The following is a 72,089-nucleotide window of genomic DNA, read 5'->3' as shown; positions in this document are numbered from 1 at the left end:
TCTTGTTCGCTTGGTCTTGATAGTCACAATGAACTATCGATCTTGCCTAGGGTTCCTTTTTATATACAGACCAATACCGACGTGTCCATACGGTAAGGTGAAATGATTGGGAAGTCGCACTCGCTTCTGGTACACGATTTGATAGACTTTTTCCAAGGGTCGACTGACGATGTGGTGAGTGGGTAAACGTACAATCTTGTTGGGCTGATAGGTGGTCACTTTAAAGTGTTCATCTTCTCTAGACTGCAAGGCTTCTTTCAATACGCCAAAGTTCACCACTCGACTGGTACGATAATTCAGAGTCAATCCTTTCACTTTACACTTCGTGTGCACTTCTCCTTGTTTGTCCCGGTATTCGTAGCCGTAATTTTTAGGACCGCCACTCGCAAAACTTAGAATCGTGTCGTCGGAGTGTTCGTCTGTCCAGGCTCCTAAACGGTCTCCTTCGATGTCAGGGTGCTGTTGACTCGGGTGATGGATGTAAATGCAACTGTCCGTTTCAAAGTACAGGACACGTTCCCCTAACAGTTCTAAAGCTTCGTACAATTTTAAGCGAGCATGAGCTGTCACGTAAGCCACAATGATGACATTTCCAAAGGGGTCGTCTTGTACAAAGTCCAGATCTTCTTCGTAATTGACCAAGATCAAATCCTCGCGAACGACGTCCACGTGTTTCATGAATTTGGTTTTGTCGTGAATCATCTGAAAGTAGCGGGAAGGTTCTGTCAAATACTCCGTCTTGGGTAAACACGGTCGTTGTGCCATTTTACCCCACAAGCAATTTAACATCACTTTGGCAAACGATCGCCTGCCTTCGTTTTTCTCGATGTGATCTAAAGTAATGCCTTCTTGTGCCCAGTATTTCTCTTTGAATGTCTTTTGGTCTTCGGGAGTGTGACACCAGGACGGATAGCCACTGGCTTCTTGCTTCAGTTTCAAAAGGCATCCACGTAGTCTGCGAAAATGCCTTTCTGCGTGGGGTCACCCTTGTGGTATTGCTGTGTCTTGGGAAAGTGGAAAATTTCGTACACTTCTAACAGTTGTTATCCCATGTCCAAACCTTTGAATAATGCTACGCTGACCCACGTCCCCGTCAAGGCCCGTTCTTCCTCGGTGTGATGACAAGGCTCATCTTGGTTGCACGTACGACACAAAGGAAACATCAGTTTGTCTTGGCAATGGTGAGGTAACACGGGATGGTACAAGTCCGTGGGAGGCAAAACTTTACATTTGATCAAGCCTTCGTATTGTCGAATGTTTTTCGGGTCGATGTGTTCCGTTAGCAATTGTGGGTGCCCTGCAGGAAAGCGACAATATTTGCACACGTAGGGATACAGCGAACACACGTCCAGGTATTTGATTTCTTCTCCTTTCTCTTCGTCAGCTTGGTACAGCAAACAGGTGGCATTGGTCCTTCCTCCGTACAAACTATCCCTCGGGTTCAGCGGGTCCATGAACTGGTAACTTTCCACGATGCGTTTAAACTCGGGATCGGTTTTCAAACGGTGATCGTACTCGTGTTCCCACATTTCCACCACTTGGTATCCTTCCTTTTCTAACTTTAGGCGTCGCTGACAAGTGGCCTGGTACAAGTCTTCCATGGTTCGCTTTAAAAACTGATGTTTAGTGCCACGATCAGGGTAACAGACGGGGCATCCGTGAAATAAGCAACCGTTAAACTCGTACACGATCTTGGGGTTTTCTAAGTCTCGGCCATCGACCGAATGCGTTCTAATGGTCTTTTCGCCCCCTCCGTTGCGGGCATGCTGAATCCATTTGTCTTCCTTGTCGCACAAGTAATGTAACTAGCGTGGGGCTTTGACCGAGTATTGACGTTTGACATAGTTGGTCGATTGAGGACTGATGACAGTCACGGTGTTCTCAGGCATGAATCGTTGCCATGACACAAAGGAACACGCTTTGGCAATGGTGCAAGTTTCTTTCAAAGGATCGACCCCTCTGTGTTCCATGAACAGTTCTCGAAATTTTCCACAGCATCGCCGTAAAATGTCCACGTCGGAACGACAATACTTTAACATTTCTTCCTGAAAGTCGAAAGGGTCGGAGGTATGGACCTGGTACCAAGCGTAGAAGGCTTCTCGTTGTTCGGTACACAAGTAGTCGGGGTCGTAATAGTGAGCCTCAGTCAAATGGGGTAAAACGGCATGTTGATTGGCTTCCGTATTGAAAAAGCGAGGAAAGTACCCTTTAGCCATTTCTGTCATTCCAAACGTTTTAGGCATTCGACTCAAAGGCATGGCCAAGTAACTCATCGAATCTTTAAACTGCACTTGTCCCACTTGAATGAAAATGATTTTGGCTCCGTTCAAAGTCACTTTAGGACGCTCGGTACCATGTTCTGTATAGTATCTCAAAAGAAACTGTCCATCTTATCCCGAGAAATTGTGAGCCATCACCGTGGCATGACGATGACAATCTCCGTAACGTTCGATGTCCTCTTGGCTCCACGTTTTGTCGATGGGGTCTAAGACCCATAGGGCGAAATCGGCTAGCGTGTTCGGTCCCGGAAAGATTTTTTCACGCCCTCCAGGAATCTTACTGCAGTGAGGGCAATGACTGAAAATAGGTTCTTGAATGCACTTCTCGCACGCTCGATGAGCTACGCAGAAATTAGGAATGTGAATGCCGGTCTCTTGCATGCATTCAAAATCGAAAAAGATGAAATTGCCTTTCTTCTTGTGACCGTCCTCTTTCTCTGGTTGGGGTTGGTATTTTTGCACGTAGCATTGATGTTCCAAGTCCACGATGTGGTGACAAATGTGACATTTTGTCTTTCCTCGACATATGTGTGCCTTGGTATTATTGGTACATAGGCCTTGTCCACAATCTCAGCAGTTGACAAGCACATTTCTGTTGTGAACCTTGCGTCTTCAGATGTTGTTGGTAACAGGCAGGGCTGACAAACGTGCGCAGACAAGTAGAGCAATGCACTCGTTCTTGTCCTTCGTTCAGACTGGGTTGAGAGGCCAAACATCCTGAGCATTTCGAGCCACAATACTTGTATTGCTCTCGATTGTTATAGCCATAGTCACATTTCTCACAGTAATAACTGTATCCCAGGAATGCCATGATACTGGTAATGGTATCGAAATGTTCATCGTGATGATAGAGGTGAATGTATTTTCCATCCTTAAAGTCTTTCCCTCGAAACAACAGAGGCCCGCGCACTTCTTGAGGGTGCACTTTCAAGCTGTAGCGTGGAGCTAGGACATCTTGCAATTTTTGCATTTCAGGAATGCCACAGGGTTTGTCGTTTGGGCAAGCCGGCTTGTTGGAACAGAAGTTCTGCTTCGTTTCGTTGTTTGGCTCGGTCCGATTGGCGAATAGTTTTCCAGGCTCTTTTCCATTCTACCGTGTCGTTTTTATTGACATAGGTTTGTCCCACCACGATAACCCTGGCTAAACACATCTGGTCTTAAGAATTGTGAATTTGGACGAGGCTCTTTTGGGTGCTGCGAAGACCGTTCACCAATAACACCTTATTGCGTTGTCCGGTCCCTTGAGGGGGACAGACGTGGGTCATGCCCAGTGTGGCTTTTCCATTGGTGATGTCAAACTGGTCATTAGATTGTTGCACGTGTTGAATCTTGTCCATGACTTTGGAAGCAGTCAATTCTGCAGGGCTGCTAAACTCGATCCAAACAGGGGATTTCAAACCGTCGTGTTGTATGGAAAGTCTCAAGCGATTGTCTTCTTTGGGTTGACATTGTCGCTTGAGTGTGGTGAGCAAAGAATCCCACATCTCAGTGATGAACCCTTCTGCTTTCTCTAACGGTATGTCGGACTTGAAATCTTTAAACTTCACGGTGTATTTGTAAGCCGTGGTTCTAAATTTTCTAGAGGGACGCTTTTCCGTCTCTTGAATGGAATAGTATCTTTCAGGGTTAACTAAGGGTGGTGAACTTTGTTTAGAGGAAAACTCTCTGGGTTTGGATTCTGATTCACTGATGTCCTCTTCAAAATCACTGGCATGAATCTGTGCCAAGACTTCAGCCCTGGTACAAGGCGATAGATCACGTTTCTGCCTCTTACTTTCTTCTTCTTTGTTCTTGGATGAATTGGATCGTTTCATCTTGATAGCAAAAAGTCAAATGACTAAAGTTTAAACACCATGGGTTACTTTATAGTCATGGCAGACCAGCTTATATAAAGGGTATGTGTCTTGTTCTTTCACTATTCATTTCACTCTCAAACCGAGCACAACGATGGAAGAGACTACACAGATCGAACGTTTCATCAGAGCTTTGCGAGGGGTCATCCGAAAATTCTCTTCAGACCAGCCGAGGGACTACTCACCCTCCTATCGAGATAAAGTCAAGATACTTGCTATATCTGTCATAAGAAAGGGCATTGGTCTTCAGAGTGTCCAGGCCGTCAAAAAAGCAAAACAGGGGTAAAAAGAGACAAAAGTCAAGATACCTGTTATCATTGTCAAGAAAAAGGACACTGGTCTCCAGATTGCCCTAAGAAACAAGAGGGGCAAGAAGAAGAAGAGAAAAGTGATAGAGAGGAAGAAGAGGCAGAAAGCAGACAGGTGAAGAAAAAGAAACAGGAGAAGAAAAGTAGAAGGGAAGAAAGTGAGGAGGAAGAGGAGGGAAAGACTGTGAAGAAATTGAAAAAACAGAGAGAGTGAACAATAAGACAGAAGAAGTCTATGAACTTTTTAAAGTGCTATGTTGTGAATTGTGAATTGGATTGTAAATATTTATAAAAGAATAAATGAGATATAAAGGTAAGTGCCTTTGGGTTTTGATTTTAAAATAAGAAGCTATAGTCACGCACTCATACACAGACACGTACTATAGGGGTAAAATGGATTTTTTGAGTTATTGACAATTGAAAGTCGATCTCTTTTCGAGAGACATGGGTGGCCCTGAAAAGGGCCTTTGGGGTAGGGGTGAGTTTAAGCAATCAACTTTAACTGTCTTAAGCCGTTGCCACGGCCAAGGCCTACTTCTGGACTGCGTAATGTTGATGATGATGATGTGGTTGAAATAACAAAGAGTGGTACGGTAGGCTTAGTCACAGGGTTGGAGTGTTTAGCTCGGGTAGGTCGTATTCTCTTCGGTCGTAATAAAGAAGTCTGATACATTTGTTTCAGACTTCTTAACTCTGCTAAAATGTCTAATAGTACCTTGACCGTTTGACTTTCACACCCTTGTTTGCTGCTGCTGCTGCTTCTTCTTCTTGTTTTTTTTCTTACCTCTTCTTCTTGCTGCTGTTGATGTAGGAGAAAATCTTGTTCTGCTTCCTTTTGCTGTTGTATAAATTTCTCCAATTCTTCTTTCTGTCTCTGTCTAAAATTCTCCACGTGCAGTAATGTGATGTGATTTTGATTTTTAACGTAGCGTTAACAATTTTTCAGTCATATCGCTACGATCTCTGCAATGTGGCAGTTTATAGTGATGTCTAGCACTGGGGCATCATGCCGCAGACATGTAGCATGATGTCCCACCCAGTCACATTATCCTGACACCAGGCCGACCAGTCCTAACACTAACCTCTTAATGCTGAACGCCAAGCGAGGCAGCTGTTAGTACCATTTTTTAAGTCTCTGGTATGACTCGGCCGGGGATCGAACCCACGACCTTCCGCATCCGAGGCGGACGCTCTAACCGTGAGGTAATGAAGGAGAAGGTGACGAAGGTTCCGGAACAAATTCTTGCGAGGTAAAAAAATCCACAAAATCCCAATTCACCTCTTCTGAAAGTAAGTCCGGGTTCCCTTGGGTAGTCTCCATGGCTGGTGCACCCCAATTTATCGTTTTCTGAGTTTCCGTCATATTGAAAAACTGTCGCATGGATTGACTGCGTACAGGCGCTAGCGAATCTATATAGGACATGTGACGTCACAGACTGCTCTCTTCGGATTGGACGTGAGCTGACTGAATTTTGTAACGCGTGTTTGGACTGGTCAATGAACTCAATCCGTTTCGATCCTTCCTCTCCCTATAAATAAGCGCAGTTCACTGCATTCCTTCACCTGTTCTCGGCACCCCCAACATGTGGACCGACGTGCAATCATCAACTCTTGTATCTTCCATGATGTTCCGGACGGACATACCGATGTATGTCCGATCCAAGTGGACAGTTCTCCACAGGACAGACACCAGCCTATGGATTAGAAGAATATATGTGGAGAGGCAAGGATGCCTAAAAGGTTCTCATTTACGGTCCTGCAGTCAGGCGCAGCTTGAGGACAAGAAAAAGACCAATGCGGTGCCCTCTGTGTTAATAATAGGGTATGTTAACATAATCCCAAAGGCCCTTTTCAGGGCCACTCATAGATCTCCAAAAGATCTTGACTTTCATTGCCTAGCCCCTTTTTTAAAAGAAATAGAGACCCTCCCTGTTTCAATTTTCCCATGTTCCATTTCCATAGACCCATCAGGTCGGGACCTTATTAAAATAGGGTCCCGACCCTGTTCCATTTCTCCTTGACGCTAAACAGTCCCAAGATTTTTTTTCCATGTTAAATTCCCTTGAGGCTAAACAGGCTCAGGGGTTTTTGCCCATGTTAAATTTACATAGAGGCTAAACAGGCCCAGGGTGGTTAATGTTAAATTTACATAGAGGCTAAACAGGCCCAGGGTGGTTTTTAATGCTAATTCCCCTTGAGGCTAAACCGCCCCACTTCACTACTACTGTGCACCGGATCAAACAACGTGGCATCACATCGCATTTATACTTTTGCTTTGATTTATAGTATTAAAAAGGACAATCTACGTTTACTAAATCAGCTTTATTTGGTGCTATATTATATGCACAACAAATAAAAGGCGCACCGTCTGTCTGAATGAACGGAATTATTCATTCTACTTTCTATCAAAATAATTTCCACTGAAATAAAAAATATGTCATACAAAGAATCTCAAATGGGTAATGATCAAATACTAAATTTATGAAACGATTTGAATAATGTCCAGATTTTCCTCGCCAAGGCTCGCAAAAGCTGGACATTATTCAACTCGTTTCAGAAAATTCAATATTACATCATTACCCATTCGAGATACTCTATATTACAGATGCGAAATATTCGCAGCATGTTGTCTTGCGACTTATGTGACGTTTCTTGCGTCATATGACTAATGCATCGGTAATTGATTCACATGACTTATGTGTCTGTTATCTGGTTATATCTTTGTATTCTATATCTTTTTTAGCGCTAGTGCCCTCTTAACACTGGAAAGCATCTAACTTGGAAAATAAAGGGAGCTTAGTGCCTTCCCTTTTCCCGACCGCAATGCTGCATATAATTAGTTATTCTGTTCTTAATTAGACTGGAAATGTGTCCTAACGACACCGACGCACCCTCCATTTTGATTCAGATGAAATAGGGTAGAATGAAACTGTATGGACAAGTTTCCAGGTCCAACCGTAACTCGGTATTTGTTTTAATTCCGGAAAACGGAGCGAACAGACCATCATTACCTAGGACTTAGATATAAAGTCTCATACTAGGTTTCGTTTTCAATTCATCAGTTTCGTCAAAATATATGAGCTGAACGAAGGATGAAAGAACGGATGTATGCTCGGTAGATAGGAAGGTATGGATTGCGGAGGATGGCTTGAAGATATTAGAAGAGTATTACTTCTCAACATCTAAAATTGACGAAACTATAGCAGTCATATTTTACCTATTATTTTGACTAGAGAAAGACTAGGCATTCCAATTTTAAGTGCTCATTGTACAATAATTGCATTGAGATTGTACCATAAGTTATTTTACAATATTATTAACTCAAATGCAGGAGATACTGTGATATATTATCACTAGTTAGAGTGTATGTCAAGCACTTACAACGATATGAAACTATCATTTTAGTTATGGATTAAGCAACAAAACAACAGCTTTGAAAAATTGCAAACATGTACTTGCTACACATTATGCACCTTAAAGATGGGAATCTATCAACCAATAACTGCAGCTTGAAAAGTAATTATCCGACCTGGCCGTTAAAGGAATTACATCACTGCTATGCGAATGACTTCACTGACTAAAAAGTCTGGGGTACATATCTAACTAGTTACCGGCCGCTGTTTTAATGGCTTGAAACCTTTGGCTGCATCCAGCAAATATTAGCATTTTGAAGGAATTAACCGTTGCGTGTAATTCTTAACTGTAATAAATTATCTGATATTCCTTCAAAGTTTGTTTGAAGCAATATACTTAATATGCAAAGAGTTGGCACAAAAACCAATATTCGCATAATAAGCCACGCGGTATCACAAGATAAATCGACCAAGATTCGTCTTTAACAGAGATGGGGATTTCAACACTACAGTTTCCAACTAAACCACCGATAAATTATAATGCTTTGTTAGTTCTTATATATGTCGATGGTTCGACAATACCTTCTTGCTAAAAGTGTACTAACTAAAAACAATCATGGGCGGAAGCTAGATTTATATCAGAGAAACATTTAAGAGAGGAATATCATCTTTATCAAATATCATCGTACTTCAAGAGTCTATCTACATTTCACATCTACATATATAGCTAAGGCTGTTTCCATTCGTTGTGAACAAGCTTTTTGCCCTTTCGAGATTTCATCAAAATCTGTGATGGATCACTGCATGTTTTTCCTGGTTCTGTTTTCATCTATCACGGTCACTTACACAAACTTGTATACATTGATCAAAACTTAGCACTGAGGACTCACAAGTGTTTCCAAAATTTTTTGTGAACATACAGAGACATAGAAAAAACACAATAACACCTGCAAGCAATTGTCCGCATTACAAACGAAAGTTATTCAATAGGATCAACCTACACAGATCTGATTGTATGGCAAAGGAGAAGAAGTCCAGTCACATAACACTTCTCCTTCCGTGGCCACACTTTCAGTGATATAACACTTACTGCATTGCACATAACTCCAAATCGAGTTCCAAAACAGGAAAGAAAAGGAATCTTACTGGATACGCCGCATTAGAACATCGCAATCCAAGAAGACCGGCAAAAATAAAAACAGCCATGCACAAATAAAAACATATTTTTGAAGCTGGAACATTTTCCTTTAAATAATTCTCTAAATTTTCTTACTAGTCACCCAATAGCCTATAATTATTACTACAACAATGAAATATCCGGAATATAATTTGCTGTTACATACATTTAAATAAAATAACAGATGGTGATATGGCTCATCGAATTTTAGGTCAATATTAATTATTTTTCATCAAGTTGAATTAAAATAGTCGTTCAAAGTTTTGTAGCCTGAACGATTTGCTGTTTGTTTGTTGTGGTGTTGTTTTTTTTTTTTTTGTTCGTCTTGTCTCTGTTTTATATTTGCCTTTGAAAAAGACTCATTTAGAATCGATAGCAGTCAGGCTAGTTAAGAATTATTATAGCACACACAGACTCACAGACACACACAGAGACATATGTTTTCGTGTTCCATACCTTTGTTTCCGTCATCCATGGATGTTTAGATGAAAAATAATGCAGACTTTGGCATATGTTGTATTAACCTTTTCTAGTGTTGTAATATGACCTAATTAGCAATGACTCCATGTTTGCACTTGTCTGTACTGTATATTGAAAGGAGAAGTTTTTACCATCTGTTGGAATCCTTTGATTTTCAATTTGTATTGAACGCACATTTTATTTTATTTTCGATTGTAAATGTTCTCCGCACAATTGAGAAATAAAAATATGTTTAAACTAAGGATTGTAACTAGCATTATTAAATTAATAAATAACGTATAAACTTAAATAAAATAATACAAGTATGAAACTAAAACAAAATGTGAGAGCAGAATAGTTTTGTATGTGTCGGAATTGGATATCTGAAGAATTTTCAAAAAAAGGTATTATGCTATCGTCAGCTATAAAATATTTGGGGTAATATGTTTAAGTCGTTGTAAACGCCAATGCATTGCCCTTCTCAAACTTTAGCAAAGTCTTTGTAGCTGTAATACATTGTAATTGTTTAATGTCAATAGAATATAGTCCGAGATGATGTATCGCTGTATTCCGATAAAATAAACGTGATATACAAAACAAATGCAAGCGTTGATATGTATTGCCTAAAGGCTACTTTTATTACGAAAACAAAACATTTAAGTCAAGACTTGATTCAAGTGACATAAATCAATCGTGAAAGGAGAAAATGTCATAAATGTACAATCGAGAAACATACGGTTCGTTGGATATTCCGAGTAGTACCACTGGTATATAAATAAGTTCGACAGTATGCTGATTACAGACAAAACTTCAGAGAACATTATCTTCAAAATCTAGTCTCGGCATTTTGAAAAGGCATCGATATGACCTTTAACATGTTTTATGGCATGTTTGCACTGATGTTCTTCCTACATTTGCAGTGTGTTATACCTGCCGATAAAATCCGTAAAAGTAAAGGTAAGGATGTATACTCCTTTTGTTAGAGTTAAAATAAGATAAATGTAATGTATATATGTGTACACACACACACACACACACACACACACACACACACACATATATATATATATATATATATATATATATATATATATATATATATATATATATATATATATATATATATATATATATATATATATATATACACAAGCAGGTAGATAGAAAGACTGACAGATTGAGTTAAACTGTTTACATATATAAATATAACCAGTTTTTTAAAGTGTGAAGAAATACGATTGTGAATTGCATATTCAGCTTGTTTTTAGATAATTATTCAATACATGAACAAATAAATGTATAACAGCAAATACATTTAAACAATTTAAATATTTATTTTAAGCCTATTCATTCAAATTAAAAGACATGTCTATGATTTAAATTTCTTTGCCCACAAGCAACCCCAACGACATACACGAAAATGTCTCCATAAAAGGCAGTAATAATTTATTTCAGCGTATAGAGGATATGGTTATGGCAGTGATCCTGTTCCTTTTGGACCGGCTCCTAATATGTTGAGTCTTCTATGCCACTATTGTAACATTTTTCCTGATCATCCATGTCGTTACAGATTCTGTCAAAGAGGTAAATCTTTTCATATTTTCGCTTCTCTTGTAATGTAATAAATGTAATATACCTATGAACTCATATATGAACTTCATAATCTGCTAGCTAATAGAATATATTTACGTCATACCTATGCACTCCAACGTCACAACGTATTGGGTAATATAATATAATAACCCCATGCCTTTGACCTCATTCATGAACTTCATAATGTGTTGGCTAATACTGTGCTTTACAGACAATTACTCCTCAATTTCGGAAAACGGTTCAAGTCGGTTCTATTCCAGTAGTACTTCTTTGGTCCCCCATATTACAAACATGTCCAAAATGTTTTCTTCTCCTTCTTAATCAATTACATTTGTATTCTCATACAATTATATTACATGCATATGCAAAACTCCTCAGCCTGTTACATAAGAGTATGCTGTAAAAATTGGTTTTGTATTTATGTTTTGATTATCGCAACCTACTTTTGAAACAATCCCTTGTATAAACGCGGCAAACCATAAGCATCGTAAACTCCTCTTCCCTACTGCCTCATGACATAAAGTAGCGTCGCTGTGATACAAGGTCGGTATTGACTGTTCACCGAAGCACGAGGATTAATTACAATTGAAATGAAAATTATCGGCCAATGGATAGAGATCTAGGTACGCAAAAGAAGACACAAATCCTCCCTCTCGGTATTTCCAACCCTGAAAGCTTGCCCTATTTTCGTCTTGAAAAGGTAAAGGTTTCGCTTGATGTAATCAAGAATGGATCAGTTTTCAAATGAGCTCAACACTCCCCGTTCAATTCACGAAATATTGGTGAAAATCGGACACCTGATGACCGATTATAAACAAAGAGAAAGTAGAGGAACGGAAGTTCCCGTTAGCATTCGAAAATTCTCGGATTTCACCCAAACGGAGAGGTATGTTCAGAACAACTTCTATTCCCCGGTAAATAGTGTGCATTACAATACATTAGCGAACAGGTTTGAGTGTTCTGAACTTACAATTCAGTCAAGCATGATGGGGATCGAGAAACGAGATGTATAATCTGCTGTGCTTCTATTGCCGAAGGCATCCTGATGTTCCTTATTACAACAGATTTTGTCAGAGGTAAATTCATTAATTTTCTCACCTTTCCTGAAATGTACGAAAACTAATATTTATCGCAATCTACTTTTGAAAAATCTCTTCTAAAAAAAACGACAAACCATACGCAGCATCTACCTTTCTACCCTACTGGTCATAACATAAAAAAGTGGTTGTGATACAAGGTCGGGATTGACTGTTCACCGAAGCACGAGGATTTATTACAAATGACATGCAGAATTTTGGTCAATGGATAGAGGTCTGGGGACACAAAGGAAGACACGACTCCTCCCCTCGATATTTCCAACCCTGTTAACTTTTGCCCTATTTTCGTCTCCAAATGTAAGACTTACGCCAGATGTAATCAAGAATGGATCAATTTTCAAAATAGGACACTCTATGGCCGATTTTGAATAAAGATAAAATAGCGGAACGGAGGTTCCCGATAGCGTTCGAAATGTTTTGGATTTTACCAAAACGGAAAGGTATGTTCTTTTCCGCAGTAAATATTGTGCATTACAATATATTAGAGTACAATTAGTAATGTTTTAAACTTACTATTCCGTCAAGTATGAAATCCAAGAGTATTCAACTTGTTATGGCAACTTAAGAATGAAGAATTTGATAACGTTCAGTCCTTGTGGAACTCTTAGATATATATCAGTGGCAAAACAATTCCCCCTTATCACAAGTGTCTCTTTGGAGCATCTAATATGCATACACCAAACTAGCTTGTTACAGCGTCGAACTACTATTTGCTTATTATATTTTCAGTTCCTGGTTTTACTGGATATGCTAGAAGGATCGGCTTCTATGGATTGGACTGGTATAATCCAGACCCACATGATGTCCTATGTTATTATTGCGGGTTCTTTGGTGATATGTATTGTCTGGTAAATTTTGGGTGTTGGAGATAGCCGTCGTGTCTTTATATCAAGATGGACATTTCACTTTTATACAGAAACTATTCATACTAAAAGTTATTACATGTACTTAGCTTGAACCATCCATTGCACACGGTAAAGTCAACTGAAGATGTCGATTCCATTAAACTATCGATTCAGCATAATCCGGATTTAATAAAAAGTCATTAGCTGCAACTAGTTACGGTTTTCAGCATATTGGCATAATGGATGGGAATATTTTTAGCTCTCTATGTATGATTCTTAAGGACATGATCATAAATACATGTTCTTATAATTTGTTGTTTTGTTTTTCAATTGGAATCTGTTCGTCCACTTGATATATAAATGTCTGCTGAATGTTTAACTATGTTTTCCTTTTTCACTTAATTATGAATATTACTTGATGTTATGAAATATGCCATATGACAAAATTTATACGTGTCTTTCACTTAATCGAGATATTTTGTCCTTATGTCGTAGTGTACTCAAAGATATTACCAGCATAGTTATAAACTTTAAATTTGTTAACTCTTTCTTATCGCAGTTACTACCCATCCACAGAGGATAACAAAAACAAAATATACCACTGAAAGGTTCAATTTCTATCTCTCATTATTACAATTAATACCAATAATTACGCCAGAAACCACATATCAGTTGTAATTCATACGATCTTTTACAACGTAGCCGACATAGCACATCGAAAAGAAAGCAGTTTTAAGTAATATTGGAGCGTAAATTCAGGCACACTGTATTGAAAGATCATTAAAGTAAACTGAACGATTGATCCGCACCAACGTTTCCACGATATTTCCTGTCATGCGCGGTAAGAAGGCGTAAAGTGGTTACGTTGTTTAAGTCTACATTTTAGAATCTTCCAGTTACGTAGCAGCTTTTATAGTATGAAGGGCGTTCTACACAAATGAGGTCAAATTTAAACGATTTGCATCATTATTTTACACGCAAAGTGGTAGCTACAACAGATTTTGAGTATTAATTTGAGATACATATATAACATGAATGCTGGGTCACAACGAAAGTTAATTTGAAATAATTTAGAGCATTATTGCACATTTAGATTGGCAACTACACCCTAGATGGAATTACTTAGAACTATTTTAATATAATAAGCTATGACTGTATATATTAATAATGAAAAGAAAAATTATTGAAGCTCACTTCTTAATCCGCTGAGCAAAATATGATGATAAACTAGTGTAACGTAATTATTATATTTTACATATGAAAAGTTATATACTAAAGTCAGCACCCAACATTGAAGCATGTAAATTCGAAAGAGCTGCAGCAAACGTTTTGGGGAATGGAATAAGGTAGAATGCAGCAAGACTGCACAACATAGAGTCAGCAACGTTTTACAGCATCATGCCCGATAATCTAAAGTTAAAGGTGATTCTGAAAATATTATATTATAACTAAAACAAATTTATGTTAAAATTTATTATGCTATATTAAAATGTATCAATGGGAAATACACGATCTCACGCTAGTAGCGATATCACCTTTGAACTTTTTTCAGTATTGTTAATGTATCTTCTATTATACATATTATCCAAGCTATTTTCATTCTTCTTCTTTTCTTCAGTCTCCCCACTCTCTCGCCCATCCCACCCCCTCTTCGACCCCCCATCTACCTATCCATCAGAATCAACAGATCTTAAAATATGTAAAGACTCTACATTTGTGCAAGCAATCATATGGTACCATAATAAGATGACCGAACCAAAACCAGTTTTGTCCTGGTACACTCAATAATAAACGGTGCAAAGAAAATTCTCTTGATTAAAATAATACTAATATTATTTAATTAGTAATTTAAGTCTCAGCAAACTCATATTCATATTTGAAAATGTTGAAGAAATCGGTGATAGATTATAGTAGTGTTGTAGTAGGCGTTTTATATTTTTACCATATGGATTCCAAAAATATTAAAAAATATACTGAAACCTCGACATGTACAAAACTTATGTATATCTTTTGGACTCTATTACAACTCTGTGGACTTAAAACAAATAACAGAAAAAGTGAAAAAGAAAAAGCTTTATAAAGTTCAACAAATAATTTATACATCTACAACACAAAGTGAAACTGTAAAATGTGAACTTACAATATAGCGAATTAAATCCAGAATAGTCCTAGAATTACAGACACAAGTACTCATGATTAAAGTTTTGAATAATCTTTAGTGGAAATCAAAATTAAATCCAACGCTGGCAGTGTTGATGTGCCTATGGTAGTCCGCGTAATGGTCATGTGCCAGAAGTCTTTTGTTGGAGCACATAAGAAAACCAAAGAATATATCTTTATTTTAAATTTCAGTATCAATTGAAGTCTCTATTTCCACGAATGTTATTTTTCACGAGCACTTTGCATTTCCAGTGGAATAAATAATTTGAATAAATTTAATTCCAGTCCAAATGAAGTTCTGGAGACAGTAATAACAGTTAATTCTTCTCAGAACGTAAAGCAGAAATGAATAATATCTACAACGAATAGATTAGATAGTGCTTCTCTTGACCTCAGGTCACAATTAGCTTTTTCAAAAATTCTATTAACTAATGGAAAAGACCTTTTGGAAAGTTTTCTAATAATTACAAAATAAAATCATAGTTAAAATCAGGATATAAAATATGGTAAACACAATAGTTTTGACTCAGGTCAATATAATAATCCTAATAGTTAACCCATACTCATTGGAAACTATTTGCTATGTATTATTTGTTTATAGAGTTTCAGAAATCAGTAATTCAGGTCAAGTAGAAAATGAACTTGATTTTGGACACGTTTGGACACGTTTCCATAGCATATAATGAAATAAAAATAAATTGATAAAAAAATCTAACTAACAAATATTTCAAATTAAAAATATGTAACAACTCATACTGGACATCTACGAAAGTCTATGATTTCCTTAGTAGATATCAGGGAATATTTCGCCCTTGAATCGGAAACATTGCGTTTTGTCACTCATGACTTTTGCCATTGACGGTAATACAATATTTAGAGGACCTCAAATGGGTAGTACTTTGATGCTGAACTTATCAAACAATAATGTTGAATAATGTACAGCTTTTGCTCGTCAACTTGATATATATAATGCATGAAGAAGGCTCAGTTGTATGGCATTTTGCAACTATCATTATTAGGGTAAAGTTTTGTATTTTGCTTAGTGTGCCTATAGTACACAAAGCGTCTGTGCTTTGCATCACAGGCACAAAATTGTAAAATTGTCACGGATTCCAGAGGTTTATCCTGGACGTTGTTGTTCCTTCCGATAAAGCCTTGTTACTCTGCAACTAAGTTGGAGAATTATTGAATTATTGCCAAAGACAATGTGATCCAGAGGGACGACACTGAAGTTTTTTTATTTGTACCTCAACTAAATCCGATGCTATTATCCCTTCCGGCATGTCTTAGCAAAGGCACGGCGTTCCCGACGAACAACACCAAAGCTGACTACGTAATCAGCTAAACACGTTTAAATAGGATTCTTATTTACTATTGAATTCAATTTATAAATGTTATAGACCAAATGTATACGTGGGTACCGGTTGCATTCGAGTGTTTCACAAATGTTTTGCAGGATTGCGAAACTGATGTACAAATAATTAGGACTGAAATTTACCAAATCTATCTTATTATTAGATGAAGATGAATAAACATTTTAGTTGAACAAATACATGCCATAGATGAAAGAGATAAATATTTAAAACCAATTAACACAAACGTACTATACATGTGAGAGGGAAATATTTAAAGATAATTACCATTCACGTGCCATATCTCTATGAAAGAAATGTTTGCAAACAATTGACATATACATGTCATAGCTTTGAGACCGATATTCAAGGACATTAACACATACATAGCATATCAATGAGAGAGAAATATTTAAAAATAAATTAACACATACATTTCAATATCTGTGAAAAATAAATATTTAAAGACAATTAAGATTTGATTCTTTTAAAGACTATTTACACATATAAGCCACATATATGAGAGAGAAACATGTACAGAAAATAACATACTTATAAAGATGTAAAACAAACATAACGAACAATCCGGTTTGTTACGTTATAAGTTCATGTGGTAGTCATTAGAACAGCAAGTGTTTACTTGCAGTTTTGAAAGAACAATTTACACTACAGAAACACCACCTAGAAAAATAATCAATCCAAATCTAGGTGATTCAAGCACATCCAACGATGATTACCAGTATGTATATGATGTGACGCCACACTTAAGCTTTCAAACATGGATGGCTCATCTACACGATCATTGTTTGATAAAGATACAAAATTGTGTGACATATCCAATCAATTTCATATTGTCCGTATAAAACCATTGACCTATACTATTGTTATCTCAAACACGGATTAAATCATGATACGAGTTTAAATACATCGGATGTACAACTTTAATATTTATCAATAAAACGTCATAATCCTGATGATCTGGTGTGGAATGTGCGGCCAAATTAGTATAATGCCATATATAAGCACTACAAAAAAAGGAAACATAAAGTGAAGGAGAGTTCAGTCATAGAAAACCAAAATTATATATCGGGTACATATGCACCAGTAATTTGTATGAATGAAGCACAAGCCCATCTCGATGGGTAAAAGATGAGCACATTGACTGTTAGAAATATTTGATAATAGTGATAATGCTTGCATATTGGAAGCAAATAGGGGTATTTCATTTGTCCCTAGTGTCGTTAGTGTGAGCTATATTATTTTCAAACCCATTCCCTTGCTCCTGTCATTTTAATTTCAGACTAAAATTATGTGTCTCCATTTTAAAACTAACAGATTTATATAATTGTCATTTATGATCAGTAATTGAAGCTTAATCATACATAGAACCAAATTATAGTTTGAGGCAAAAATCTACCAATGATTTCGCAAGGGATTACATAAACTGATGAATGAAAGTATTTGATAAGAGGATACTACTATTGAGGAAAAATAACTTTGAAAGTGTACACAGATTAATAACTTTTTCAAATGGTAACAATATATCATCTTCATGGAAGACAGTAGAAGATGAAGATTTGCTGATTATCATTGTGATAAACATTTTAAAAAAAACTAATGTATGGCGGTATTACAGTGCCAGGGGTATCAATAGAGCTCAACAATAAATATGGTATTACAGTGTCAGAGTTCATCGTATTACTCAGCAATAAATAAGATGGTATAATAGTGCCAGAGTCATCCATAGAGCTCAGGTTTGAATAGGGTGATGGAATGAGATTGTTAATGACTTGCACAGATATGTTTTAAACGTGAAGAGTAAAAACAAGCACACTGGAAAATGTCCAAAGGACAGCAATATTTATATTGTACAAATGAAAAAGAAGCTGCTGTAGTTTTTAAAAATGAGCTAATATGTGCATCAACCAGAACGTTTTGTTCGTTAAAGTCATGTGCACTAACCAGGGCGTTTTTTCGGTTAATGGCACGTGTACCAATCAGGAATATTTTCTTAGTTAAAGTCTAAGTTCTTTTCAACCATGGATTGATCAAGATGACAAGGAAGCAACAAATGAAGTTTTTAATCATAAAACATTTAAAAATTGGGATGTACTTAAATTGTCTATTTAAACATAAATAAATTGTCAACAAATGCATTTAATAAGACCAAGAAATGAATTTAATAAGATCAAGAAATGAATTTATTGAGAACACGAGATGAATTTATTAAGATCACGAGATGCATTTATTAAGATCACGAAATGTATAGATAAGTAAACCTCATTACCCCATAGACACGTACACACATTGCTTTGAAAATGAAATTCAAGTCTCTTTGTTCTACTTTAAAATATCTGTAAGTTCATATTTCATCTTATCTGGATTAAGATGGTTCTCTTCAAATTCCATATAAGTTTTATTTTTTGATAAAGAAGACAATCAATAAACCTGTATTTTCTTTTCAAAATCTTTGCAGTTGTATTAGTACACGATCAAACATTCAGAAGCATCACGATACGATTGCAGAGCGTTGTTAGTGCTTTGACGCATCAAGATACGATTGCAGTACGTTGTTAGTGCTTTGAAGCATCAAGATACGATTGCAGAGCGCTGTTAGTGCTTTGAAGTATCAATATACGATTGCAGAGTGTTGTTAGTGCTTCACATTTTGAGTACCTAATACAAAATCCAATAAAAGGTCTTGCTTCCCAGTTCGTAAAATATATGATTTTTTTTAACAAGTTAAATCTTCAAATGCCTACTAAGTTTCATGCATACAGAGATCTATTAAATTTAACACACAGTGATGACGAGTTGGAAGCTCTATTTATATATATAAATAAGTAAATAAACTCATTGAAATATATATTATTAAACTTTTCTTTGAAATTGCTATTATGAAAGTGTTTATGGTACAGAGTGAGTGACAATATTGTTATGCCAAGCAATAGATGCAAATATTATTTGTTTAATAAAGTTCTGAAAAACGAAAATATCATATCTATTTGGGGCATTCTAATCCCTTCAACGTTACTTCAATAACAAAACGAGTTTTAAATATGACAAAATAACAAAGAGCACTCTTACATAATTGATGACTCCGGTCGTTCATCACCTTATGACAACATTAATTACAAGGTATGTGGACGTAAGTAAATACCAGATGCAAATGTTTTACTAATAATTAAGATGAATAGATGTGTGGATGAAAGGTAAAAATAAATTATTTTACATTTTCTCTTTTGTCGGATTTCTTTTGTTTCTTTAGGTCTCTTAGTTGCAATCGCTATAAGGTACAAAAGACGTATTTTTAACATGAAAACCATATAATACATCATGATTGATATTACGACACGTTTATAATCACGGCAAAAAACAAACATACACACACATGTAAGTGAACACAAAGTAATTATAACCTTTATATATATATATATATATATATATATATATATATATATATATATATATATATATATATATATATATATATATATATATATACAACGTTGTTGCAATGAAAGTTAAAATACAAAGGAATCAATTCAATTAATGATATTATAAATTTATTTTTGTGTTTTTCGTCAATTTATCAATTAAAAGTTCATATCCTCTTTGTACGATTCAATAGTTTCCACACTGCATTGTCACGAGAGGCGAAACCACTAACATTACTGATCGTTTCCCTTCAGGAATGAAATATTTCTGCATATCTACTCCAAAAACGTATATTTGCATTTATATTCCGTATTTTTAATGGAAATTAATCGATTTGTATGTGTTTTTCCATTATGTGCCTTTGCGATTAAATGCTGCATTACTACATCGATGAAAAGAGCCTCTAATATTTAACAAAAAGTTTGAGACAGAGACCTTTTACAAAGTTAGCTTGTACGTATACTATCATGCTTTAGATTAAGTATTCTGACTAAAAATGATTATTCGTATGAAAAAGAAAAGATATTAATTTATGTTAGCACATTTATCCTCGGATCGATACTGTTGGGATTGGATCGTATAGAAATATTTCATAGTGGTTTCATCTGACAGACTTCAGATGTAACATTTGAAGCAAAAGATTTTGATGATTGTGAGCTTTCTTATAATTATTTTCGTTCCTAATTTTTTCGTTTGTTGGTTTTTTTATATATATCTAATTTTATTTTGCTTTGATATTTTATGTTGTTTTTGTTTTTGTTTGTTTCTACATTGAAACATGAATTTGTATGTGGCCTTGTCAAGATAGCAGTTCAGTTGCAGACGCTGAATTCCATTTTGGATTGTCGTTTCATATCTGTTTGCTATGATTTATCCATCGTTTTCAAACATAATTGTGGTGAAGATTACAAAATATTATTTGATATCCAATCACGGTTTTTTTTTCTTCTTACAAATGTGTACCGTCCGTCGTAGAGTATTACCGGTATAGAAAGTATAGCTGTTCAGTTACTGACAGTTTCCATGATTCATGTAAAAAACTAATTATAAACATGTTAATAACTTAAGTCTACTTTTTGCTGTTTGGAGTTCGTTTTCATGGATTTCTTGATTGCACCTGAATGACTGCATAAATGCACATTAAAGTGTCTACTGTTCGCTAATTTTAAGATCTGTACATCCTGATGTCAAGGAAGAGAGCGGAAGGGAGGGAGGGGGACAGAGACGGAGCAGGATAGGAAGAAAGATGAAATAGATCTAAACATAGAAATAAAGGTCTGATTAAGATATATGAGCGCATTTCTGAAGTGGAAAAAGTTGTTTAAAAAAATGGCGCCAATTTGGCAATAAAAGTAGTATCGCTACTGTGGCGGTATCATTTTCTTCCACTGAAATATTCCAGTATGTCATTATGAAATACATTTTTTAAAGAAATAATTCTGAGAAAATGTCTGAAAAAATAATCATATGTTAACGTGATTGTTACCATTACTTTTAAATTAGAATGAAAAAGCTTTAAAGGTTTATATAGACATTGCCTATTTACTTTTTATCTGATGTGTGATTTTGGTGTGATCCAAAACTTCTAAGTCTGCCAAATAGTCGTTGTAAACTGAAAATAATTGCTCTGCAATTAAAACTGACTCACTGAGCTAAGAAAGAGAATCTTTCATAAGCATAAAATCTATTGATATCGACGGAAGGCAAAAATGTTATGGAAAACATTGAATGATATATAAACACATGCTATTTCATGTTATTTATGTTGTCGCAACGCCAAGCGATGATAAAAAGAAAAATCACCTAGTATTTCACATGAAATAAAGCCATAAATAGTCCTATTAGTTCTTGCAGAATAAATCACGAACTTAAATGATGACATGAGATGAATGCTTTATCAAAGAAAACGATTTTTTCTACATAAAAGTCTTTCAATTTCACAGTGCACACATTGTATGTCAATATAGTGAAAATTCTTGAATGATACATATTCCTTAAAAAGACAACAAAAACAAAATGCCAAAATTAATCATCAGAGAATCTTTTAATTTTTGACATAGTTCGACTTTGTAAGAAAATGAAGCATTTTCTTTTTAACGTGGACTCTACGAATGCTAACAAATCAGTAACATAACAATGAAAAGAAACAATATGAATCCATGTACTGTGGACAGAGCAGTTTAACCAAATCAGGATGAAAGAAAATGATTTAAAAGAATGTTTACTGATAAAAGATGTTCAAAGAACATGTGTAACAACAAAATATTTGTTATAGATTTATTTTTTAAAACGTTTGTATATAACCTAATAGAAGTCATAAAGCTTTTATCGTTGGTGTTTTCTAAAACTGTAGCTTGTATTTGTTGATAAATTCCAGTGAAATTAATTTAAGCATTAGTACTCATTTATTAATGTTGAAAACAAGTGAAAAATACTCACATAAAAGTAGAATAACATGCAGCCTGACAGATAGATAGATGGCGAATGATAAATTATCATTTTCTCGAGAAAATTGAAATAATATGAGATTAAACAACTTTCTTCAAGGCACAATAGTGCAGCTGAGGGTAAATTTTCTTGCAAAAATGTTGGGACATTTATGTATATCAACTGATTAAATACTATTTAAAAGGCAATTATGGGGTAATATAAAGTACGTAGAGGTTCTCATTATGAAACACGAACTCTCTGAAATCTTCGTATGTAGAGTAACGAATATATCGTCTCCATATGGAAATCACGCTCGGCAGTGATTGGTAAATCCCGAAAGAATAAAAAAAACATAATTCAGGTGACCGAAATTTGCATAATTATATGCCAAATTGTAAACACTGAAGTTGATGACGTAAAACACAAGAACTTTACGAGACCGCGCAAAAAGTCAACAACGGTGAGTACGATCTTCTTCTAATCTCGTTCTTTTCTCCTTATCCTTTTCCTTTCTACTTTCAATTTTGAGAGGAAACATTGAAATTTATGTAGAACTACTTTTATAGTTATATTTAAATATTTTTGTTGTTGTACGAGAATGATTTCAATAGACGTGCTTTATACTGTATAATACAGTATATCCGAACCCCACATGTACTCTATTTCTTGCTTAGTATTCGCACTCCCACACGTACCTCCACTCAATTTGATAAACGAAAGCTTCTAGAATATTCAAAAATGCTCAAACCTTAATAATTTCATTAATAAATTTATAAATTCTACCCAGATTGTCACGAGTGGACCCCTAATACTCGTCTTCCCGGCGTTTTAAACAAAGCATAAAAGATATCGTGTACTGCTTCTCCAAGTTAATGTACACAAGGTTTTCAATAAGAGTTTTATTAAAATCTGCGACTGGAGTATGGAATCCAGGTTCAAAATTCAGGGCCAGATCATATATAGTACATACACACACACACAAACGTACAGTCACGTGTCAATTGAAGTTTGACCACCGTTTTATTCTTGCAGATGTTTATGCGGTATTATGCACACTGAGAAAAATACAGTAGACACCTAGACTTTGCTTTGGTGCCCGTTCGAGGAAACTAGTGGCCCTTTTGTAATTTTGGACCCCCTCCCCAACACTCAACCTGATCCAGCCCAGAAAACATCCATCAAATCACAGCCTCGCATGAAATAGTTTCTGATTCTCAATTAGCACTATATTCCTATTACTTTGATAAGTAATCATGAATACATCAGTTGTCAAATTATGAAATATTTTTTACACATTAAAATTCATTGGAGAGACAACTGGACCACATTAACAATTATAATGTGTAATAGATAAGATGCACACAGAATGATAAACTCAAATGTAGAAACTTTGTTATTACCCAGACTGAAATCAGATCACTTTCAAGGTCAAGTCCAGAGCGACCTTTTAAAGGGAGAGGGGGAGGAAGGACGAGGCGTGTAACATAAACGAGAGGGGGGAATAAGAGTATCATCCATGCAAAATGAGAGACAGAACAGAGACCTTCCGGCTTCTTAATAAATAACGGATGCACTGCACGTTTATACACCTTATTAAGACGGTGGATCCAATAGGTTTCCTTTAGCATACGTTCTACCTCAGAATCAGCTATAACAATTGTTTTAAAGGAGAATTCTTACAAAGTATGGGAACTCTTGTTAAAATGTGCGGCAACTTGAGATGAAAATTATTGATCGCTATAATTATTTATGTCTATGTTGGTTCATACGTTTTGATATTTGCATTAGACACCTTAGGTACAGCAACATATCGCCTCAACCGATATGATGCGACATCACCTGACATAGGTATTGAAGATCAGTTCTTTTAGTACATTGATTAAACTCAGACGACACATTACAAACTGCGAGCTCAGTCGCCTTTTTATACTAACAGTTGGGTAGCCAATGTCTTTGTCACATGTTTACATTTGGCCATGCAGACATTTAGTTCGTTGTTTGCACCTACAGATTCTAAGGTAAACTTTCCCAAAGGTGGTAGTGGATAGTACAGAGTGTCCAATTTTCAAACCCAAACAGCCATCGGCAAAATGTACTGGTTGGTTGCAATCCTGGTGGACTTGTTTCGGATGTTTCAAGTGTCTCTGAAGGTTCTACTAGCGATTAACAAATATGTGAAAGAAGTAAACTGACAACGATGTGTGATCCGGAGGACTCAGTAATGGCTGATAAGGGCGCTATTGTTGAGGATGTCTTCATTCCGTTCAATATTCATATCAATATCCCAAGCTTCTTTAAAACAAGATTCGTTTGTCATCCAGGGCGTGCTAAAAGATAGAAGAATCAAACGTAAATGAGTTCATTTTGAAAGAATCTTTGGTTTAGCAAACACAAACAAACTTTATGCAACCTACTTAATAAAACAAAATCAGCACTGGAAACATAAATAACAAAGGTTTGTCTTATTTTTTGTTCCTTTAGAAATTGAATTGTACAGAGACGTGTTTAAATATGTTCTGTAAGAGAACAATAAGTGTTTGTAAGAATATCTTGTCTTATTCTAGTTTTTGAAGTACATTGAGTAACTGATCAATAAATATTTTTCTTTCAGAACAAAGATATTTATTTAAATTCAGCAAATATGTACATTACTCTAGCCCACTCTGATCATTTTTTCAGGCATCTCATACTTCATAGTGCAATATTTGACGAAAGTTGAATTAAAATAAAGATGATTATGTTACGATGATGTTATACAGGCCACACGTAGAATACAACTTCAAACAAATATAAGTGATATACTGTTATGCAATCGTTCATTATTATATGGGTTATCTTGAATGCGTATAAAATATTAATATGCCATTACAAAAAAAAACCCACAATATTTGCATTTGCCTTCCACTTCAACCACTGGCTTCACTGTATATAACCACTAGGACGAATAGGAAATAATGTCAGATCCTAAACTTCAAAAGTCATAATTGTAATATTGTTTGCAAAAGTGATGCTTTTTAATGCTTCTTTCAAGTGACTTTTTATTTAAGTTTAATTACCATCTTGTCTACAAAGTCCTTGTCAAATGTTACTGAAACAACCTTTAAATCCTTCATGGTGAAGACAACACATTTGCGCTCCTTTATTCTACTAATAATCATGATTGATATCCATTGTGAAACCCGATATTGAGAACTTGAGGTAAGTCACAGCGTTGTAGTTAATGACCTTGTCTTTGCTGGCATATGGGCATTTCACTTAAACAAGAGTAGTGTCATTTTCTATCCTATATGGAGTTTCTGATGTTACGTATATCTGATTAAATTCATATTTATTTAATTTAATTGTTTGTTTGTCAGTTTTTAAAAAAAAATTATTTTTTATTCTGTTGCATGCTATTATAATCTAAATTTATTCACTAGAGGTGATACTTTTTTCAGAAAATAGTTTGACCTTGACTGTTAGTTTATAAACACCAGGTATTGATCTAAATCCTGACCTGGTTTCAAAATTTGTAGTAACCATCTTGAACAAGTTCTATTTTATATTAAAATGATTGGTTGTTTTCAAGGTCATGATGGGATTAAGTCTTTAAGATGTAAATAATTTTTTATATTGTATTTGTAGAAAAAAATGATTGGTTTTCGTCAGGGTCATTTCATTTTTGGCGTACAGACATAAACAAGATCACGTCCCTTCCCCCCCCCCCCCCCGATTTCGCAACTTGGAGAATTTCGAAACTGCGTCTTATAATACAATATAACCTTTGTTTTAGAGAGTGATCTCTCCGTTTTGGGGCTTTTATCAAGTGTTGTTTCATTGTTGTAGCCAGATTTTGAGTTAACTATCTTCAGATCATTTGGATTTCAAAAGGATTAATTCTTTATTCTCTGGAAATATTTGAAGAGTACTCATACAGAATTTTCGGAAAGACATTGCTTAAAAATTTTATTCTGATTTCCAACACACGAGTGTCATTTACAAGGAATTGTAAACTTCAACATTCTATAGGATAATGCATACGTCATCGCATTCCATCTTGGATTCTTCGTCGGGACTCGACCTTGAATTCAGTAGAACGTTTTATTACTAGGACTTTTGCAATTTCATTAGTGGATTATTCTTGGATTATTTTTGGATTTGATTCTTAAAACCGTAAGTTCTTCTTTTTTGCATTTTTATAGACTTTGTCCAGAGAAATAAATTATTTATTAAATTTTACAAAGCTTGCTGTTTTCACTCTTTCTGTGTTACTGTTTATAAGAGCCTAAATACGTAACACTGACAAAAAGAAAACTCCTCACTAATACATAAACCACATGGATTTGTCCTGATACCGTCTAATTGTTCAGATTTTGTTAAGCTTACTGATTCATAGTTTATGCCATGGAAAAAAGGTGCAGTGTGGATTGACATACGAATGCAACGTTATCTAGCCAGGGCATGTTTGTCATTTCTTCCAGTAGCTTTATTGATAGAACCAAACATAGAGGCAGTAAGTCTTTTACATCTCTCTCACCCCATTGTTTACAGTTTTTACACCTCTCGTCACCCCATTGTTTACAGTAGGATAGATTTCGTGTTGCTTCCTAACCTTTGATAATTTGTGTGATGTTTTCATTCTCAAGAAAATCTTACATGGTTTGCATCTTGTACTGATGATCTTTGCTAAGTGGTGGCATGTTAGCAGTGGGTGGGGAAGAGACGTCGTACTGGTGTCTTTATACAATCATTACTATTCAAACATTTCTAAAATGATCTGGACAGGATTCTTGTGCACGATATGCGGTAGGGCGTGTGTCGAATTGCATTTGACTATCATTTCCTCGAATGGTATGCAGGTGAGAGGATAACCTATGTGTAGGTTTCGCTTTATGAAATGTCTACAGTATGAGTGCATGTCAACTTCAGACAAAATGATTACATATTGTGAAATCCTGAAATTTGCATCTAAAACCGTAACAAAATATTTGCATTCAGCTGAGGGACCATGTCAGGCACCACATTTACACTGACCTTCTTGCACTAAGCCATTTCCATCCAGTGATTGGTCTATCTTATAGGGCACTTATGATTTTCCATTCCGGAATCACATAATATTTAGGATAAAAGTACGTTACACCAGTTGCATTGTATTCACAATCCTTATTGGCTAACATCAATTTGGGGAGGAGTTACAAATATATCAATGGCATAATCCTCATCACAATAGCATTAATCTTTACTTTGATAATAGAATAATACTACATTTGAATTTGAGCTTGATTTCAATGTCTAAGGATATGATGCGGTTGAACTCCTTTTTGTCATGAGATTCTAACTTCTAAGATAATAATAGCTATTATACCTTACTGGGTTAAAATTTTATTACATTGTTAAGTTTTACAATACTGTTGCATTACACTGAAGCACACCTGCACAGGTACCCTTGCCATAATTCTTCCTTAATGTACATAATATATCCAACCATTCTGACCATAATTTAAAGAAGTTAATGGCATGGCAGACATGTAACGATTTCCCAGCAAATAAAATGATCCATGATTGCAATGGACTGTATTGATATGGATGAACATATATACTTTAATACCTCATACACATTCAATATATTAAAATGAGAAATTTCAGGAGACACTTTCATATCTTTAATTTACGTGAGTGCATTTTGCCAATTTGAATATCTTGAAGGCGTGTTTGTCTAAGAAAAAACAGAAAGTTCGCGAACACTGGCTAAGAGCACTGTTAAAACGTCGTAGAAGTACTTTTATATTAAAGAAACGTATTAGACCAGATATCGTAATTACATTGATAAGATAAATAAACGTGCCTAAATAACTTCAGTGATTTGTCCATAACGTGCATCTAAATATTAAAATTGAAAAACTTGCTTTTTATCTGCTTTATGATAAATATATGATGCCATGAGGTATTTTACATGTAGTTTTAGATAACCTGTTTGAAAATCCTAATGGCGTGTACTGTTGTTGGCATTGTTGGTTTGGTTATTATAATTGTAGCAAGTCTACATCATGTTATTGACGTTAACCTTTTCATTGGCTGCCTTATTGACGAAGTATTCTCAACTGTTCATCAGGTACTGACGTTATGTCAACTGATGTTCCGGTTTTATGTTTTTACGCTTCCACCTAAAGCAAAATTTGAATATACATTTGCAGTCAACGCTTCGCTCCCGACATTGTCTTAATCCAGTACTACAACACAATCAGGTCATTAGATTTTTAGGTGGTCAAAGTTGTATCAAAGGTCGTATAATGCGGTATATAATCTTCTCCTCATTATTTGCATTTGGCCTTTATTAGTAAATATCTTTTCGGTTATACACTCTTTTCACGATGTCAAATGTCAGTACTATTACGACAACGGGGCCATCTTAGTAGTTGTTCCTGTGTACGTGTTTTTTCATTTTAGAATTTCGTAATGTTTAAGGAAGAAGATATAAATATACCAATTTCATTACCCCTTCTCATTAGCATCAATATTTACTTTGATAACAAAACAATATTTCATTTGAACATAACATGGTTGTCAATGTCTCTACGAAGGATGTAGTTGAACTCCTATTTGTCATGAAATTCAAACTTTCTTGCAGCGTGTTATAGAAAATAATAATAGCTATTACGCATAGATGGTGATCTACATTGTAACGCACCTGCACATATACTCTTGCTAAAATTCTTACCTATCATACATACTGTCTTTATGTCAATTCTGGCTTTAATTTAAAGAGCTTGGTAGAAAGTAATACATGTAACTATTTCCAGCAAAATAAAATAATCCATAATTTCAATGGACTTAGCGGGATTGATATGCATGGACATATATAATGTTTATGCCTCATACACGTTACACTATATACAGGTGATCAAAATTCACGGGACACTTTATTAAATTTCACCTCTTTATATTACGTTAATGCTATGTATTATTGTATAAAACATTCTCTCGAAGGTGTGTTTTTTTTTTAAGATGAAAGAGCGAGTTCTTTTACAGTGCCTCAGACCATAATTAAAATGTACATGTACTTTCAACTGAACAAAATGATAAGACCAGATGCCATGTTTACGTTTGTGGAGATCCGTGCCTAATTAAATGCACTAATATGTACACTAGGTGTAATTAAGCATTAAAACTAAAACAACAGCATAATATTCAGTGCCAGTTTATATTAGCAGTTAAAATATATACTGTTTTAGGAAATAAGGAAACGCCATAATACACTTTATCCGAAAAAATTAAATTTAATAAAAGTATGAAGAGTTTTCCTAAGAATTTGTTAATTTTAACTGAAATACATCATCAGCTTTACTTAATAATTGGTAGTAAAGCGCAGTATTATCGGAATAACTGTTACCGCGAAATTTGCATTTGGTGATACCATAACGTTACTTCCTGTCTACACAGGAACTTCGGTAATTTCCCTGAGTAAAATATTATCAGTAATTTCCTAGTGACTTTGTCACGAAATAAATTATATTAAAATTGTGTTTTACGTTTTCGTGTTGAAACAAATACCAAAGTAATTTTTGTCCTAAACAGTTGAATTTATCACAAATTAATTTTCAATACTACATATTTATTTAAGCTACTTTAGTCACATGCTGGACACGTGTCACGTATGCCAACGAGCAGCCAACTATGATTTTATGAAAGATATGCCGGCCAAAACCAAAGTTTGACCAAATTTCGGATTTTAAAGTATTTCATTTTCATTTTAGCTACTTACTATGGCATTTTAATGTGGTTCCAACATGTATTTTTTTCTAAGACTGCGAACAAGCTAAAGATCTTAGGAGAGCATTTGCTTACGCAATCGTTCAAGTCCACTAAATATTTTCTTGTTCGTTGAGTAAGTGTGTTTTATGTTTTCTGGCCCTATCTCATAAATGTGTAACCCAAGTATTGGCATAGCACGCAATGTGTTCCTACCTATTATATCAATATTGAAGATCGAAGCTTCAGTGTGACCATTTCCTAAATTAATCAACAAACTCTTTAGCATCAGCACAATGGCGTTCACAGATGGTTAGATACAGTATAAGCGAAATCATCTCGCTTTAGTTACATTTTTAAATTTACAACTTTATCAACTTTTAACATAAACAGAGCAAATTTGTTTTATATAAGGTTCTGACCGTTCAACTGTCATTGTGGCGTAAGATGGGATTTTATCTTGAGGCGAGATAGTTTGTTTTCTTTTATCCAAGGATATCTATCATGTTTATGACATTTACTATTATTCTTATCATTACTCTTATAATTATTATTATTATTATTATTATTATTATTATCATAAGTAGAGTTCATATTATATAGCTTAATATTGCTACAAGTTAGAGGAAGATGTTTTTATTGTTACTGACACACGTAAATGTAAAACAAAGTTTCAGACCCTTCTCCCATGATATTAAATTGTTGGGCTTAATATAACTGCTGTATACCATTGGATGTATTGAGGTATGTTCAGAAATACCACGATATAAAATTGTCCTGATAATTGGTAATGTAACAGACTCACCTTTAACTCCAAAACGTTATATTAAAAAAACTGCAAGTAAGTTTGAAGATTGAAACAAAGGGCTGTTGCTCAACATAAGTTTCCCATAATACTTGCAATATTGGGACATCATGCCAAAAATATCCAACAACAAATATTTATCAGGATACATGTTATACAGGAACATGGACTGATAAGTTTGAAAAACCATACTAAGTTTCACCGAACATTTATGTATTGTTGTTAATAGAAACACAGCAACAAGATTTCATATTTCGTTTTGTAAGACAATTTTTCTGAGCATCTTTTTCTCTTAGCTAAAATCATTAACACAGCACGGGCTATTTGGGTGATCTGTGTTGTTCCGGTTTTCGGCCTAATTTTCTTTCTGTAGTATGCATTGCTGTACTTCAGTAGTTCTGTAGCTCCCATGAGTAAAGGATATACGGAATTTCCCAGAAACAGTGTTATAAATTAAATGATATTAACATCATGTTTTCATTTTTTAATGATAAAAAAATAAAAATATTTTTGTACAAAACAGATGAATTGGTCACAAATTAAATTTGAATATTATGAATGTATCTATGCTCCATTAATCCTATGTTTGACACGTATGCCCATATAATTGGGAAATGGTATATTGTGAAAGTTGTTTGGGTCAAGCCCAACCTTTAGACATATTCACATGTGAAGAAACGTGCCATCCTTTAGTTATTCACTAAAGGACGTTAATGTGCTAAGTCAATGTATTTCTTTATAAGATTGTGAATAATGCAACGATATTCAGTATCGCAATTGTTTACGTAATTTCTCAAGTTCACTAAATATTTTTCTTTTTTGGATTGTGTTTATGTTTATCTGCCGTCTGCGATAAATATTTTGCCCCGGGTATTGAAATCACAGTCAAAGGTTTCTTGCCTATTTTATCAGTATTGAATATACAGACTTCTGTACAAACATTTATCTTAGCCACAAGCTCTCCAATGCCAGCACAATCTATTTCACAGGTTATCAGACACATTGTAAGTGTACTCATCCCACATTAGTTTAGATTTTCAGTTTATAACGTACTGAACAATAAGCACAGAAACAGTAAATTAATTTACTAGAAAGTTCTGACAATTTAACTTTTGGGTTATCTTGGGGTCTGGAGAGCAATTTTCTCTTAAGGTGATTTTTTTCTCTTTGATTAATTTTATTATAATTATTATTATTACTATTATTATTATTATTGTTATTATTGGTATGTTTAATATTACTCTTGTTTTCATATCAGATAATAAATATTATATAGCTTCACTTCGCTATAAATCATTATAAAATATCTTTCCTGTATTGACAGACGGAAATTTAAAACAATTATATAGGCCCTTGCACGGGTATACGAAAGTGTTGGTGCCTAATATAATTAAGGTATATCATTACTAGTGTCACCTTTTGTCCAGAAATAGACTGGCACACAATTATTAAGGTTACCCATCTGTAGTAGATGGTAAGATAATTGATTCACCTTTTACATGTCCCGAAATCGTTTTATTTTTAAAGCTCATTATTATTTAAAATCTTACAATATTCGGCTTTTTAACTCTTATTCTCCTAAAGTTTATTTGTAACAACGATTAGTATTATAGATTAACTAGCTGTATAATCTTTTTTTTAAAAGGACATTAAATCATATGCATAATAGTAAATTCTTGTTCATTTACGTTTATTGTCTATCTCTGTTATGTGATTAGATATGTTTGGTATAGTTGTGCATGTTTCTGTGAGTGAAGAATGGTACGAAAATGTCCGACTTATTATATTACAAATGTGATGATCCTAACATCATGTTTCCATTTTCATTGCAAAGAAAATATAATTTGTTTAACTTTTTTCTGCAGGACACTTGAATGTATCACAAATTAATTTTGATCATGATACACGGTTAATCACCCGTTTGATACTTGGCGCAATGCCAGCGTGGTATGTGCTGTTGCTCGCATAGCTGGTTTAACTATTATGATTGCAGCCATGTCTATATCATTATTATAAATTTTAATCGCGTTATTTTGTAAATTGTTGGCCATCTTTGCGCAAATATTCATCAGCTGTTGACATTATATAAATTCATATTCCAGTTTTGTTTTGTTTACGTCCCTATCGATAGTAAAAGGAGAGTATACATTTACAGTAAACCTTTTACTATAAAAAAGATATTATCTCAATAATACAACCCGTTAGAGCGATTAGCTTCAAAGGGAGTCCACGTTGGATCAGAGTTCCCTGCGGTCCATAAACGTTACATCATTGTTTACTGTTGACATTTATTAATACTTATCTTTCTAGTTATAATGCCTTTTAACCTGTTCAAATGTCATTACAATTACGACAACTGTGTTTGTTTTAATTAATATCCCTGCGTATTTGTTGGTTCATAATATTTAGGTTACAGCCACTGTATGCCAGCTACATTGAATTCAAAAATGTTTATTTGCAACAGCCATCTTGGGAACGAGATACAAATATGTCAATGTCATAAGAATATTCTCAATAACAGCAATCATAACTTTGATAGTACAATAAAATTACGTTTGAAAGTAGCATTGCTGTTAATGTCAAAGCCTATGAATTAGTTTAACTCTTAACTGTCATTAAATTATAACCTCCTTGCTGCGTAGTATAGAAAATTCTAGTTATTAAATATCGCTTGGTCAAAATTATATTACACTACATTACATTATTACTTTTTCACTAATGTTGAATTGCATTGAAACACACCTGAATAGACCTAAACATACAGCCTTGCTATAATTTCACCTATTGTACATACTGTCTTTATGTACATTCTGACCATAATTTAAATAGGTACTATCAATCTTACATGTAACTATCCCCAGTGAATAAAATATCCATACTTTCACTGGGCCCGGCGGGAAATGATTTGGATGGACGTATACAATGTTTATACCTCATATACATTACACCATATAAAAGTGAACACAGGTCACTAGACATATTATTGCCTTTTACCTCTTTATATTAAGTGAATGAATTTGTTATAATTTTTAAAACATTCTTTTGAGGTGCGTTTGTTGAAGAACACTGGACAGCAACCGCCCGCCTCAAGCTGGCCAGCACCCAGTCAGTAAAGTGCTTCCCGCCATGGCCTGCCTGCTTCACTGGGTGCGTGGAGCTTAGAGAACCATCTCAACAATTGGGCTACAAACTCCGCACCAGGCAAGACTCAAAGAAGAAACATGAAGACTCCAGCTCTTCGTTTCGCAAGCTGGAACATCAGGACCATGTGTCCTTGACTGACCACTGACCTGAAGCAGATCGACGACGCACGGAAGACTGCTATCATTGATTGAGAACTCTCCGGTCTGAACGTCGACATTGCCTGCCTCCAGGAGACCCGAATGGCCGACAGCGACACCATCAGGGAAGATAACTACACCTTCTTTTGGCAATGGAAGCCCTGTAAAGAACAGGCTAGTCGCTTTCATTGAACCTCCGTCATCAGGTACTGAGAGAATCCTTGCCATCCGGCTGTCACCATCCTCAGGCCCTGTCAACATTTTCAGCGTGTATACCCCAAACATCTGCTCCACCCACGAGGAGAAAGACAAGTTCTATGCGGCTCTGGATCAGATAATATCCAGTATCCCTAACGCTGAAGGTCTCTATCTACTAGGAGACTTTAATGCTAGAGTGGGAGCTTACCATAAGGCCTGGTCCACCTGTCTCGGCTCATAATGGAATGGGCAAGATCAACGAGAATGGTCAGCGACTACTGGAGATTTGCTGATCCCAGAGCCTATGTGTAACAAACACTTTCTTCAAATGCAAGGAGATCCACCAGGTGTCATGGAGACATCAGCGTTCATGCCACTGGCACCAGCTAGAACTTTTCATCACCAGGCGTGCGGACCTGGCCAGTGTACTCCTCACCCGCAGCTACCACAGTGCCGACTGCGACACGGACCATTCCCTCGTGGCCAGCAAGGTGCGAATAATACACAAGAAGCTACAACACACCAAGAAGATGGGTCGCCCACGCATTAACAACTGTTGTGCAAGTAACCCAGATAAAACACAACAGTTCATCAGAAAACTGCAGGAAGCTCTCACCAAAGCGACACCTCAAACCATTTACTCCAAGTGGTAACACCTCCGTGGCTCTGTTTATAATTCAGTCTCCTAAATTACCTAATATGAATCGTATAATTAAGAAATATTATAGTCTCCTAAATTTATCCAATAAAACCAGCGTAAAATCACTAACAAAATTAAACCAATTCTCGCTTATAGAAGACCAACAAAATTGCAAGATGTTTTAGTTAGAACTAAACAGACAGAAAAAAATAAAATAGACTTTTCGTCATCTAAATGTAACAGACACCGGTGCTCTCAATGTGCAAACATAAGAGAAAATAATTTTTTCAGTAGTGCTAATACAAAATAGGTATTTTCTCTACGTGATAACACTAATTGCATATCAACTGATGTGATTTATTTAATAACCTGTAAAAAATGTAGCATGCAATATGTTGGACAAACACTTCAACACGTTTCTAAGAGAATGAATAATCATCGCTTTCATAAAACAATTATAGAGATCCTCAGTTTTCCTCTATTTCAACACACTTTAACACCAATAATCACTCTCTATTCGATTTTTCTTTCATGCCAATAGATATTGTGCATGGTGACATGAGTAGACTCATAAAAGAAATTTATTGGATTCATAAGTTAGATACCTTGTATCCTAATGGACTTAATGCCAATGCATTATATAAAATTGTATAATTTGAATTGATATATGGTATATCCTTTATAACAATATAATGATAAGTATGACTGTTTGTTTCTATTTTATTTTATTATTTTACTAATTCAAGTTTCATTAGAGACTCGTGTTTCGTTTGGATCCTGTCATATATATATATATATATATATATATATATATATATATATATATATATATATAATTGCTATGACGATGCATATCATTTATGACGTTACGTAATGACGTAATTGTTGTTTTATAATAAAAGACGTCATCCGTTACTTTCAAAACATTTCGTGCCTGAAGAAGCATAGATTAAATGCGAAACTAGTTGCACAGAATCTTCGGCGTTTGTGTTGTTTTTTATCACAATAAGGAAAGGTAGTAACATTTATCAACATATAAAAGACTCCCCATTATAAGAAAATATAGAACAAAACATTATTGATTTTTGTAATTAATGCTGTGGTGATTGGAAATTGGTGTGACATCCAGAAGTCGTTTTAGAAACCTATTACCACATGAACAGCTCAAAAATCTAAATGTTCGTTGTGAAGTATATATATATATATATATATATATATATATATATATATATATATATATATATATATATATATATATATATATCAGAAAAGAAGACAACATATGCTGTAGATATATTGATTTAAAAATAAATATAATGAATCTGAAAAATGTAACATGCCAGTTTAATTGTTCCGTTTTTTGTTATACCTAAAGGAAATACAATAAAATGTACATAATAGCAGAAACGAAATTAGAGAACAAGACATACAAGGTATATCAAAATTATACATTTTATTGTGATAAAAGTAGAAAACTGCTATCAACTGAAAGCAAACAATTATAATAGTTATGCTAAGACACAAAGCTATGATATCTTGATTTAGGAGAAAAATCTACAAAATATATTTTCAATTTAGAACAATGTCTAATCTGGTTGAATAATTAGGAAAGGATTTACTAATATAAAAGATTATTAAGTCAACAAAAGATTTGTTACAAAAATTGTATGAAGAATACGTGTTAGTTTATAATAAATTTATGAAGAAAAATTAGAATCCAATGAGTGTAGATGAAATAAACATGTCATTTTATTATCTTGGTTATAAAGAAAAAAAGCAGTAAAGTAAAATTTTGAAAAATATAAAAGCTAAGGGTTTATTGGTTTTACATATTTGTTAAAAGTAAATATTTGTTTTAAAGATGTTGAAATATTTGATATTAATTAATTATGGACATTGTGTGTGTTCTTCTCAATTACCATTTAACAAGGTACTGTTACTCGTATAACCAAACTAAACAAATCTCAATATTAAAAACAATAACGACGAAAGAATTCATTGTTATAAGTAATGTATAAAACGGCATTCCATTGTACTGCCAATAGAACCAACAGAGTTTTATTTTACCCCAATTCCATATTTACAGATAGATGCCATGTATCTACAAATGTTATAAGAACAAATCTCATAGTGATTTTTGCGACCATGACTATCCATATATCACGTCCATATAACCCACGTGGATGCGTCTTTACAGAATAAGTAATGTACTATTGCGGGCACAAGTTGGGACAAACAAACTTGCCCAAGTTGAATTCTAAACATATTACAAAAACTCAATCGTCAAAAATTATTTATGTCATCAACTAGCTGAAAACACTTTTAAAGATACATAGGTTTATACACATCACTGAGTACAAAAATCCAAATGATATGTACAAGTACCGCAAATTTGGCAACAAACAGAAATGTATTATGTGCAACCTGCTTTCTTCAAACTTTGTCAAACACCCCGGATTAACACCTATTGAGTCCAACATAATAATGTAATCGCAAATGAAAGCTCCTGTACTAACCAATCAGTTCATAAACTATTCCACAAAAAGATTTCCCTGTAGCATATCATTACTAAAGTAATAACAACATTTGCCATATTTCCAGGACAGAAAACTATAAACTACCAAGAAAATGTTGCGTTTGAGGGTTTTTTATTACATGGTGGTAATTTTACAACCAGTATTGATTGAAACACGAGTATGTCACATAAGTTCGTGAGTTATATATATATGATAGCAAAACAGACCCCTAATTTTCCATGAATAGTTCAACACATATAAATCTTACTACAGTCATTATACACTTCGTCAGAGCTGTATGCCCAGTATCGTATCATTTGTTACCATCTAACCTTTCAAAATTAGAATTGATGAATTGAAAAATTATCGTTACAGATCATTATTAATTACTTATTGTTATTTTCATTGATATCCCTCAATTAAATGTGGTAATACAGGAATGATATCAAATGTGTTTATATTTCCATTTTCTCCTGAGTAGAGCTCGTGTACTAATAGGCGACAGATCACCCCACTAGCGTCATTAACATATTTGTATTAATGCGCTGTGTTGACATACAATAGCACGCTCATGGTGCAACACTTATAACACGTAACAAATATAACTGGTTTTTGTTTTCTCGGCATAGTCTCGTGGGAAGACATACAATGTGATCCCTTGATTGGGATATCCTTGTCTCTATATGTAAACCCCACCATAGATTATATTAATGTCAGATTTTAAGTTAGATTGGGATGATGAAACATCTACAATGTTAGGGGTATATTTTTCAAGTCAGGTTTATGAAGTTGGAAAAATGAATTCAGAAGAAATGCTGCAAAAATAGAATCATTACTTAGCAGTTCGAAAATGAGGAAAATACTTTACCTTATCTAATCCAATCTCTTATTACAAGACTATAAAATATGTTTCTAGATTTAATAGGAATTCTAGTTCGAATAAATTGAAGAGAAGTGTTATGTTTCAAATACGTGAATAGTGAATATCAAAGAATTTGATAGAACATTAAAAATATTCCGGTTAATAAAAGTGATACAAAGTGCAAACAAGTGGATTTCTGTCTCACATTTATTGTTTTTGCAATTTTTAGTACTGGATCAAATAGCAATAATCTCTTTATCAGATCACGGTATAGTAAATTTAAGAAATATGTTTTAAAAGTATGAAGATAAAAGAAGTAATTGTATCTTGTAGACTGGAGAAATACATTATTCACTGCTGCGGTATAATATGTACATGGCTGCTTTTGCGTAATTAATGCAAGATACAAATATTGTTTCAAAAATTAGTACGGAAGAAGTGCTCAGAATGCTTTTGATATATTAGCTAGTGATGCTAAGTTTCTATTTTGTTTCTTCTATAAAGTGAAAATAATATATATAGAAAGGCAACATTTTAACATTAGACAGAACTTTGACAGCAGAGAACCCTATATCTAAATATATTTATAAAATATTGTACATTTAAATCCAAGTGTTTGCTTCTTGAATCTTATCACAGAAATTGTATGTGTCAATTTCATGTTTTCAGTAGTTCTCATTTAATTTGCCTGTCGAAACTAGACAACAGAAGTGCCTATGTCATGCATTTGTTTGTTTTAATGTCGTTTATGTTTCTCAGATTGTCACTTTCCTATTACTTAATTGTATTTGTTTGATTATTTGAATCTGATTGAGTAATTTATTTGTTTTTCTCAAATATTATGTCATTTTATATTTACTTTGTCTAAAATCTGGAAACAAAAATTAATTGGAAGAAACAATATTTTACTTTCGGATATAGTAATACACAAACTAATCATTCAGTATGTTTAATATTTCTCGCCATTTCAGAATTAGTCTTGTTGAAGATTATGATATCTTTGCTATAAGCAAATAAAATATATCATGTTTGTTATAAGAAAATAAAATCTAAAAAATGTTATGATATCTTTGACATAAATATAATTTCTATTTGTAATCCTGGTAATTGATTTCTTGCACATTCAGTTTTATCATTTTTGTCTCACATCCTTGTCGGTCCCATTAAGCAGAGTTAGCTGTGTTCAGTTTGCAGATCTGAAACCAGAAAATCCTATCACTGAAATGAAAGAAAGCATACAAGTTAAAAGTTGTACACATGGGTAATAATATAATATGCAAACGTTTTCAGATCCTCTATAGGCTATATTGATGAATTTGTTTAACGTAAACTACATAATATCGGTTCGATTCCAAAGAAATAAAATGTATATCGTTATTAGTTCGAATGAAATTTTTTTTGTGAAAGAGAAAAATATAATGGCATTTGTTGGTTGTAAGTCCGATACGATATCATCTGTCGCTTGATTTATCTGCAATAGTGAACACTCTTTAATTTAAACAAATTCATAAAAATTCAAAAAGCAACGCATTTGTTGCGGTATTATCTTTAATAAAAGAACAAATTCTGCCAGCACAGCTGACAAGCGGTTTCTGGTGAACTTTGAAACACTCAAGCCATTTTTTGAAGGAAGCTGCTGCATTATTGAACGACGAAAGCTTTTTCTCCCTTAATATAATATATAATAAAAACAAGAATCACGAGGTGTCATATATATATATATATATATATATATATATATATATATATATATATATATATATATATATATATATATATAACTTTTATAATGTAAGGATATATATGCCAACATGGCAAAATCTAATTATAAACATTTCTTTCAAATTGTTTGAATATATATATATATATATATATATATATATATATATATATATATATATATATATATATATATATATATATATATATAAACGTATGTATGTTCAAGGTAAGAAGCAGACACTGATTGGCATTATTTATACACATTTACTTTAATAGGGATAGGCGGAAGTAATATAGTTAGCATTTTGATAAAATGAAAAGTCTACACATTAAAAGCAGATATTTACCACAGTCGTCTATCCAGATATTGGTAATTTGTGTACACACAAACCTTGATTTCGAATTTGTTAAGTTTGATTAAAAAACAAAACCGAATCCCTTTGTGGAGGTGTTGCTTAAATTGTTTATGATTCAGCTTATAAATTAGTCTCAGGTGCGACCGGAACAAAGTTTAAGTTATATCAACAGGACAATTTTCTAATTTGCAAAACAACTCATGTTCATTGTGCAAGGTTTTTACAGAGATCCCCGACAAAGATGTCTATAACATATATGCCTACAGTGTATTCAAAGCTTTTTTAATCCATATGTTTGACATGTATATTACACCAAGAATGATATTAGAATTCCATGGTGTAGACAAAGTTCCGAGGAATCAAATCTCTTTAAGAATCTGATTGATATACAGTACAAGCTGGGCAGAGATAGAAACAGACAGAGAGACATATAGACAGAGGTATTTACTCATAATAATTATCATGAACGCTGGTAACTCCATGAAGAACGTATCCATCTGGAATGCTGTATTCAAGTGGGTTGTCATACTGGTTGAGTTGGTTGGTGGTATAGCAACCTGTGAGTGAATATTCTGTAGAAAGAGAACAATTAACCCTATGTGTTATCGATGTTCGAGTACTCTGATATCGTAACATCATTGCAGAAATATTCCAAATTACATGATTTACTTGCACATCTTTGGTCAATCATCAGCTTATTTAATGCATGTGTTTATAGAACGAATGGACACATTTAAATTCTAGTAATACTCTTTTATATTATACTAATTGGTGACTGTGAATTTAATAAAATATTATAATCATTTTACTTTGAGTTGAGTACGGCATTTCATGCAAAATATGTCACTGGTATTTCTTTAAAAAATGTATAAATTAGGAATAAGCGGTGAAATATTCATTTTTACGCTAATATTTTATGAATTATTTCAGTGTTCAATAAATGTAAAGAAAAGAGAAGTAATGTCACCAATATTGCTTCTTGTTTGCTTTTAGATGACATAGATTCCTCCTCTCCGAAAATGTCGATAGAGCATTGTTCGCAGGTTGCATTAATATATACCTACTATTAATTTCTGAGGATGTGGCTTCATTATCAGATACCCCTAACTGATGTACAAAATCAGTTCGATAGGGAAAGAATTACAGTGATAAATTGTCTCTCAAGGTAAATACATAAAACATAAACAAAAAAAATAGCTTTTTTAGAAAAGGAAGGAAACAGCAGAGGGATGGAAAATAATAATATGAGACTCTTGGATTAGAAATTGTTAATTTTAAATACTTGAGAATTATGTTTAATTTCAATGGTGCATATAGTATAGTTGAATATTCCCGTTCAATACAAACACATAATTTTTCACCCAAAATGTTACTTGAAGTATTTGGTGCCTAATTTAGTTCTACAATGAATTACGCAATTTAGATATGGGGTTTTGTTGCCTCCAATAATTGAAGAAGGTGCACCTTACCTTTATGAAAATTATATTACAGGTTAGCATAAAGACAAGTACAGTTGCACTAGTCAGTATATGAAGAACATAGGAGATTGCCATCGTGCTAAATGAGATTGGTCTATGATGAACGTGGAAAATGGCCATTGTGCTAGCTGAAATTGGTTTATGAAAAATATGGGAGATGAACATTGTACTATATTAGAATGGTCTATGATGAACGCGGAAGAGGGACATTGTGCTAGATGAGATTGGTATATGATGGAAATGGAAGAAGGAGATGCCACTGTATAAGATGAGATTGGTATATGATAAACATGGGAGATGGCCATTTTACTAGATGAGATTGGTAAATGATAAGCTTGGGAGAAGGCAGTTGCACTTGAGGAGGTTGGCATAGGATGATTGTGGGAGATGGTCATTGTACTAGATGAGATTGGTATATGATGAAAATGGAAGAAAACCATTGTAATAGATGAGATTGGTATATGATGAACGTGAGAGATATCCATTGTACCAGTATACGCGTATGAAACTCCCTATGTCACGTCTGTAAGACCTTGTCCGATGGACCGCGCATAATGTTATCGATGGTAGGTGTTCGGCATCAATTAGACAAAGGCGTACAGAAAGCCTCATGTTCTAAGCCTAGTGCACGTATAGCTGCCATACTCTGTTATGTTCAAATTCATATTTGTATAGCATCAACATTTTCCAATCATTTTTCATGAAACGTTTAGTTACTACTCGGTAGAAAAAGTAACAATTTATGTACAAAAACAAGGATATGCATTTCAGTGATGTTCTTTCCTAATAATTATGTGTGGCCATCACAACTCTGACGCAGGTCAGTTTGGTTCATTCTAATGCTTTTGCTGTTTCATAAACTTATTTTGTATCGAATATAGATCACCAGCTACAAGTGACTGACGTGTAATAGTTGCAGATCGAGGAAAAGTTAAGCATGTTACTTGAACAATATGTCCATGTGCAAAGCGTGTAGTCCATTTGATTCCTACGAAAGTCCATTTTGAAAAATATATATTTGTATTAGAAAATTGAACTAATAGACTAATAGGTCAAGTCTACTTCTCTTAACAACAATTTTCGTCTTCATCGACATTGCTTTGTACTATGGCTACAAGGGGAAATGTGTGCATGCTGCGTGCTCTATGTGGGATTTATAGTGGGGATCATTTCAAAGGTAATTTGGAATACTTAACATACATAATTATGAAAACAGTTTTTTAAAATAATCCCTTGTAGCATAATGCACTTTTGTATTTGTGTGTTAAAATCAATGTTTTACATCAAAGTGGATACTTGATATTGAAGAAATAGAAACCATTTTCCAAGTTAAAGTTTCTGCAAAGAGTCTATTTGTCTTCAGTATGGCCAATGTACTGTCCGTACTGCATGACGAGTTCATGAATAAGGTGACACGTTTTTAACGCCGATCATTTCTAAATCCAGAAAAGTAAACAACGGTATTTGTATGCATTTGCATGAGATCAGCATTAGCATTTCTGGGAAGCTGACTCGTCCCACGCTTACAGGGATCATGTTTTTAAAACGTAGGCAATCATGACAATAACTATTCAGTTAATGTATGAAAAAACGATACATGATTTGTGTATTTGCTTGCAACTATGAGACCAACAATTTTTTTAAAAGAAATTGTATATACAGTGAGAAAAGTGGAGAAACCGGCTATAGCACTTACCCAGTGTAGTTAGATGTGCACATAATATGATAGTACAGACCCTTAATTACCATATGAATAGTCAACTTTTGGTGCGTTTGCTTTACCCGTAATGAGAACCTAAGTTATCTATGTGTATTTAACAAATGTTGAGGCCATACTTTTCGCTTGTTGCTTTCTGATTATTTAATCCTCAAGCATCTAAGTTATATGATTTCTTTTACATAGTAACAGAGTTATTGAATTTTAAAGTCTTACGTCTCAGAGAACATGTGAGAAATAGCCACATTTTACTGCATGCCCAAAATTTAAATAAAATTGTAAAATTATATTCCATGTTCTAATATCAGTTAATCAAATATTGTACCTATTAGCAATTACGATAATGTAATATATTTACTACTGCGGTTATAATTAATAATTTATGTATAGTTTCTTCAGTGTCAATTTGAAGTCATGTGGGCATAGGGTGATAGCAAACGTGTGAAGATACACCTCAAGATATCTTGATTCGGATAGTTTATAATAAATGTCACTTGATTTAATCACTTTGTCCACAGGATTATTTTGTCTTTGTTTTCTAGGTTTTAAGTTGGTTCTTGCAGTCGAAATAAGTGAGTTTTGAGAGCACTCTTGAATGGAATCAATGTATCTTTGTGTCTAAGTTCAGTGGGCAATTCATTCCACGTTGCTGGGCCCTGGAATGCAAAAGAACGCTGTCCATATGACTTTGTTTTCATTGTGGGAATAATGAGTATACGACTGTCAGAAGAGGAGCGTAAGTATCTTGCTGGTGTTTACACATGGGTGACGTCGGATTGGTATGTTGGACTGGAGTCCGTCAGTGAAACGTAGCACAGAGAACAAATTTTGTGTTTGATTCTGAATTGAATGGATTGAAAGTGAAGGGTACAGAGCAGCGGGGAGGTGTGCTCTGATCGTGGTACTCTTAAGTATGATCCGAGCAGCTGTGTTTTGAAGTTTTTGAAGTTTTTGGAATATATATTGAGATGAACCAGACAGAACTGAGTTACAATAGCCCAGTTTTGAAAGTATTAATGAACACACAAGTGTTTTAATGGCATCAACTGAAAGATATTTGCTAATTGAGCTGATGCCTCTCAGCTCAAGATATGCAGCCTTGCATATGTTCATGAGATGTTGGTGCAATGTGAGAGTACTGTCCAGAGTAACACCTAGGTTTCGTACTGATTGTGTAAATTTAATGTTGGTGTTGCTGATATTTATTGTCTGGGGTAAAGGATGTGAATGAGAAAGTCTTTGTGTTGTGATCAGAATGGCCTCAGTTTTATCATCACTTTATTTAAAAAAAAGAAAATGATCTGCTTGACTTTTGTTTGTATGTCCTGCAGAAAATGCGCCTCACCTTGCGTTTCCCTGTGGTATTTTTGTTATGTATCTATTACATTTTTGTTTCTGTTATGCTGCTTCTAAATCAAGTGCGCAGGTCTGTCTGATGATGACATACTTACGGATGAACGTCCCATATATGGCAGGTTCATTCACATGCACTTTCTGGATGCTATTTCCCTCCAAGACAGGAAAACATAGGCAAGGTAGGATGTAACCAGTTATTTAATTAATTACCTGAAGATGAGCAACAATAAAAATCCCAACGTCTGTCTTCATAAAAGTTGTCGTGAACACTTTTGATGCCTTGAATAATTCCATACTGCCCACATTGGAATATAGCAGGTTGGTCGTAGTGGTTGACATAGCCTGAAAAATATTTTCGTTCACTACCATATTCAAGTATTCATGAGAATATTTTTAACAGTGTTGTTAGAAAGAAAACTTTATAACTCATTATTTTTTCCTATCGAAAGAGAGTTTTAAGGATTTCCTTTAACCACTATAAAAATACTTACTATAGTAGTCACAATAAAAATTGACAAAGGCGGGAATTAAGAAAACCTGATTAAATTACTTTTGTGATGCTCGGAGTCATAACCAATTAATCATCGATTTTGATCGATTGGAAATATTTTCTAAATATTTTCATGGATAATGTCGTATTTTGCATGATTCGTAACAGTTAAGTCCCTGGTATCCTGGAACGTAGAACGGTTTACTGGTACACTTATAGTGCAACATATGTGTAGTGCTTTATTTGTACTATAAAACGAAAAAAAATATTTATTTGGAACTTTGTATTCACATATTTATCTTGTCCTGGGAGGTCTCCGCGCAACAAATATACCAGTTCATAAAAGACTGCTATACTTCCTTATATTCGATCTGGAAAATCATAATCGAGTTATTGATTCATCGACTTTTCCGACCAGGCTTCAAATAGTTTCATTAATCGTCCCATCACTATTCCTTTTACATCGGCAGCACAATAAATTATGTTAGGCGAAGATGTAAGTGTATTAGACAATGACGATACAAATTTCATCACGATAAATTGCAGCCACCCATTAGAGTTCTATAATAGTTACAACCTGGCTATAACATGCACGTAAACAGGGAAGGAAAGAAACTCAGCAAGGTTGACAAAAGATGGACTAAACTTTGGGGAGCTTCTGCAGAAAAACTTAGTCGATACTTACCTAGTTTTGCTGAGATTGAATACAATTAGAATACAATTAGAAAGGAAGCAAAACAAATACAAGTTGGCAATTTACCATACTCTCTCACTCAAAATTGCTTTATAATGTAAGGATATATATATATATATATATATATATATATATATATATATATATATATATATATATATATATATGCCAACATTTAAGATATTTTCGTAAAATCTAATTATAAACATTTCTTTCCAATTGGTTGAAGATATATATGTAAATATATATATATATATATATATATATATATATATATATATATATATATATATATATATATATGAGAGTTGGAAATAAGATTGTTGCTGGGAGCAGCTTAGCATAACTGTATCTGATAACAATGCAATGATCAATGAGTTCCTAAATATTTCATAGGTTAAGAGAGGGGCTTCACACAAGGTATCATTCTGAGACTTATTACCTGTAACAAAAGCAAAGAATTTGCAAGTAAAATGATAATTTTATCAATGAAACGACAATTTGCAATAATGCGTATTTTGGTTGTGTAGACCTCGTGTGGTTGAATGCATGCAAGATCATTTAAAAATATTTGGAAGAAAATACATATATGTCCAATTTTCACATTTTAAATTTTAATTTTAATCTCATATTGGAATAACTGCTCTTTTGAATAATTTCCCGACCAGTTCGTTGACATATGCTTTTAAATTATATGATACATCCATATATCCATGCATTTCCTTTTCATTGGCCCATCAAGTCTTCCATCCACTCCAAAGCTAACTAGTTAGGAAGCCAGTTGGATGGAGCACATACAAAACATACATATATTCATACGCACATAAATACAAACATGCATAATGTTACAGAAAGAAATTATACATTCATGCAAACAATAATGAAAGAAAAGCATAAAAGCATGCCAACGAAAAAGTGAAAAGCGTTTTGCGTAGATGAAAAAAGTTCTAATTTCATTTTCAGATCCTTACCACTCCAGCTGCAACGCGATGGTTGACCCGACATGAAGAGCACACTGGTCCTATCACATCTAAACTCCCATATTCTATCTTCGTAATAATTATTGTGATTACTTTTCACAGAGGTCAACAATTCGGGCTCTGCGCAGGTGAAATTGAACTGCGCGTCATACTGTGTGGTAAACTGACGATAACCTATACATGACCCAGCCAAAGTCAAAATAAACACTAATGTAATTTGAGTATTCATTTCCTGAAAAAAACACAAGAAAAAAACAATTAATTTAGGTATTCATTTCCTGAAGAAAAACAAAACAAGTCAAAACAATAAAAAAAAACAATTTAAACGAATTCTAAATCCTATTTTGTCACACTTTGTTTTAGATTTAAAGATTCCTCGCAATTTCACACTTTAAGATTTGGAATTGTGGACTAATTACAATATTGTTCTAGGAGGACTCGGGTCAGAGTTATTACTTCCAGATCAGTACCCACGAATGTAACACAAGTCAATTTGTAGTGCCACATTTTGTTAGGTATACGGGAGTATGATCAATCAGAAGTGTGGCCTCTTCGTTATTTGGAATATTTCCTGATTTAAAACAAGGTTTTATTCTTCTATTTTCACCATTGCAAATTTCAGTTAAAATAATTGCATGTAAAAACACAATAAGTACCCTTTCGTTTGTAGAACTTTGTAAAGCTGTGCTACCCTGGTGTCAAAACACCAATACACCACTTCAGTACTAACATCATGGGTTACTAACTTTGACTAGCTTATTCAGATGTTATCAAATATCGGGTGTTACCTATTATCAACAGATCCTGGTTTAATTACTTCACAATGAAATTTTAAAAAAAATGAAGACATGTAGGAACTAGTTTTAATTTAATTTAAATTCAAATATTTTAATAAAAACACGTATCATATAGTACAATTGATACTCTCATGACAGTTTGAGATGTTTAATTTCTACTGATTTCCAGATTTATATGTCTAATTACTGTTTATTTCAATCTTTTATCACATTTAATAAATTCACAATTAAACGGTAAGTTTTGTGCATGATTGACAGTCGGTCGTTTGAACTTCCGTGTTTGTTTCTAATATAAAAGTGTCAGATACAAGCCTGTAACTATTATATGCAGGGAACAAATTTATTGAGTCTTTGCAGTAGTATTTAATATAGGATTAAATGATCATGGTTGGGTATTTATCGAAGTGTAAATTTTACCGAATCACTCACAAAGCAATTAAAGTCATTGAAACCTTATAATTCTAACTTACTTTCTTTCTGTCATCATATGAGTATATATCATATGAGTATATTTCATTAACAAAGTGTTCACTTTTAGGTAGCTCGAGGTTTTCTTTCATTATCCTCTTCACTGTGATAGAATACATAGGCCCATCTTCGTTACCCAAGAGTGGTCGATTTTTATGTAGTAATAGGATAGAGTGTCAGAACGGGTCATGCCAGTTAACTAATCAGCTTGTTATGATCCTTTTTAATTTACAAGAAAATAATTGATGCTGTTTAAACCAGGTTATTCCTGTTTTTAAGTATACGCTTGCATATGCCAGGTGTTGTTATAGCTTTCGTTGTTCTTGCTTTCTGCTCATTTCGATGTTTCGAAAGCAAACTCATGCCCGTATCTAGTGAGATCCCTTGCTCGTCACATGACCCCAACTTTTACATAATAAATATAATATTTTTTTTAAAAAATATGATATTAGTTTGATCAAATTTTCATTATTTTAAGTTTATTATATAAATTAGAATAATATTGAATTATTATTCAATAATTGTACCAGGGGACATAACTCAAATTTCAATCTTTAAATTAACATAAGTTAAAGAACATAACACGTTTTGCATTTACTAATTTACTACTTTCAAATAAATTGAAAAAATTAAAAATGTGAAATTGAAATATAATGCACAATGTTCAAAATTTTGCCAGGTCAAAATATATTATACAGAATATAAATGTAAAATAATACAGTACACATAATAAAAAAATTAATAAAACTGTTTATCTCTATTTCTTCATAAAGTTCCAGTAGTACTTAAGATACATATTTTTATCACAGGTAAAGGCTTTTCTATTCACGTGAAAATTTGGGAACCAGGAAATTAGTTAAAGTCTATTTTTGAACAATGTTTCCTCTGTTGTTTTGGTTATGATACAGAAGTTATATTTAGACATTCTTCTTAGTGATTTCAAGGTAATTGCTTATTACGTAGAATATGTACACTGTGCCGTGTGTGTGTGTGTGTGTGTTTTGCGACAGTGCAATGTGAGCAATGAGGCATTGGTGCTATCCAAAAGCGACATATGAGATCTGTGACCCATAGTACTATGCTATGTTCATAGTCCATAATTTCAAAATAATATCGGCTAGCCTTTGGTAAGACTTCACCGTCAGTACATCTTTGAATATACTTTTGAATAACATGTGACGTTTAATGATTTGGACTCACTGGATAGTTCATTACTAACAAACATATGTAAGGATTATATAGGACAATAATATGATAAATGCTAGAGTAAATCCCATATCCATCGTGGACATTTCTGAGCAAAACAAATATAACTTTCTAACAGTAAAACCATCAGAAACCAGTCCGCTGGCCTGAGCGGTTACAACGTCCGACTCCGATGCGGGAGGTTGCGGGTTCGAACCCAGGCAGAGTCATACCAAAATCTTATTTAAAAAATGGTATCATCAGGTTGCTCGCATAGCTATAAAAGGTTAGTGTCGGCTTTGTGTCAGAATAATGTGACTGCGTGGGATATAATGCCACATGTCTGTGGCATTTTGCCCCAGTTCTAGACATCAGCATAAACTGACCACACTGCAGACATCGTAGAGATATGACTAAAATTGTTCAAGCTACGTTAAATATCCAACACACACACACACACACACACACACACCTACACGCACACACAACCAACCAACGAGACCTTCCACAGAACGGAAGAAGGGTTCACGTATCTAACTACTTCAATAATACATCGGAATAAGGCCAGAGCTAGAAAGTAGGACGAACCACAATTGATGGTAAAATAAGATTGTTAAATTCAAATGATGAATTTTATAAGCCTTTGAATCTGTTAATGTTTCCTAAAGTAAGCCAAAACACATATATAATATGTATGTTTCTAAAGAGACGACATTATATCTTTGTTCTTAAACCACTGAACTATGCAATGTCTAAATATCAAACATACAATTTAGAAAGTAAATTCGCAATTCACGTCGGTGAATAGAAAAAAAATCCCACTATTAGTCTGTTTTATGACAATGATGTTACCTCGTTAACATTGGGCATTCAAACTTAGTGACCCCCCCCCCCCCCGTTTGCAAATAAATTAAGATGTTGAATGGAAGCTCTACAACATGAAGAACCTATGAGATAGAATGTTCAGATAATTTTGAAAATGGACCACATCGTTGTGCATTTCTGGAGCTACAAAACAATTCTGTCTCTGGACTCGTTTTGTTTCTCCTTCGCACGAATCAACATCAATGTTTTCCCTTGAATTTACAAACCATATGAAGTGTTATATTCACCACCCTTTAGTTCCCTCTCTCTGGAGTCTCGTTCAGATATTTAGATGAATCAAATGCACGTGCCACCTCTTTTATGCCCAACTGCGCAATTTATATTTGGTGAGAGGCCATAATGTTTGATTGGCTGAGGGAGGAGTAATAATGTAAATCGGATGGCTGTTTCAGCCGTATACGTTCAGCACCTCCTGTCCATCAAAAGACGACTAGCCAATCAGAGATTGCTTTACACTTCCAAATTTCTCGAATGAAACAGTTTCTTGCTTATCACTTAACGGTTTAATTCTGACGTATCAGCCACATACATGTAACAATCATTGCACAGCAAATAATAAGAATGTAACAAACTTTCAAAATGGAGAAAAGCGAAACCCAAGAACCAGAATAATAAGGATAAAAGAGAATAAAAACCTTGCTGCAGCTGTACCTACCTTGCCGCATGCAACAGAAACAGCAGAATTTGCATCTATATCGTGCTAAATATTGGATCTGACATGAGTAGTGAACGGGGGCGATATAGCGACAAGGGGACCTCCATGTTAAAAAGTGAATATCGAGTATAGCGACAACGGAAATTTAACATGGGGGAAATTTAACATGGAGTGAACATAGCGACAAGGGATTTAGTCTGTATAGCGACAAGGGAAAACTGGACATAGCAACAAGGGATTGGGTCTGTATAGCGACAAGGGGACTTCCATGTTAAAATGCCGTGGCAATTTAACATGGTGGGGGCACTATAGCGACAAGAGAAATTTAACATAGCGACAACGCATTGGGTCTGTATATTGACAAGGGGAAATTTAACATAGCGATAAGGGATTGGGACTGTATAGCAACAAGGGAAATTGAACACAGTGAAAAGGGATTGGGGACTGTATAGGGACAAAGGTAAATTTAACATAGGCGGGACTGTCTAGGGACAATGGGAATTGAACATGGGTGGGACTGTCTAAGGACAATTGGATTTTAACATAGGACTGTTTAGGGACAATAGGAATTTAACATGGGGGTATACAGGGACAAGGGGGCCTTGAACATGGATGGGCCTGACTAGGGACAATGGTGGTAGAGGGCCAAATACAACAGAGACAGAGACAGACATATATAAATAAAAACACGATATATATATATATATATATATATATATATATATATATATATATATATATATATATATATATATATATATATATTCCCGCCACAAAGTGTTGATCATCGTGTTATCGAGGCTGATGCTACTTATTCCAGTGCTGTTAGCACTGAATGTAGTCTGTACATTTGCGTATTTTCTAATATATATTTTATGCTTGACACTGACAAATCAACATCTTTTAAATGTTATTATTTTTAACACAACTAGTCTTGACCAAACTTGTATAAACTGCAAAATTTGCAAACAAATGCACATTATTACTTGATACAGAGGTTGTTGCTTTTACGCTAAACTAAGGAAAAATGTAAATGATATATTTGAGTTTATCCCAGTGTAGCTCTGTGGCCTTATTTAAATGGCTTAAACATGAAATCTAGCTCTTGTCCAATGTACTAAATCGTCTTTGATGTAGAAGATGAAATCAATTTATAATTACATGTTTACTTGGGATGTTCTCGTTAGCACTCATTTTTAAAGTACAATGTCCATGAAACGCCCTCGCACAGCGTGCTTCGGATGTCAACATACCCTCCCCCACTAAATCCTTACCCCACCCTTCCATCTAACACACACATGAAATGGTAATAATCTTAAATCCGGTTAGTAAGTCGACACGGCAAGTAGTGTACATAATGAGAGATAAAAGTTTAATTTAAAATTGGATGATTTTTGAAAAATTACTTACTTCATACGCATAATGAGCTACTTCAAGGTTTTCAAAGTGTACTCTCATTATTGCCACTGCTTTAAAACAAATAACGAATTTGAACAGACACTTATTACCCGTTGTACATAAACGAAGACAATGGGATAAAGACGTAAATTATGTGAATATTATTGGGGGAACTTTCACTTCCAATTATTACTACTATAGAACTAAAAGGCGACAAACGCGTTGCCACGGCTCTAAAGCATATTAAAAGCACTCTAAGGTTATGTCTTAATATGAAGTAATCCCATATCGCGGTGTTATTGTTTTCACTAAGTTACAACGTCGTTTCATTCATTAAATAAGAAAACATTCGCTCAACTTTTACCCATAGAGAACTTAGCTGCTTCACCTTAAACAAAGCGATGAACAAACGGTAGGCATAATTCACATTTTGCCAATTAATAGCAATGTGCCATTACAGACGTTGAAAAAGATGAACAAACTGCGTAATTCTTTATCTCCAAAACACTGACAAATTCAAATACTCGGTGTATTTTATACAATTTGCCTCTATGATATAAAATATTAACGTATTACATCATTCTATTGTTGACAATTACTCAGTAATAAAAAGAGCATTCCGCTGACTTAATTAAAATGAATTTTATTGATTAGTCTGCGTTGGAACCAATCAAGTAACAGTAAGTGACTGCAGAGATTTGTTAGTGCTTTAAAGAACAGGATATGATTGTAAAGCGTTGCAAAGTACTTAGTAACATCAGGATATGATTGCGGAGTATTGTCAATGCTTTGAGACATCAGGATATGATTGCGAAGCTTTGTTAGTGTTTGAAACACAAGGATGTGGTTGCAGAGTGGGGTTTTTTTTTTCTTCTTTTCATTTTGCTGTGAAGCGTCAATATGTTATTGCAGGGCGAAGCTAGTGCTTTTTATTTTGAGTACTTACTACAACCTCGAATCAAAGATCATAGACCAGCGTTCGTAAAATATATTTAAATGTATTAAACAAGTTAAACTCTCTACTGCCTATTGAGTTTCCCACAGCGTGTGGTCTTTTAAATTTAATATACCATGATCATGGTTATGAAGCTCTAATTATATGTAAATCATTAAATTAAAACCGATTGAAATTTCCATTATAAAGCGTCAAGGTGATCATGTTACAGAATGACCGACGACTTTGTGAAGATGCGATTTTCTCATAAAAATTCATGATTAACATTAAAAGTTTCATAAAATTTGGAGGATTTTTGATACTAATCTTCTGGAGAAAAAAAAGAAAATATCAAAGCTGTTTGGGGCAAACAACTTCCTAAGACTTTACATCATTTTAAAGAAGCTTCACAAAAATACCTTTAAATACAGCGCAATAATTGATTATTATGGTCATTCATCATCATATGAGGAAATTTATTATAGTATTTTGACGTAATTAAATACCGGATGCAAATGTTTTGTTTCTGATTAAAATAAAGTGACATGGTGATCATGTCACGAATGACCGACGACATTGTGAAGATGCGATTTTCTCACAAACATTCGTGAAAAAATTATAGGTTTAATACAATTCGGAGGATGAAAGGCGTGTATTTCTAACTTTACATGTTCTTTTTTGACACTATTCTTCTGCACAAGAAAAGAAAATATCAGTTTAAAGAAGCTTCACAAAAATACCTTTAAATACAAAGCAATACTTTTTATTAGTCTGGTCATTCAGCACCTAATGAGAAAATGTATTATAGTATTTTGGCGTAATTAAATACCGGAGCAAATATTTTGTTTCTGATTAACATTAATAGATTAAGGATGAAAGGCATGAATAACTGATTTTATATAGTGTCTATTGACAGTATTCGTCTATATTTTAAATCAGCTTTAACTTGCAAAGCGTTTAATGTGCAAAACTAATAATGAAGCATAAGGACTCTCTCTATCACACACACACACACACACACACACATATATATATATATATATATATATATATATATATATATATATATATATATATATATATATATATATAAGTAATTCTTTTCAAGGAATCGAATCTGTTCTGTCTTTGATTAGTAACTCTCTATCTGGCTAAGATATGAAATTAAAAGAATTAAAATTAAAACACAAGATGGCAAGAGATTTAAGAAATCTTCAGCTTCAGAAAGAGAAAGAAGAGAGACAAATGCAATTGGAGACTGAGGACAGAGAGAGATAAATGCAGTTGCATAAAGAGAAAGAAAAGAAACAATGCAATTGGAGATTGAGGAGATAGGGACAAATGCAGCTACAAAAAGAAGAAAGAGAAATGCAGATCCAGAACGTAGAGACGGAAAGAGAAAAAAAGGCAATTGCTAATGCAAATGCAACTGCAAAAAGAAACAGAGGAGAGAAAAATACAGCTGCAGAGAGAATGGCAAAAGGAAGAAATGGAATTTCAATTTAGATTTAAAAAATTAGACCTGGCAACTGGAAAGTGTGCCCCCCCCCCCTCCCCCTTGATATACAAGTTCAGTTTGTGATGTTAGCAGAAATATTAAGTTAGCACCCACTTTTAATTAAACAAGAAGCATATACATATTTTCCTCAGTTTGAAAAACAAATTGCTGAACATTTTAAACGGGAAAGGGAGCACTGGACTCTATTATTACAAAGTGTACTTATTGGCAACCCCGGTGAAGTCTATACTTCTCTGTCAGTACAACAAAGAACACATTATGATCTGGTTAAGGAATTTATATTAAAGGGTAGTAAGTTGGTGCATGGGACATATCGACAAAACGTCAGGAACTGTAAAAACGAAACTGGACGTATCCATTTCGAATGTGCAAGAGAAAAATAGTAATTCTTTGATACGTGGTGCTTAACCAAGAAGGTTGGTCAAGAGCATGATAACCTAAGACAACTGATTAGCTGAAAAGTTCAGCTGGCGATTATTCCTTGCCTTAGAAAGTTTCTTTTGTCTGCAAGTCATGCACTCATCAGCTTATTAATAAAAGGTCATTTCAGGCTCATACACGCACTTCAAATTTTCAAACAAGCACAACTTTTAGGAATCAAATTTCTGATAAGTATGTTCAGAAATCCTCACCTCTTTCTACGTGCACCCATTGCAAGAGTAAAGGGCACGTAATTTCTAATTGCTACAGAATGAAACATAAGCAACAGAACCAAGACGAAGCGATTCCAAATGATCTTATTTCTAAGAGAACAAGTTCATCGACATCTACTGAAAACAATATATTTGTTGGGACAAACAAAGCCCAGTCTGATTTTATTTTGGAGAATTATGAACCATTCGTGTCTGAAGGTTATATATCACTTTTTGGTGATTCTGCCTATTATATTACATAATATTTTAATGAACCCAGGAACATCTCAGAGTATTTAATTATTAGGTATTTTGCCTTTCTCGGAGACGTCTACTTCTAATGAAAGTGTTCTAATTTGGGGAGTAGAGCGTGGCTTTGTTAGTGTCCTCTCCACTGTGTACATTTGTCATCAGACTTTAGTCTCAGGACCCGTGCCATTTAGAACTAGGTCGTCTTTTTCCACTGAAGTTATTCATTTGTTACTAGGCATTGCCCCAGCTGGAGATTAGGATGCGGTTGATCCACTTGTAATTGACAAGCCTTGTTTAGATCAAATGATAAAAATATATCATCTTCAATGAAGACAATGGAAGACGAAGATTTTGTGCTAGTCACTCTGATGAACATCAACATAAAACCCACCAACTAATATACGGTGGTCTTACAGGACAAGAATGAATGCTCTTTGCTCTCAAGCGTTAAATTAATTATTCCGCTCATTAGCTGCTACATAATTTATTGGGTGAGTTAGAGCGTGTAAGAAAAATCATTGCCCATGTTGTTGAAGCTCTGAGTACAGTAATCTTGTTCTTTAAGTGCTAGACTGTTATATATAACTCCTCCAAACATAATGACTGTTTCGGTCATTTATGCTGCTTAAAAGTGTTTGATTTTGCATATGGGAGATATATTGTTGCATTTATACACAATTCATTGAACACTGTTTCCTGGATATATTTAACATTTATCTTCAACGATTTGGCCCTTGTATCCATTTCAATCCAATTATTCTCAGCATTGTTCTCTTCTGTGTATTATGCACGTATTAATTTTACACTTTTATGTCCATTGATAGATTTGTATCTCTAAAAAATCAAATATGTTCATCAGATCCAGTTTAAATTTTACTGTTAATAGTTTTTATATAAAGCTGATTTTCTGCTTAGAAAGTAAGTCTTCAGCTGATCATTAATTTTTTGTAATATGGTTTCAGATAAACGTGATGGATCATGGTGAAATTCGTAATTGTTAACCCATTCATGGGCTTTCGACTTTAAAGTGTTTATTTGCCTTCTTTGGTGGAACGTTTTATCTACATATTTAAAACTGCAAATGTATCGTGATAATCAGCTAAAATAACAATTTTAAAGCAATAACAATTACGCCAAAAATTGGCCAGTTCTCGATCAACGTATTCTATGGTATCTTTTTACATTAGTCAACTCAGCTTGTAATTTGTTGTAAGCCTCTGTGAATGTAACATCATCAATCAGTTTAATCTATACATTTATACCGACAATAGATTTATAGTAAGTTGTTTTCATTGTTCTGATCATAATATCATTCGCATTCATTTTTTTTACAGCTACCTTTCGATCATTTTTGGCTTTCTCTGTTAAGTCACTATATTTCTTTTACTCTGATATTGTGTAAGTGGTATCTTTTTAAGTTTATTAAGTTCATTAATTATTGCCCTCAAGCTATTATCTGTTGATTTCGTAATCGTTTTGTTAGATTTTATTATTCAACGATCTCTGTAGTTGTACTTTGTTATAGCCTTCCAGAGATTTCGTTATCTTCTGCGCTTCAGTTATCCTTACTCGATCGGTTTTATGTATTTTATAACTGTAAATAAATCATATACTTTTTTCAACATCATTATGAACCATTCTTAGCATCTAAGACCGCCTACATTTTCACATTCATTAATTTTTGTTATTTAGTCAGCTCGTTCAGCACCGACCTATTCCTTAACTGATAATGAATTGTAGGCTGTTCTATCCACGTTTTGATATATTTCGAATTGTAGAATCCACAGTCTTAAATATTTGATTATCAACTCGTCTTTGTAAAATTAGCAACATTAAATATTTGTAAAGGATCTTTTTGATTTGGTAATATGATTTTTTTGAGTCTGTGTGCTTTGATTGACCATGTGATGGATCTCTCTCCCTCCATCCTACTCGCCCTTTCTCTCTCTCTCTCTCTCTCTCTCTCTCTCTCTCTCTCATTGTTTAAGAGTGTAAGTCACTGAGAACTCAAGTGCCATTTTATTCAATTAATCTGTACAGGATTAACACTATTAACATAGGAAACATGCATTGCAGGCATTCCGTGAAAATCGATTTCTTTTTGTGAATCTTTTCTTTTGTATATGTTTGTAATGTCCATTAACATTGCATTTAAAATAGCCTCCGTAACCCTCCCCTAAAACCCCACATTTTCAACGTCGAAGACCCTAATAAACTTTAATAATAGCCAATAATAAGAGCAAGTTTGGTGTTACCAATCTGATCGTGAAATGTGTAAATTGTATGGTTTCAAAAGCACTCAGGATGTGGCCGATTAATGAAATGCCTGTCCATATTTCATGACAGACCTATTGATATCTTCTTTCAAACATTGTGCATGTAACTGTAAGAACCGTCTTAACCGTTACATAATAAGCAGGGATGATACTTTTGATTGCTTTGATGGACATTGTATTAATTAACTAGACATGATAAAGTTTGTACCGAAGGCGACTTGCACACGACATCTTATTAGTTATTACCAGAAACGTTAGCCAACGGAAACACAGACTTCCCGTCATATTACTATGATTGTATTGAATGTTCTTTGTTGAATACAACCACTGTTACAACTGTTATGCTCAAGACTTTACATTTTGACCAGATGAAGAAAATTCCTAAAACAGCTATACCACCAAGTATGAAATAATGGGTTGCGCTGCAAGACTGTGTGCTTTTGTATACCCATGATCTTTCTTTAAAGGTTTGTAATTTGCTTTCTGTAACTGGTGTGATTTTTGTTTCAAATAGTTATATAAGTTCAACTTTTGTGTAGATGTTTAATCTTTTGTGTATTCGACTTTTCCTTTTCAAATAAAAATAAAAATCTCCCGAATTCATATATGAATCAATACACAAAACTCAATGATGAAAACTTTAGGTTATTTAGCAAGACAAGAAGTATAATTTTACAAGTATTTGGACAAGCATCAAATCAGACTCCACGACGCAATAGATTATAAATGTACTATAGCTTGACTTGTGGCATGGATGAATAAGTTTTATAGAAAATAAACGGTACTAGTGAATATCATTTAGACATAGATCCTGTCATAACATGTACGTCCTCTGATCTATCGAATATACATTACCAAAGAAAGTGTTTTATTGTTCAAAAACTAGATACATGATATCGACCGAAAGCAAGTCTAAATGATAAAATGCCGTGAATACGTGAAGGATTCTCATTCATAAAGCAAATAGGATTGCAACGGTCAAGTCAACAACTATTTCAGTCAAATACGCCACTCATTAATTTTAATATTTTAGTCCCTTAATGTAACAAGATTCATGGGAACTCGTCTCGGTATTTGCATTCCACTTGAATATTTTCAGGATTTGAATTTATTTAGATATTTTTTAAGTTGTAATATTTTAGAGATTTTGATATCTCAAAAGATAATTTCCTTTGAAGTTTCAATTTCATTGTTTGAAATTTTAGTAGTCTCTGGTATTTTGATTTCATAAGTGGGACATTAATAGTGAGAAGGAAAAGAAAAACGAGTTTTCACCATGACATCAAAAGTAGAGAACTTCATTGCCGACCGTGCCCAGGAGAAATCAAAGTTCGTAAAAAAAAAAAAAAAAGGCGAGTTACTTGAATTTGCCAAACATTATGATCTTGATGAGACGAAGCCTTCTTGGATGAATCAGGAGATCAAGAACATCTTGACAGATTATTTAGTCAACCGGGATGTTTTCGATAAAAGTGTTTATGGTCAGATAAAGTAGAATCCGTGTGGTTCGAGAAAAAATTAATTGAAATAGAGTTAATAAAACTTCAAGACGCTGAGAGATGCAAAAATGTTTGGGAAAGGAAAAAGATAGCAATAAACATGAGAGAAATAGAGTTAGGGAAATGCACGAGAGAAAGGAGGAGAGAGATATTGAAATGCAGAATAGACAAATGCAAATGCAGAAAGAGTTGAGAGAGATAGAGGAAAAGGGTATGTAGTGAGACTAATACTAACACAAATGCAAGAGAAAAGGAGAGAGAGAACTAAAATGATAGAGTGAATTTAAATTAAGGGAGTCGAAACTTACTAATAAAAGTCATTATCATTTAAATACAGATTCCTATTTTGATCTGGCCAAACATATCAGACCGGTCCCTTCTATTATAGAAAAGGAGGTGGATAAATATTTTCTCAGTTTTGAGAAAATTGCAGAGAACTTGAAATGGCCGAAAGATTATTTGACTTCGTTATTGTAGAGTGTGTTTACTAGTAAAGAGAGTGATGTCTATACTGCACTCTGGTCTAAACAAAATGCTGACAATTATGTGTTCAAAGAAAACGTCTTGAAGGCATATGAGATGGTAAATGAGACCTATCATCAAAACTTTCGAAATTGTAGAAAGAAAACTACACAGCTGATGGTCACTTTTTTATTCTGTTCATAAATCGTCATCTCAACAGTTTTTTTTTTAGAAACCATTTCAGTCTCGTTTGATTACTTTCAAATCTCAAACTAATTTGGATTTGGATTTAGGTTTATTTTTTAACGTAGCTTTAACAATTTTTCAGTCATATCGCTACGATGTCTGCAGTATGGCAGTTTATAGTGATGTCTAGCACTGGGGCATCATGCCGCAGACATGTAGCATGATGTCCCACCCAGTCACATTATCCTGACACCAGGCCGACCAGTCCTAACACTAACCTCTTTACGCTGAGCGCCAAGCGAGGCAGCTGTTAGTACCATTTTTGTAAGTCTTTGGTATGACTCGGCTGGGGATAGAACCCACGACCACCCGCTTCCGAGGCGGACACTCGAACCACTAGGCCACCGGAGCGGTCTTATTCAAACTAGTTTAACTGTGAAGAATCAAATTTCTTAATATGACTGATCAGAAATGCTCATATCTTCCCACGTGCACTTTTTTAAGAGGATAGGGCACGTCATTTCTGATTGCTATACGTTGAAATATCGGCAATTTAATTATAACAAATCAGTTACAAACGCTCTTGTTTCTAAGAGGTCAAGGTCACTGTCATGTAGTGAATGAGATACTTTGGGTGGGGCTAGCTTACCCCTGTATATATCTCTTCTGGAGATTTACAAACCATTAGTGTCGAAGGGTTCAGTATCATTTGTTGGTGATTCAATATCACGTGATGGTGATTTAGATAAAGCTACTCTTAGTAAGATACTACGACACCCAGCTCTTTCTAATACAGGGTGTAGAATGTGGATATGTTAGCGTTCCTCTAGCATGTATCATCAGACTTAGGTTTGGAACGGGTGATTAAAGAAGCGCTAACCTATTGGCCCAGTGGGAGTGTTAATTTGTTACTAGGTAATGACGAAGCAAGAGATAAGGTCGTGGTTAATCCATTTGTAACTGATATGATCGAAGAGTTTAACCTTTTGAAGTAGAAATCCCTGGTTTATATCCAGCTGCGCAGTTACTAGAGGCATGACAAAGCTCGCTCTTGAGAATGATGATGTTGAAAAGGACAGTATTCCTTTGGCGAATACCAATGTAGGTCACGCTTTAAATGAGGTCAATTTTGCTCCTAGCTTAGATCTGTCAGGAGATACTCATTTGACTACACATTCTCTTAGATCAGGTTGATAATGGAGAATCACTAGTTTTTCTTGCAGGAAAAAGATCCAGATATCCAGTGTTTCAGAGAGCTATTAGTGAAACTACTGCCACACAAGAAGGAGCTAGTTACTTCTTGAAGTATGGGGTCCTTATCAGGAAATGGAGGCCGTCTGAGGTACCCGCTAATGATGAGTGGTCCGTTAGCAATTAAATTGTTGATCCTAGAAGGTATCGACAGGAAAATCATCATCTAGTTAATGAAACGCCATTGGCTGGTAAATTTGGAGTCAGGAAGACATATCACAAGATCTTAAATTATCTTTATCGGCCGAAATTTAGAGGTGATGTTTCTAAAAATTTTGTAGATCTTGTCATACTTGTCAAATGGTGAGAAAACACAATTAGAGGATATACCCAAACCTCTCCTATCACCTATTTATTCATTTAGTAGAATAATGGTAGACTGTGTCAATCCATTACCTAGGACCAAGTTACGCAACCAATACTTGTTGAAGAGTACTAGCTCGTCTACACGTTTTCTAGAAACTATTACATTAGGAGTATTTAACTGAGATCTTAATTGAAGCTTTGGTAAAGTCGTTTTTTATATACACATTTTGGCCTTCAGGGAGATACATGAAAAGGAACAGACAAAGATATTCAGCTGTTGTTTCCTGTCAGGGACGCTGGTCGAGAATCTCTGCAGAGTATATAATTTTTCCCTGTAAAGTTAGGAACAAAGTGAGTGACTTATAATACAGTACCCATAATCTTGGGTGGCATGATAGGATTACTTTGTCATAATATTATTAAAGGAGTATGTAGACAGAGATAGCTATAAATTATTCATTCAATTTTGTAGTACCTGACCCACACACAACATTTAAACGAAGATGGGAAATCGGATAGTGTTGACTATGAAATGACTACTTTCTACTTTCACGGGATTACCGAAAAGCAAACACATTTGGATTTAGAACTGTGATTCTTCAGTGGTGCCTACACTTTAGCACATAATTCACTAGAACTTCCATTCGGAATACCTTTGGATAGTTTATGGATTAGTGTGAAATTGGTTATACAAGTTAGGATAATATTCTAGGAATTCATAAACTGTCAGTTAATTTTAATTCTTTCACTTTGTTTGATTTTATATTTTATTTAAATAATTTTATATTTTAGAAAATTGAATGCTTATTGGATTTACGTTGTCTTGTTACTTAAGTTTAAGAACCGAGACGTAACAAATGCCATCTTCTTTGTTGAATATTGATCACGCTTTTAGGTAAAAGAGGCCTTCTATTTTTTTCCACCTTCGAGTCTTCCAGTTTGTAACCTATGGAAGCAACGAAAATTAATTTCCTGAATGTCCATGGATTCTAAATTTAGGTGTTCCTATTCTTTAAACAGCTGCTGGATAACCGTACAGATTGATCCATACTCTTGGGTTTTTTCCCCTTGCTTGTATTAACTTGAGTCATGTCTACTGGTTTCGCATGGGTGTTTATTAATAGTTCAATGAGCTTCGGTAAAACATCAACCACTTTTCTGGTTTCTTTTTCCCCTAAATGCTTTCACATTCTATTTTTTGTGGTTTTGTTAAACCTTCTAACTACAGCTGTCTTTTTGTCTAGGTAATTTGAAAAGAATGTTATGTTTTCCTTTTCCAAAGATATTTCACACTTTCTGTTTTTTAAACCCTCTTTATTCATTGACCTTTACATTTCCGTGTTTTTACCCTTGCATGATTTATATGAATGCTCTTTGCTCTCACTCTAATTTCTCAGCCCAGCCGTATTTTGAAAGAGCATCTATTACTGTCAAAATGTATTTATATATATTCTTATATTTATTATGTGCTTCAATGTCAACATTGTCTGCCTACCTCTGATCATCCACGTGAGTAACAAATTCTTTTTCAGGAAAATCTTTTTCTCTCTTGCTTAATTGATGTGTAAGTACATTGTACAGTTATAAATTCTTTAAATTCAGCGTATTTATTATAGTGTTTGTCCCATTTAAATGGTTTCGACAACTGATTGATGTTAGTGAAAAAACTGGACTTTCAGGATTGTAGTAAAGACATCTAAAGTATTTTTCTCTGACATGCTCTACATAGTATCCGTCAGCAAAGAAAAATCTTATTGAAAACACACACACACATACACACACACACATGTGTGTGTGTGTGTGTGTGTGTGCCTTCCTGTACGTGCGTGTGTGTGATAACATTTCAAAGTGACGAATAAAATATAAAAATGTACTAAGGGGTTTTCCATAAAGGACGTCCGCAGATAATACCTGTTTTCCTACACACACACCCCTTGTCCGCTTTTGTCCGCATGTGGCTTACACCCCACCCCACCCCCGGCTGCGACGTCCCATCTAGCATTATACACTGCTCTACGGTCTGGCAGTGTAATAGCTGGTGCTCTCAAAATACAATGCTCACTGATCGCATCACAACATGTAGCTCAAAACAAAGAAAAAATAAACAGAAAGTTCTTTCTTTAAAAAAGTCTTTACTCAGGACATAGAACTAAAGTTGTCATCTAACAGAAAGCTAAATTCGATAGACTGTCAACATCTTACTCCACTTCAACAAACGCAGACTGCAGTCAGCCAAATATTAAAGACAGGCATCATCTTTAATAATTTTAAGGCACCTCCCTCGAAAAAAAAAAGATCTTTAATGTACAGAATATATGTTTTAGTTAATAAATGGTATATAAACACAGGCTGTTTCAGCCATCTTATGTTGTCACAACTCCATACGATGATCAAAAATAAATATCAATAAAAAATCGTCAGTGTTTCACATGAACGAAGGTATTAAAAAAGTCCTATTAAATCCGTGCATTGTATTACAAGTATTTAAACGATGCAGCAAGTAATGAGCACAATAAAAACGCTTTATCAAAGACAACTATCTTTTCTATATAGAAAAAAGATAAACTCTTTCAAATTTTATAGTGCAATCAATAAATGTCCATATAGTAAACATTTGTGTATGATAAATATTACAAGAAAGAAAAGCATGTTAAAACTAATCAAGCTTTGGAATTTTTACCCAAGTTCTAAGTTTAAGATAACGAAACATTCTGCTTCTAAGTGGGCTCTACGGCGCCTAAAAGATCAATGACGAAACAATGAAACAATGAAAAGAACCCACTATCAATAAAAATTATATCTAAAAGCGTACTACTTGCAAAAGACGTTCCGAAGACAACGTGTAACTTCAAAATACTGACTACAGATTTGTTTATTTACAAAGCTTGGATATAACCTAAAGCGATTTCTATGCATTTTATTGTTCATATGTTTTCATTATCAATATTATTTTTACCTTTCAATAATGTTCAAAGACATAAATAAGTATTAGTACTTATTTATTAATATTAAAACCCAGTGAAAAATACTCACTTTAACGATATCAAAGTCTCTACACTTGGAAAGCATATAATATGGAAATGGATGCGATCTAGTGTCTGCCTTCTCTCCAACACATTGCCGCATATAATTCTTTATTATTTTCGTGATTAAGCTAGAAATGTGTCCTAACGACGCCGATGCACCCACCAGTATCATACAATTGAAACAGGGTATATTCCGTATGAATGGACAAAGTGCCTGTTCAAACCGTAATCCGATATTTGTTTTTATTCTGGAAATTGTATGAACAAAAATTTATCTAGGTTCTTAATATAAAACCGCATATTTACGTTTCTCTATAATTCGTCAATTTCATCAAAACGTATAGTAAGAGCTGGACGATATTCATGACTGCAAAATGGGACGGACGGACGGACGGACGGATGGATGCACTTCTGTATTGAGAAAGACCTGCTGATCAAAAACTCTTTTAGGCTCCTTTACAGTAATGGCATTGAGATCATTCCATACGTTATTTCAAAATGATATTAATGCAAAATCAGGAGGCAACGCAGCATTATTATCATTAATAAGAAAAGTCTAGCACAAAAAATGACATGAACATATCATTTCAGGTCTGTTTCAGAATATGGAATTGAATATTTTCTAATTTGTAGGTCAGGTTCTAAGGTCATTTCAATGCAACAACGTTACGGATAAGGACAAATAAAATACAGTAAACTCATGACTGAAGTAGATATAACCACATTCTAGGAGGTTAGTATCTTTGTTTAATTCATACACCGCTCCGGTGCCGGGAGGTCGTGGGTTCGAACCCATGTCGTGTCATACCAAAGACTTATAAAAATGTTACTAACAGCTGCAGTGCTAGGCGCTCAGCACTAAGAGGTTAGTGTTAGGGCTGTTCGGCCTGGTGTCAGAATAATGTGACTGGGTGGGCCATTATGCTATATGACTGTGGCATGATGCCCCAGTGCTAGATATCACTATAAACTACCACAATGCAGACATCGTAGCGATATGACTTGAACAATTCTAAAGCTACATTAAAAATCCAAATTACACAGACGCTTATTTAATTCCTTCACAACTGAGTAACACTACCTATAATCGTGAGAACGCAGATAACTATGAAACGTCATCTTCATAAAAGTAAAAAATGAACACAATATGCACCGCACCGATGCAAATGTATCAACCACTCACTCCAATTCGTGAAGTATTTCTTTCCAAACTGGCCGTTAGGGGAAATATAGCTGATACAAAAGAACTTGGACAACAACAAAAAAACAACCTTCCTCGCAGTATAAACACATGAATCAACGATTTGTTCCTATTAGAGAGGCAGCGCTGAACAATATGGTGCCCAACTGTAAAGAGCCTGCAGTTCGTATGTCCTCTATTTTCCTAATAAAGTCAGGCAAATACATTCTTCCCGTCGCGAATTGTCATGATGGTATGAAGATTGAAGACTTTCGTGGAATCGAAGGTTGTCACGTTATGGAAGCTTGCTACGCTTGAGCTATTAAGACATAATGAACATGTCATGTTTTTATATTACGATATATAGTTACCTAGATGCAGACTTTCATCGTATATAGTTATCTGATGCAGGCTTTCATCGTATATAGTTATCTAGATGCAGAATTTCATCGTCTGTCTTTCATGATTAACATGCTTCATTCCTGTAAATAAACCGCATTCAGACGCTCAGTGTCATTTCACTACTACACTCTCCAGTGTGGATGTATTGGAATTACGTCACAAGGCGAAATGCGACAAGCATTTCGATTATTTGACTGAGTTTCCCTTAGCTACCGTATTTATATAAAAAGACGCCTCTACACTCTCCAGTGTGGATGTATTGGAATTACGTCACAAGGCGAAATGCGACAAGCATTTCGATTATTTGACTGAGTTTCCCTTAGCTACCGTATTTATATAAAAAGACGCCTCTACACTCTCCAGTGTGGATGTATTGGAATTACGTCACAAGGCGAAATGCGACAAGCATTTCGATTATTTGACTGAGTTTCCCTTAGCTACCGTATTTATATAAAAAGACGCCTCTACACTCTCCAGTGTGGATGTATTGGAATTACGTCACAAGGCGAAATGCGACAAGCATTTCGATTATTTGACTGAGTTTCCCTAAGCTACCGTATTTATATAAAAAGTCGCCTTCTACGACAGATCAGGGCTGATTTTTCAGACACCGAACACCGACACAGCGGTTGTAGTTGTTGTTGTTGTGGGGTTTAACGCCATTTTTCAGCACATGATAGGCTATGCATGGCGGCCAGTATTAATGGTGGAGGAAGAACCCGGGAAAACCCCGGGAAGAATCACCGACCCACGAGAAGCTACTGGCAAGCTTTCTCACGTACCCATATCGGCCGAATCCTAGACTCGAACCCACGCAGACAGGTGAGATGGCAGTGATCCGTAACGGACAGCGCTTTAGACCACTCGGCCACTCGGGGCCCCCACATAGCGGTTGTAATAAAAGTAAGGATACTAAACCATGACTATGGTAATGCTGCAGGAATTGTTGAATTTGGAGTAAACAACCCATAGCAATAATAATATAACTATGATTTATACAGTTTTGGATGACATTCCAAATTATCATATTTATCCATATCTGGAGGGATGCTAACTACCAAACATGTTCATTAAAATCCTGTGTAACAGTCCCAAAGCAGAAATAGTACATTTTTGTGTAGGAAAGAAAAGTAAGATAAATCACTAACCCTGAATCCGGCAGTGTGAGATGTTTTGGGACGTATAAATTGTGGAATAAAGTAATGTCATTGTAAAGCGCAAACACCCTTCTCCAGTATCGGGTACATGTCAGTATCCATAGATGGTTAAACAATGTACATGTATGGTACGATTGTCTGTATTGTAAATGTGGTGTTCCAATGTTTGTACAAACAAACCTGTTATATTTTATTTATCCTTAGTTTGTATTCTTTTAGTCAAGTGCTAGGCTGGGATGAACCTTTTTATAAAAACGTTGACCTTAAGTGGATCAAGAAAACGTTACATAACCAAACTACCAATAAATATTAATGTACAAAGCTTATTTAATAAATATTGCTTTGTTGGTCCTTTGTTGGTCCAAACCTGGTTTGGTAATACACAGATGCTAAACATTTGCTAACTAAAAATGAATAATTAGCACAATCTGGATTTATATGAGAGAATGTTTAAGATATGAAAACAAGCTTTGTCGAATATTGTCGTATATCGAACGTCTTGCTTCATTTCAGTCCTACATATATAGGTAAAGTGAGTTTCCATTAGATATGTCATTTGTAAAGGTAGTGCAATAAGCACGTTGTGAACAAGCTTCCTGCTCTTTCTGTATTTTAATCAAAATCTAAGGGTCATTACAATCTTGTATTGTTATTGTTTCCATTTAGCATAACCACTCACACAAGCTTGTATACATTTACACAAATTGCACCGTGAACATAAAGAGACATACAAACAACGAAACAACAAGCACACAAAGAAATACAAATGTGCAGATGCATATCACTAGTCACAACTTTCATCCGAGGAGTCCCCACCAATATGTAAATTTAAGCAAGCCGCACCATCTGGCAATGTAGATTTAAAGTGATATTATGGTGGGAAATGATGTCCATAGTCATGTCCATGTAAGCAAGCCTCCTAAATCTGACACTGTAGATTGAAAGTGCTTTAACAGTGGAAATAAAGTCCTCCACAGTCATATCCACTTAAGAAAGCTGCCCAAATCTGGCACTGTAGATAGAAAGCGTTTATACGGTGGGAATAACTTCATCCACAGTCATATCCATGTAAGAAAGCCGACCAATCCTGGCACTGTAGATTGAAAGTGTTTATACGGTGGGAATAACATTCGCCAGTCACCTTATTTAGTTGGAAATAAGGTACAAAACAAAATTCACACTGAGAAAACGAAATAAACGCACTAAAAGAACGAAATGCAAAATTCAAAATAATATATGATTGATTATCAGTCGTTTAATAATAATTACAATTTTATTATTGATGTTGACTTATTTAAATCATCGAAGGAAAATCTTGTATGGACTACTACATCTACTACTACTACTACTAATAATAATAATAATAATAATTTATCATCAGGAATTACTTTTGCAAAAATGTGGAGTATGCATATAAAGCTTCCACCATATAGGATTTCATGAAATCTAGCACTATGTGAATTATTATATGTAGCTGTCTTTCGCATATTAGACGCGATAACATCCGTCAAACTACAGCTATACCTTATGAGTGAGATAGATCCGTGTTTTAATTTTAATGGGACTGTACGCTCTGTCTTTCTTTCGTAGCTTTTCTTTGTAAGTGTTCGAGTTATTGCGTTACGCAAAGAAATTAAATAAATGTTTAAATTTAATGAGACAAATAAAATATCACAACTTATCAAAATATGTGGACTAATGACTAATATTTTAGGCACTGGCAATCTTTTATCCACAGTATAAAAGGCAGGGTTAAAACTTGAACTCGTCTATATTTCTATAATTCTTTCCATGTGTTTCATTTGTGGTTAAGCACAGTTTGAATTGTCGCGACGCAAACGATGATTTAAACAATGCAGTGTCAAACATTACTCAGTGGCGTCGCTAAGGGGATGCGGGGTGTGCGGACCGCACCGGGTGACACCATCTCAGAGGGGTGACACCAAAATGACTGTCTATACAATTTTTGAATTTTTTTGCTGGAAGGAGGTCCATGGGGGTGACACCACTAGTTACCGCACTGGGTGACACCAACCCTAATGACGCCACTGATATTACTGTTATTTGCAATGATTTAACACCAGGGATAAATTCCATTAATATTTGTCATATTGTTGATTAATCAGACAATTACATAATTAATATAGCTATTTCCATTATGTAATTGGTATTATTATCGCAAGACATTTCACGACAAGATTTTTTTTATATTTCTAGATTAAATAATCCCTAATGAGGAAAAACTTCTCAGAACAAAACAAGTGATAACATTTGATGCTATGGTCAAAGATATTTCTTTTAATCAACCAAAACTACAAGATAATGATAATTTGAACGGATAACAGGTGTGGTGGATAAACGTTAGCGCGAAAAGCAAACAACAAGAAAATAATTATTAAAATTAGATAAGTAGACAGAAAACACTCCAACTCACGGTAGCATAATATATATCAACATAAGATTTTTAACTGTGCAGACATGACCTACACTAACTTCCATTTCTTTTTATCGTTGATATTATAATTTTAGTACATTCAATACTGCCGATAAGGGCCAGTACGGACGACTGACATACAGATAAAATAGAACAGAAAGACAGGTACATACACGCATGCACGCACGCACGCATGCACACACACACACACACACACACATACATCGATGCGAGAAAAAAAAAGATTGCTGGGAAAGAATGTTAACGTTTAGTATAAAGAGGGAAATGCTTTCGTTGGTTTTAAGTTAAGACTTTTTTATATAATACCCTGATACATAATACAGACTAGTCTTTCAAAACAAAATATTTTCAAAAGTTTTCTTGAGGTTTTAGTCGTCAAACGCAACCTTACTCTGCTTGATTTGCTTTGATTGATTGATTGTTTTTTTTTTAACGGCGCATCAGCACTCTTAGGCTATTTAGCGCCAAACAAAGTGTTACTTGTATAATCTTTTTGCATTAAAACAGTATAATGATAGGTAATAAACGCATAATATAAGAATAATATGTACATATAAAACCGAGATCATAGTACGTTAAATATTTCAATTCATATTATATGTTTATCACACAGTCGGTACACTTTGCCTATAGTGTGTGCAGTTTCATATTTTTGATATTATACGTGTGAACATATCACTTTATATGATTCTGATAGGTCCAAAGAAACCCATGAAATTATTGTGCAGTATTCTCTTATCTGATTGGCTGCGATCATGAGAAAACTTTTTTAACCCCGCCTTCTGGAATTTTTTGTTTTCATTGAACATTTATGGCCGCCATTTTTCGAATCGACTCGGGAAAGGAAATTGGGGAAAAAAATGGTCTCATCTGTTTCACTATTGCCAGTTTACCCTCACAGGGGTTTGTTATGTCATTTATAAGATATCATAAGGTGAAAAATGGCAAAATCACCAGGACAAGAACAATAACAACAAGTAAAACTACCGGTATTGCTTAAATGATAACGAGGGTGGGGATGGATGAGCAGTATATCTATAGCATGGAATCCACCCTATATACAAGCTTGGTTTAAATGTGAACTTACTGAAGTAGATAAACTCACCTTTGTTCACAGAAGAATGTAGACATAAACCGGTCTCCCCAACTGACAGAACTTTATCCAACCACAGCATATTTACGCGGTCAATATGTGATGCAAGTCCGACTCAGAGATTTGTTTACGTTTTCTGTACAATCTAATGTTCCAAATCGAAATACGGCAAGTATCCGGTCACAAATATATCACAGTAAATATGTGTATTTCTGCATCCAGTAATCTTTTTTTCATAAAATATCGCAACAATGTAATGTTTAGTTGTGGAATTTCAACGTAAACAGTCCCACTATGTTGTGTAGGCCAACTCAAACCGGTACTGTGTACCGTATCAAACAATGTGACATCACACACATTGGACATTTTGTGTTGACAAATGTTTTGTCTTTCGTAAAATGTTCTGTTTTTTGGATGGATGCTTATTCTTTGATTTATAGTTATCAAAAATGTGTAATATACTTTTACTATTTCAACTTTGTTTGGGACTATTTTTTACGTACAACAAATGAAGGTACAGCGTCTGGAAGAATGAACATTTTTGGCTGCCATTCGTTCTTTTTTCAATCTAACTAATTTCTACTGAAATAAAACTACGTGATCAAAAGAATCTCAAATGGGTAATGATTTAATATTAAATTTATGAAACTTGTTTCATAAATTCAATATTAAATCTTACCCATTTGAGATCCTCTATGTATGTGCGCGCGCACACAAATGCGCCTGTGTGACAAGGATTGATGAAGATAAATGCAAAGAAACTGAAAAACTGTCAACAAAGAGTATACAATTAGTTTTTAACTAGCCTAAGCTCATTCGACATCTCATTGGGTCTTTGTCAAATTCAATTACAAAATGGAGACAAGAAATACAAATAACAAACACAGAATAAAGCGTTGAATTT

The 72,089-nt window shown here is 34.4% G+C and overlaps 1 protein-coding gene and 1 long non-coding RNA gene across 5 annotated transcripts; one reads left to right on the top strand and one right to left on the bottom strand.

Moving 5' to 3' along the window:
• The first annotated feature begins 10,227 nt into the window (after nt 1-10,227).
• Nucleotides 10,228-13,343, top strand: LOC149782068 (uncharacterized). The gene is made up of 3 exons (XR_016414552.1): nt 10,228-10,386; nt 10,885-11,013; nt 12,849-13,343. It is a non-coding gene; the product is annotated as an uncharacterized LOC149782068 (long non-coding RNA).
• Nucleotides 13,344-36,324: 22,981 nt separating this feature from the next.
• LOC149782067 (dermatopontin-like) lies at nt 36,325-71,424 on the bottom strand. 4 transcript variants are annotated; one of them, XM_089933498.1, is made up of 5 exons: nt 71,198-71,219; nt 47,159-47,399; nt 45,214-45,345; nt 40,901-41,024; nt 36,325-39,592 (listed from the first exon to the last, which is right to left on the bottom strand). In XM_089933498.1, the coding sequence occupies exons 2-5, from the start codon at nt 47,394-47,396 to the stop codon at nt 39,538-39,540; spliced, it is 549 nt and encodes a 182-aa protein (XP_089789624.1). In that variant the 5' UTR covers nt 47,397-47,399; nt 71,198-71,219; the 3' UTR covers nt 36,325-39,537. The 4 variants fall into 4 exon arrangements, with proteins under 4 accessions (XP_089789624.1, XP_089789623.1, XP_089789622.1 ...); XM_089933497.1 differs by lacking the exon at nt 71,198-71,219 and adding an exon at nt 52,944-53,016; XM_089933496.1 differs by lacking the exon at nt 71,198-71,219 and adding an exon at nt 50,730-50,859.
• Between the last annotated feature and the right edge of the window lie 665 nt (nt 71,425-72,089).

The sequence above is a fragment of the Sinohyriopsis cumingii genome, chromosome 15 (assembly GCF_028554795.1).
Source record: "Sinohyriopsis cumingii isolate HCF-2022 chromosome 15, ASM2855479v2, whole genome shotgun sequence".
NCBI lineage: Eukaryota > Metazoa > Mollusca > Bivalvia > Unionida > Unionidae > Sinohyriopsis > Sinohyriopsis cumingii.
The sequence above is the reverse complement of the archived record's forward strand: the minus strand, read 5'-3'. Positions and strand labels throughout refer to the sequence as shown.

Coding starts and splice junctions, on each gene's coding strand:
- LOC149782067 (XM_089933498.1), bottom strand. CDS start 47,396: ATGAATACTCAAATTACATTAGTGTTTATTTTGACTTTGGCTGGGTCA. Junction 45,346..47,158: donor ATCGCGTTGCAGCTGGAGTG/GTAAGGATCTGA, acceptor AATATTTTTCAG/GCTATGTCAACCACTACGAC. Junction 41,025..45,213: donor TTATTGTTGCTCATCTTCAG/GTAATTAATTAA, acceptor CTCTTTCTACAG/AATATTCACTCACAGGTTGC.